Source organism: Balaenoptera acutorostrata, chromosome 9 (genome assembly GCF_949987535.1).
Source record: "Balaenoptera acutorostrata chromosome 9, mBalAcu1.1, whole genome shotgun sequence".
In the NCBI taxonomy this organism is placed as follows: domain Eukaryota; kingdom Metazoa; phylum Chordata; class Mammalia; order Artiodactyla; family Balaenopteridae; genus Balaenoptera; species Balaenoptera acutorostrata.
Window position 1 is genome coordinate 51,052,181 of NC_080072.1, and position 72,089 is coordinate 51,124,269.

At 37.8% G+C, this 72,089-nt stretch overlaps 2 protein-coding genes and 1 pseudogene across 2 annotated transcripts; all 3 read left to right on the forward strand.

Annotated features, from left to right (window-relative positions):
• The first annotated feature begins 5,154 nt into the window (after positions 1–5,154).
• On the forward strand, positions 5,155–5,958 carry LOC103013964 (olfactory receptor 52M1-like). The gene has a single exon (XM_028164133.1). It carries the CDS (start codon positions 5,155–5,157, stop codon positions 5,956–5,958), a length of 804 nt encoding a protein of 267 aa, XP_028019934.1.
• A 23,813-nt stretch (positions 5,959–29,771) lies between these two features.
• LOC103004478 (olfactory receptor 52K1-like) lies at positions 29,772–39,631 on the forward strand (annotated as a pseudogene).
• Positions 39,632–55,873: 16,242 nt separating this feature from the next.
• Positions 55,874–58,703, forward strand: LOC103014247 (olfactory receptor 52K1-like). Its single transcript, XM_028164160.2, is given in 4 exon segments — positions 55,874–55,883; positions 57,724–57,875; positions 57,877–58,653; positions 58,656–58,703. Coding segments are annotated over 4 exon segments (987 nt in total).
• The last annotated feature ends 13,386 nt before the right edge of the window (positions 58,704–72,089 follow it).

A 72,089-nucleotide genomic window follows, 5' to 3' on the forward strand; every position in this document is an offset into this window, starting at 1 on the left:
GAAGGTTGCAGCAGCCATTCAGAATGCAATCCAGTGCTACCATGTCATCTATGACGAGGAAAAAAGAGCCACTACCCAGACATCGTTGGATCTTTTCTTCAAGAGGGTAAACAGAATTGAATCCAGCAAGGAACCAGAACCTGTGTCATCAACATTGGGCATGAGTGAAATTGCAGCTTGCCCTCCATCTCCTATTGCTGACGATCCTTCAGCTCTACTGTCTCCCACCTCTTCTCCCTCCTCCAGTCAGTAACTCGTCTTGCCTGTTCACTTGATGCCAGCCCCGGGATGCCAGCTGTTGTGCTATACTACTGTACTTTTCAAGGTACTGTACTGTAAGATTAAAAATGTTTTCATTTTTTGTTTTTGTTTTTTATGTATTATTTGTGTGAAAAGTATTATAAACCTATTACAGTACAGTACTATATAGCTGATTGTGTTAGTTCAGTACCTAAGCTAACTTTGTTGGACTTACGAACAAACTGGACTTACAATCGTGCTCTCGGAATGGAACTTGTTTGTATGTACGGGACTTACTATATTTTTTAAATGACTATAGGGCAATTTAGCAAATGAACTCACTTGATGCTGGGTTAAACACAAATTGGACAAGCACTTTTGGAAAACAATTTGACAAGAGGATTTATGAGGTCTGCACAATGGTCAATAATTTTCCTTCTGGTATTTTATCCTAAGGATAAGCAGAAAAAAGGACATTGACAAATATGTCTGTGCCACTTAGTGGAAAAAAATGAAACTAGCCTTCTATTCCAGAAAAAAAATAGGTTAAAATAACCACAGACAAGGACACAACTATTGTAACTTATTATAAATATTTAAGCAAACACAAATTGAAAAAAAGTAGCAGAATGGAAAATTAAAATGTTAATAAATTTATATTTAAGCATTAAGCATTATTTTTGTATAGCCTAGACCCTATATTAAGTTTTTTAAATAATATAAGCAAAGATTAACCAAAAAAAAGTGTCCATATTTGTTATACCAGTATCTGATGTTTATTTTTCCCCCCACCCTTCTCCTGTGAACTCTCTTCCAATGTCACTCTTAGAGTCCTTGAATACTTCAGGCCTTGGGGGAGAATAGTCAGAGACCTGGGGCTAGTGAACAGGCCCAGGAGGAGAGTAGGAATAAGTCTTATAATCTAGTCCTGGGAGGTAGAATGGAATAAGGAGGGAAGATTACTCCCATGGGGGGTAACTCAAGACCCAGAGGGAAGAATGTAGGTGTCTCTGTGCAACCCTTGGGAAGCAACTGGCTGTTTTCAGTACCAGGATAAAGACGGGACACAGGAGAAAATATTTGAAGAGGTCAGAGCCATGGCCTCCCTTTGACTATGAACTAAATTCATCAAAGCATCCAGACAAGAGGTGACTACTGTAAGGAGCTCTGTGGACATTGCCCAAATAGGTAAGGACATTCCAGAGATGGAGACAAAGTTATTGGAATCAGACTCCAATTTTCAGAAGCTGCATTTGTCTTTGGTCCAACCAGGGCTTATCTTCTTTACAGTTCTAGTCAAAAGTAGAGGAAATAAGTTGAGTACAAATTGGGCTGGGTTATGAATCAAAGAAGAGGCGAAACCCCAATGTAAAAAGCTTTCTTGCCTAGTACTCCCCATCAGAACATGAGAGAAAAGATTGTACTATTCCATCCTGATTGGACCTCTTGTCTTCTGCTCCACAGTCAGGCAAACTTCTCTCCCAACTGCATCTTAACACCATCAACAGGTCTCTTTAATTATTTTTATCCATGTTTAAAAGGCTATTCATACAGTTGGGAAAGAAGGATATGGAGTTACCAAGGTCATATGAAAATAGCACTATGTCTGTGTTCTCTGGAAGGGGGCAAAGGAGAGAGAGGAGGAGTAGGTAAGGAGGGAATACAGTGCCTGTTCCAGAGGCCAGGCATTCTAATATTTCACCTTCTGTGTTTGCTCACACACACATTTATACACAGTTCATTTTAATACATGATGCAAGTCTAAGGCAGCTGTTACTCCCTTCATTTCACAGACTGGCAAACAGGCAGTGTAATCTGCCTTTGTTTTCTAAGCCACAGAGCCAGAAACAGTAGAGTTCATATTTGAACTAAGTTTGTCCTGCTTCTAATCCATGTTTATTTCACCACAACAAAACATCTCTCTTAGGAGTTTCAGACCCACCATCAGGATGCCTCTTCCAGGACTTGCAGGCATGTCTCCCATGTTCAGGTAAGGATGCCCTTATGTGGACTGATACAGAAAATGTTTCTCTAGAATGTTCTAGGTAAAGTGACACAGTTTAGGTGGCACACCTAGTTCAAACCACACCACTTAAGATGCCAATTATCAACTTGGTGGATTTTCATTCATATGCTCATATTCTTTGTCCCAGCCTAAAACTCAGTTACAATTTCATTGACTAAACTGGGTCTGGCACAAATCAAAGTTAGAAATCTGGTTTTAAGTCCATCACATGAACATTGATTCTTTTATGATGAGATACTTTGATCTTCCCTGACTTTGAGTAATTAGACCACCATCCTAAGCCATAAAGGGACCTATCACAGTATCTTCAGAGAACACTTCAGATATTCTCCCTTTTATGAGATAAAATTGTGTATTGACCAGTGTTCCCAATAAATCCCTGTCTCATCTCTACAATTCCTGGACTTTTGAGGAATCTTCAAAGATGTCCCACATGACAGTAAAACAAAGGAAACTATTCCAATTTGCAGGATGTAAATTTCTGCTCTACTCCCCACCCCATAGTGAACAGTAAGAATTTGGGGAAAAGAAGCTGATGCCGTATGCCAAGAGCCTCACACTTATTTCATTTGTTCTTTATCCTTACCCTTTGCAGTTGATAGTCTCCCCATTTTTAATAAGAAAAAGACTGAGACTTCAAGAGTTTAGGCAATTTACCCAAACATAGGGTAAGATGGTCTGGATGGGAAATCTGGTTTTGTTAGATGGTAAAGCTGATACCCTAAGCTGCTACTGTGGTGCTGTCTCCCATCCTTTCCTTTTCTTATCCAATAGATTCACAGAATCTTTACATTTGATCCCTGAGGAAGTAGTTTCACACATGGTATCACTTATTGGCATATTCAAGTACTCAATTCACAGAATTGCTAAAGTCAGAGTTAATATAAAAGAACATCTGTGAACGATTTTAAAGTTCACAGAACTTTAATCTTTTTTTTCAATACCTAGTCAATACCTGACCCAGAAGTAAGTAAACTCAAAAAACCTAACATTGTGTGTTGGAGCCTGAATTACAAATCCAAGAGGTTACATAGGGGCATTTCTTATGCTTATTTGCTATGAAAATGTAACTTCTATTTATAATTTAGACATGAATAATTTGAAATGTGTATGGACTTTAGTTGGGGGGAATTCAGTGACTATGTACCCATCCACTCTGGTATAGAGATATCAAAGAAGGCTTTGTAGAGGAGAGATGGTCTGGGATGGGACTTGATGCCTGGGTAAAAAAACCAAGAAGGTGGTGAGACCTCTCAGCAAAAATGTAGCCATGTGAAGAAAGTCACCATGTTACCATGGCATGAGTATGGGGAGTCTGACTTGTTGAATCTGAGATTCTAATGGGAAACATGAGGAGGGCAAGCCCAAGGCAAGACAAGACCCAAATTATACCCTGTGCCCTCAGCTTCTGAACCCTGAGGATGTGTAGCAGTAGGAGCCATTGCTAGATTCTTAGAGGCACCTGAAGGGCAAAAGGGCAAGAAGTGGACCAGGCTTTTACAAGTAATGGACTGTGGTTTAGCGCTGATCTCCCTATCTCTTCAAAGAATAGAGACCAAGAAGTATGTGGCCAGTAAGAAGGGTCCTGTTGACTATTTTCTGTCAGTACATTTTTTTTTAATCACTGTGATCAGATAATGGGCAAATGTCCAGGGAGATTTGCTCATAAAAAGATGCACCCCATCTTTTACCTATCTCAAATTATAGATGATGCCCAGATTCTCAGAAAGTTTAATAGACTCTGTCCTTAATGTTCCTTAGAGTCAGCCATCCTGTCTGTGCTTCATCTTTCTAACCATGAAATCTGAGCGACCTTAAATGAGATATTTTCCTTTGAAAAATTAAGTCCTATACCAGGTATCTTTTAAAGAAGTCAATTAGATTCGTCAGTCTGACCAAACCATTTTTAAGCCATTAAAGAAAAGGGAATTGTACCTCACTAATATATTTTCCTTAGTAAATTGTCCCCTTAGTAAGTTGTCCCGTTATGTTTTTGATTGGGTTTTGATAATTTTGTAAGACTTTTAAAGCTTTTCACTATTCTTCAAAAGCAGAATATACCCATACACAAAAGAAAGAAAATTAAAAGAATGTGTTTTTACATCCAAGGTATATTCCTATAAGAAACACATATTTTAATGAAATCATATCGTATCAATACTTTAATCTGCTTTCTGCCATTCCCTCACTTACTGTAATATGATGTAAACATTTTACCAGGTAATACATAGCTTTAAAAATATTATAATGAATCTAATTCATTGAATAATTCTTTACTTTTGAACGCATTGATTCTAAATTTTCACTATAACATCATGAATTGCAAATAGCTAATCATTGTTATTGATGTTATTCTTTATACAACAAAGAGAAGCATATGCAGGCACTAGGTTAAACATATTACATGGACTTACATTTAATCATTGCACATAGAACTTTGTGTTTTCCAGTGTAGAAGTCCCCCCAACTTGTTCATCCCCTTTGATCCAGTAATTTTGCTTTGGGAAATATTTCCTAAAGGAAATGGAAGAGAGCAATTTAGCAGTAGAAATGTTAACATACCTGTTTCTACATTTACCAGTGGGTGTTTTCATGCAGAGTCTCTTTTATAAAATACATGTCAATTTTCAAGTAGGCATTCAGAATTCTTCTTTATTATAGGTTCTGCCAGGATGGAAATAAGATTCCAGTAGTCTACAGTTTCCAGAGGCAATATCTGTCAGTAAAAATCTAAAACTAAGAGCTCCTGTCCCCTAGCTACTCTAAACCCTCAAACATGTTCATGTCTGCTTGCTAATAATGCCTGCTTGGTGCTTACTTCTTTCTGGCTTACTGGCATCCCAGGGCTGGAGTCCTTGCACATCTGGCTCTCCATCCCCCTTAGCTCCATGTACCTGTTGGCTGTGGTGGGGAATGTGACCATCCTGGCCTTGGTAAAGTTGGAGAGCAGCCTGCACCAGCCCATGTACTTCTTCCTGTGCATGTTGGCTGTCAATGACTTGGTCCTGTCAACCTCTACCATGCCCAAACTGCTAACCATCTTCTGGTTTGGTGCCTGTCACATTGACCTAGATACTTGCTTGACCCAAATGTTCTTTATCCACTGCTTCGTCACGGTAGAGTCAGGCATCTTCCTTGCCATGGCTTTTGATCACTATGTGGCCATCTGTGACCCACTATGCCACACCTCAATGCTCACCCATGCAGTGGTAGGACGTTTGGGCCCGGCTGCCCTCCTCCATGTAGTACTCTACATTGGACCCCTGCCCCTGATGATTCACCTGAGGCTGCCCCTTTACCGGACCCAAATCATTGCCCACTCCTACTGTAAGTACATGGCCGTGGTCACCTTGGCATGTAGTGACACAACAGTCAACAACTTATATGGAATGGGAATTGGCTTCCTGGTATTGATCCTGGATTTATTAGCCATCACTGCCTCCTATGTGATGATTTTTAGGGCTGTAATGGGGTTGGCCACCCCTGAGGTTAGGCTTCAAACCCTAGGAACATGCAGTTCTCATATTTGTGCTATCCTTGTCTTCTATATCCCCATTGCTGTTTCCTCTCTCACTCACTGCTTTGGCCATCATGTCCCTCCCCATATCCATATACTTTTGGCCAACTTTTACCTCCTCATTCCACCCATCCTCAACCCAATTGTTTATGCTGTTCACACTAAACAAATTTGAGAGAGACTTCTCCACATTCTTAGGTCAGGGGCTCAACCCAAGTGACTGTTCTGAATCTATGAGACAGATATTTAGTGACAGCAGGAAAAGGCTCTGACCAGGGAAACCAATGAAATAAGACCCATGCAACCAAGTCTTACCTGAGTTATGGAGAAAATGGTCTAAGAGGAATGCTAGAATATATTCTGTTTGACCATGGATTTCCTGAAAGGGGAATACCTGAAATATTTGAAAGAGGAAATCAGGGCTTGAGTTTTTGTACAATATTCCTTTTACTATTTGACTTCATAAAATTAAGCACAGTAGACACAAGCATACAGACCACAGAAGTAGGATCATTTATATCTTTGACTTTTTTGGTGAAGGATTTCTGGTTTCTCTTTGGAGAGAGTGTTTTGCACAATTTCTAGAAGGTAAAATTATAATTTAACACCTTCTTGAAAACGGTTTACAAATTCTGTTCGTAAAGGTCTGGAAAAATTAAAATGTGTTGGCAAGCTTTTCCAATCCTTTTCACTTGCCCCATAAAAGGTCTTTTGTTGAGAATGGAGGCAATATGAATGTGAGAAACCTTAATATAATGAGACTTGGAATGGGACTCTACTACTCACAGGAGTTAAAGTCCTCAAGCCAGTTCATTCTCCCATTTAAATAGATAAATGGAAATGCAGTATCCCATATCTCCTCATAATAAAATTAACTACGAGTGGGGAGGAGGAGACATTAGGAGATTCCATTTTGGAGACCCTGAAATGGCCTACATGAAGGACAGCAGCCAAACTGAAGTAAAATGACAGAAGCAAGAAGGTAAGAGTGGGATTATTGACATGAAAGAGGTTGGGTAGAGAACTGAGTAAAGGTGATGAGAATAAATATATTCCCAGTGGTAGATGCAAACCTTTATATAACTTTAGATCTCTTTGGAGAATTCTTAGGGACAAATTATCAAAATAAATGTATGACCTTTTATTATTTATTGACCATAGAAGTTCCATAATGAGATGACTACTTCAGGCTAGAAACCTGTAGAAATTTCGTGATAATGCATGGAAAAAACGGAATGAAGCAATCACACTCAATTACAGTATGTCCATTTTAGTTGTAAAATGTTTCAGACTTTAAATTGAAAATGCTCATTTAGCCTCCTCAATTTACAAACCATTACAAAAATTTAAAAGCTAAGGTGACTTACCTTAGGCTTAAAAGGAATCATCTTCACATTTGAACGAATAATCTAAAGAAGCCAATGATTAAACGAGAGCTAAAATTTAAACCTCATATATCATCAACAAAAAAATGAAGGACTTAGAATATCAGAAACTTTTTTCTAAAGTTTGGCTTAATGCCCCTAAGCCAGGTCTAAATTTCTATTTCCTCAGAATCCTATGCCTAAGCCTAAGGTTGGATGGCTAACATTTATTAATTTTTTCCCATTGTTTTGGGGTGAAGGGTACTTATTTACCCATCTCCTTATCAAGGGTCCTGGAGTTCAGTACCAAACCTAAGTCATTTATTGGGGAAACATTGTGTTCTATGAACATAATTTCAATGCCAAATGTAATGTATCTGCTAGATTTTATTAGGAGTTGATGAAAAGATACCATAAAATTACCAGAGTTAGAAGCTTATTTTACAGAGTTATCTCCTGACCATAACTTGTGCTTTGGAGAAAATGAATAAAAATGATGTTCATGTCTATCAGTGGCACCAGTGCTGTGAGGGAAATGACAAAGAACCTTTGTCATGGGATAACTCTTTGACATTAGCCGAAAGTCCATTTATACTATGTAAAGCAGAGTGTGTGTATGGAGAGCCATGGCTCTTAATCTGGACTTAATTGAATTCAAGAGGATTAGTACTAAGAACTTTCTAGCCGAATATCCTCCGAAATGCCACAGTAAGGGGTTCCTCTATAGATGACCTGTTAGTTCTTCTGTAGATCAAGAACAAATACCAATAATCTCCAGTTTCTTTATCTCAAGTCAGTCATTCAATACTGTATGAGGAAAAAGAAGAAAAATACTGCCTGTATGTGTGCTCCTGCTCCATCCAGGGACAACCAACCATGACAACACCCAGGCCTATCAGACTCAGGATATGAGCTAAATTATAGATCATATAGTAGAGCATTTAATCCCATTGTCAACTATAGTCATGGCTCAGCCCGTTCATGGTGAACAGGATAAAAGGGAAGGTACCCTGGTGAATGCAATATGAGGATGTGACAAATAGGTCCAATAACTGAATATCCATTTTATTCAAAGCCAACACCTTGTTTCTCCTTCACACAAATACCTTTTTTCTTTTCTGTTACCCATACTCAGGGTGGAAGTAAAAGACACTATCATCATTGCCTCTTTTTTTTTAAAATAAATTTATTTATTTTTGGCTGCATTGGATCTTCATGACTGTGCACGGGCTTTCTCTAGTTGTGACGAGTGGAGGCTACTCTTCATTGCGGTGCACGGCCTTCTCATTGCAGTGGCTTCTCTTGTTGCAGAGAACGAGCTCTAGGTGCGTGGGCTCAGTAGTTGTGGCTCGCAGGCTCTAGAGCACAGGCTCAGTAGTTGTGGCGCATGGGCTTAGTTGCTCTGAGGCATGTGGGATCTTCCTGGGCCAGGGCTCGAACCCGTGTCCCCTGCACTGGTAGGCAGATTCTTAACCACTACACCACCAGGGAAGTCCTCATCATCCCCTTTTGAGTCTGCAAGTCTTCATGGAAAAAAATGGAGACTAGGGAACAGTTAAGGGAGGAGGAATCATTATAGTTATTAAAGGGTCATGTGGCACAGGTAGTTAACTTGGGCTCTGGACTTAGAATAAAGGGCAGAGATGGATCTGAACCAGTAATTTTCAGACTTTGGAGGTGTTGCACAATCTAAGCTTCAGTCTCCTCCTCTTATTTTTCTTTTATGGTTTTTATTCTTCAATTTGTTAATATGGTGTATCACATTGATTGATTTGCATATATTGAAGAATCCTTGCATCCCTGGGATAAATCCCACTTGATCATGGTGTATGATCCTTTTAATGTGTTGTTGGATTCTGTTTGTTTGCTAGTATTTTGTTGAAGATTTTTGCATATATACTTTTGCATCTATATTCATCAGTGATATTGGTCTGTAATAATTTTCTTTTTTTGTAGTATCTTTGTCTGGTTTGGATATCACGGTGATGGTGGCCTCATAGAATGAGTTTGGAAGTGTTCCTTCCTCTGCACTTTTTTGGAAGAGTTTGAGAAGGATGGGTGTTAGCTCTTCTCTAAATGTTTGATAGAATTCACCTGTGAAGCCATCTGGTCCTGGACTTTTGTTTGTTGGAAGATTTTTAATCACAGTTTCAATTTCATTACTTGTGATTGGTCTGTTCATATTTTCTGTTTCTTCCTGGTTCAGTCTTGGAAGTTTAAACCTTTCTAAGAATTTGTCCATTTCTTCCAGGTTGTCCATTTTATTGGCATAGAGTTGCTTGTAGTAGTCTCTTAGGATGCTTTGTATTTCTGTGGTGTCTGTTGTAACTTCTTTTTCATTTCTAATTTTATTGATTTGAGTCCTCTCCCTCTTTTTCTTGATGAGTCTGGTTAATGGTTTATCAATTTTCTTTATCTTTTCAAAGAACCAGCTTTTAGTTTTATTGATCTTTGCTATTGTTTTCTTTGTTTCTATTTCATTCATTTCTGCTCTATCTTTATGATTTCTTTCCTTCTGCTCTATCTTTATGATTTCTTTCCTTCTGCTAACTTTGGGTTTTGTTTGTTCTTCTTTCTCTAGTTCCTTTAGGTGTAATGTTAGATTGTTGATTTGAGATTTTTCTTGTTTCTTTAGGTAGGCTTGTATAGCTGTAAACTTCCCTCTTAGAACTGCTTTTGCTGCATCCCATAGGTTTTGGATCGTCGTGTTTTCATTGTCATTTGTCTCTAGGTATTTTTTGATTTCCTCTTTGATTTCTTCAGTGATCTCTTGGTTATTTAGTAACATATTGTTTAGCCTCCATGTGTTTGTGTTTTTTACGTTTCTTTCCCTGTAATTCATTTCTAATCTCATAACGTTGTGGTCAGAAAAGATGCTTGATATGATTTCAATTTTCTTAAATTTACTGAGGCTTGATTTGTGACCCAAGATGTGATCTATCTTGGAGAATGCTCCATGAGCACTTGAGAAGAATGTGTATTCTGTTGTTTTTGGATGGAATGTCCTATAAATATCAATTAAATCTATCTGGTCTATTGTGTCATTTAAAGCTTCTGTTTCCTTATTTCTTTTCATTTTGGATGATCTGTCCATTGGTGTAAGTGAGGTGTTAAAGTCCCCCACTATTATTGTGTTACTGTCGATTTCCTCTTTTATAGCTGTTAGCAGTTGCCTTATGTATTGAGGTGTTCCTATGTTGGGTGCATATATATTTATAATTGTTATATTTTCTTCTTGGATTGATCCCTTGATCATTATGTAGTGTCCTTCCTTGTCTCTTGTAAAATTCTTTATTTTAAAGTCTATTTTATCTGACATGAGTATTGCTACTCCAGCTTTCTTTTGATTTCCATTTGCATGGAATATCTTTTTCCATCCCCTCACTTTCAGTCTGTATGTGTCCCTAGGTCTGAAGTAGGTCTCTTGTAGATAGCATATATATGGGTCTCGTTTTTGTATCCATTCAGCAAACCTGTGTCTTTTGGTTGGAGCATTTAATCCATTCACATTTAAGGTAATTATTGATATGTATGTTCCTATGACCATTTTCTTAATTGTTTTGGGTTTGTTTGTGTAGGTCATTTTCTTCTCTTGTATTTCCCACTTAGAGAAGTTCCTTAGCATTTGTTGTAGAGCTGGTTTGGTGGTGCTGAATTCTCTTAGCTTTTGCTTGTCTATAAAGCTTTTGATTTCTCCATCAAATCTGAATGAGATCCTTGCCAGTTAGAGTAATCCTGGTTGTAGGTTCTTCCCTTTCATCACTTTAAGTATATCATGCCACTCCCTTCTGGCTTGTAGAGTTTCTGCTGAGAAATCAGCTGTTAACCTTATGGGAGTTCCCTTGTATGTTATTTGTCATTTTTCCCTTGCTGCTTTCAATAATTTTTCTTTGTCTTTAATTTTTGCCAATTTGATTACTATGTGTCTCGGTGTGTTTCTCCTTAGGTTTATCCTGTATGGGACTCTCTGTGCTTCCTGGACTTGGGTGGCAATTTCCTTTCCCATGTTAGGGAGGTTTTCGACTATAATCTCTTCAAATATTTTCTCTGGTCCTTCCTCTTTCTCTTCTCCTTCTGGAACCCCTATAATGCCAACATTGTTGTGTTTAATGTTGTCCCAGAGGTCTCTTAGGCTGTCTTCATTTCTTTTCATTCTTTTTTCTTTAGTCTGTTCCGCAGCAGTGAATTCCACCATTCTGTCTTCCAGGTCACTTATCCGTTCTTCTGCCTCAGTTATTCTGCTATTGATTCCTTCTAGTGTAGTTTTCATTTCACTTATTGTATTGTTCATCTCTGTTTGTTTGTTCTTTAATTCTTCTAGGTCTTTGTTAATCATTTCTTGCATCTTCTCAATCTTTGCCTCCATTCTTATTCCGAGGTCCTGGATCATCTTCACTATCATTATTCTGAATTCTTTTTCTGGAAGGTTGCCTATCTCCACTTCATTTAGTTGTTTCTCTGGGGTTTTATCTTGTTCCTTCATCTGGTACATAGCTCTCTGCCTTTTCATCTTGTCTATCTTTCTGTGAATGTGGTTTTTGTTCCACAGGCTGCAGGACTGTAGTTCTTCTTGCTTCTGCTGTCTGCCCTCTGGTGGATGAGGCTATCTTAGAGGCTTGTGTAAGTTTCCTCCAGTCTCCTCCTCTTAAAAATGGAAGTAACAATAGTAGCTCCTCATGGGTTAATTATAAGGATATAATGAGATAATGAATCTAAAATGCCTGCATAATCCCTGGCACACGAAACACAACTTGTCTTTTAAAAACAGTATTTTATCATGCACTGAAAGGCCCATGGGAAGGGTAATAAGTCAGGAAGAGTAACTGGAACAAGTTCCTGGAAAAGCCAAAGAATGTCTGCAATTGTGCCTCACTCGTAAGTGTACTAGCCTCAGCTCTAGAAAACACTCTCTGTTCTTTGCTTCTCTACAGAAAATTAGTTATATAAACAGACTCAGCTTTCCTCTGTTCTCTTTGGCTGCCTGGTACCCACTCATGTACATCTGAGGCTTTTTAACTATTGACACCCACCTAATTAGTCTTGTGACAGTAAAAGGCTAAAGACCTCTAAATAGTTCCTTGTATAACAAGTAAAAAATTTATACTCACAAACTCAGTTGTGCAAAATGTCATTTCCTTCTTTCTTTCCCCTGCATCATCCATCCACAATGGGGCTTAGAGTAAAAATTAAGTTATACAAGATAGCATTTCCAACCAAATCCAATCAACTTTATAAAGTGGAATTGATAAAGAAATCCTTAATTTAGGCTGATACAGTTTTAAAAACTCCCCCAGGAGTTTTTACATCACCCTCTTCCTTGTGTTAGATTTAAAACTGCAGTAGCGGGTGGGTGGGTTCTTACAAGACTGCCACCGTGGCAGTCACATGGGAGACAACTATCTCCTGCTTCCTTTTCTTGGCTGGCCTCAATCCCATATACATCTTGTGCTATAATTATGGTATTCTTTCACACTGTGGCCTGTGGTACATGACCTCCTCCTACTAGAGTCTCTGGTACAGTTGATCCACTGAGATTGCAGTCACTCCCCCACAGGACCCTGGCAGAGACTGTCCACTCTATCTTTCTCATGCTCATCCCTTTGTCCCAGCTGCAGCACCCTCTGCAAACTGGCCAAAGTGACCATTCTTATTCTCTCTCTCTCTCAGCCAACTTATTTCATCTGTGCCCCAGGAGTGCTTACGATCCGCTTTCACACCACTTGGAGTCTTGGGAGCCTCAGCTTAAGAAGCAGAAGGTATGGTCCCAACGAGTGTTCTTCCTCCCACCAGGCACAGACGGTCTTTGTGCCTAACCTAATCTGAAACCAGGAACAGAAATCTGTTCTGCCAGGTCAGATACCCTTATACTTTTTTTGTCATCTTTTTGGCTCAAAGCTTTTGAATTTAAAAGCCAAAAATTCTGTGTTCTGCTAAAGGGGCAATATGGGAGGTCCTGGATGCACTGGTATCCTTCTATGACTGGATTCTAGAAATGAGAATTCTAGAATTGAGTTTGAGAACTGACTCTGCAGAAGATCTAAAAAGAAAAGCTTAAGATCTGAAGGATCTGTAGTTCTGGAAATATTGCCTGACCAGTGCAAATCTCCTTTTTAGGGCATAGTATGGTTGACTGTTTACTTCTGTCTTCAACAACAAGGAAAACTGACTCACTTGATTCAAATGGAACAAACACCAACAAAATATAAAATTGATTGATTATGTTATTCAGAATTGAGAGCTGGATGAGAATCTTGGCCAGGACTCCTCCTTTTCAAGGAATATTTTCTGGTTCAATCCTTATCTGTTAAAGTTGGGTGGGTATGAGAGTAATTGAGGTGAGACATAGTCAAAGGATACAAGCATCTCACTATGTTCTATAGGCAGATTAGTTGGACAGATATATGATATAGATAAGTAGACAAACCAGTAGATGCTCACTCAGGAACTAATGTTATTCTTAATTTGGTTTATCCAAGATTTCTCAGACGCATCCAGTGTTGTAAGGGTATTGTACTGTGTCATCTTGGCCAAGCTGGAACTATGTTTCCTAGAATTCCTTTTCCTGTGTGGTTTCCAGTTGGGCCTGGCCAGAAGACACATTTCTGTGATACTGGAAGGCAGAAATGAAATGGTTATTGCTATCATCAAGAAGTCTACAAATAACAAATGTTGGCAAGGATGTGGAGAAAAAGGAACCCTTTTACAGTGTTAGTGGGAATGTAAGTTGATGCAGCCACTATGGAAAACAATATGGAGTTTGCTCAAAGAACTAAAAATAGAACTACCATATGATCCAGCAATTGAATTGCTTGCTTGGTATATATCTGAAAAAATAAATAAAAACTTTAATTCAAAAAGATATATGCACCCCAATGTTTATAGCAGCACTATTTACAACAACAAAGACATAGACACAACCCAAGTGCCCATCAAACCAGTGACTGCATTAAGTAGATGTGAGATTATATATATATGTTGTGTACATATATATATATATGTTGTGTGTGTGTGTATATATATATATATATGAGTATTACTCAGCCATAAATAAAATACTGCTATTTGCAGCAATGTGGATGGACCTAGAGAATATTATGCTCAGTGAAATAAGTCAGGCTGAGAATGACAAATACTGTATAATATCACTTATATATGGAACCTAAAATTAATACAAATGAATATATATGCAAAACAAACAGACCCATAGAACACAAATTTGTGGTAACCAAAGGGGAAAGGGAAGGTGGAGGGACAAATTTGGGTATGAGATTAACAGATACAAACTACTATGTATAAAATAGATAAGCAACAAGGATATACTGTATAGCACAGGGAATTATAGCCATTGTCTTATAATAACCTATAATGGAGTATTATCTGCAAAAATACTGAATAACTATGCTGTACACCTGAAACTAACATAAATCAACTATAATTTTAAAAAATCTTGCATTTCTATACACTAATAACAAACTTTTTAAAAAATGGGGCAGGTCAATAACTGAGGTAGAAGAATGAATAAGTGAGCTGGAAGATAAAGTGGTGGAAATCACTGCCACAGAACAGAATAAGGAAAAAAGGAATAAAAAGGAATGAAGACAGTCTCAGAGACCTCTGGGACAACATTAAATGCACCAACATTCACATTATAGGGATCCCAGAAGGAGAAAAGAGAGAGAGCGCCTGAGAAAATATTTGAAGAGATAATAGCTGGAAACTTCCCTAACATGGGAAATATTAACTCAAGTCCAGGAAGCACAGAGAGTCCCATACAGGATAAACCCAAGGAGGAACATGCCAACACACATATTAATCAAACTGACAAAAATTAAAGACAAAGAAAATATTGAAAGCAAAAAGGGAAAAGCAACAAATAACATACAAAGGAATCCCCATAAGGTTATCATCTGATTTTTCAGCAGAAACTCTGCAGGCCAGAAGGGAGTGGCAAGATATATTTAAAATGATGAAAGGGAAAAACCTACAACCAAGAATACTCTACCCAGCATAGCTCTTGTTCAAACTCGATGGAGAAATCATAAGCTTTACAGACAAGCAGAGGATTCAGCACCACCATACCAGCTTTACAAAAATACTAAAGGAACTTCTCCAGGCAGAAAAGAAAAGGCCACAACTAGAAACAAGGAAACTAAGAGTGGAAAAGTTCACCAGTAAAGGCAAACATACAGGAAAGGTAGGAAACAATCCACACACAAATATGATATCAAAACCAGCAACTGTGAAGAGAGTACAAATGCATGATATTGGAAATGCATTTGAAATTAAAAGACCAACAAGTTAAAACAATCTTGTTTATATATAGACTGCTATATCAAAGCCTCATGGTAACCACAAACTTAAAATCTACAATAGAAACACAAAAGAGAAAGCAAACCAAACACAACACTAAAGTTAGGTATCAAATCACAGGAGAAGAGAACAAAAGAGGAAGAGAAGAAAAAGACCTACAAAAACAAAACCCAAAGACCTACCCAAAACAATTAAAATGGCAACATACATATTGATAATTACCTTAAATGTAAACAGATTAAATTCTCCAACCAAAAGACATAGGCTGGCTGAATGGATACAAAACAAGACCCATATATATACTGTCTACAGGAGACCCACTTCAGATCTAGGGACACATACAGACTGAAAGTGAGGGAATGGAAAAGATATTCCATGCAAATGGAAATCAAAAGAAAGCTGGAGTAGCAATACTCATATCAGACAAAATAAACTTTAAAATAAAGAATGTTACAAGAGACAAAGGACACTGCATAATGATCATGGGATAAATCCAAGAAGAAGACATAACAACTATAAATATATATGCACCTAACAGAAGCACCTCAATATATAAGGCAAATACTAACAGCCATAAAGGAGAAATTGACAGTAACACAATAATAGTGGGGACTTTAACACACCACTTTCATCGATGGACAGATCATCAAGACAGAAAAATCAATAAGGAAACACAGGCCTTAAATGACACATTAGACCAGATGGATTTAATTGATATTTATAGGGCATTCCATCTGAAAGCAGCAGAATACACAATCTTCTCAAGTGTACATGGAACATTCTCCAGTATAGATCACATGTTGGGCCACAAAGTGAACCTCGGTAAATTTACGAAAATTGAAATCACATCAAGCATCTTTTCTGACAACAACACTATGAGATTAGAAATCAACTACAAGAAAAAACTGCAAAAAAACACAAATATTTGGAAATTAAACATTGTTGCTAAACAACAAATGGATTACTGAAGAAATCAAAGAGGAAGTCAGAAAATACTTTCAGAGAAAGGAAAACAAAAACACAACAATCCAAAACCTACGGGATGCAGCAAAAGCAGTTCTAAGACAGAATTTCATAGCAATACAATTTTACCTCAGGAAACAAGAAAAATCTCAAACAACCTAACCTTACACCTAAAGCAACTAGAGAAAGAAGAACAAAGAAAACCCAAAGTGAGTAGAAGGAAAGAAATCATAAAGATCAGAGTAGAAATAGAGACGAAGAAAACAATAGAAAAGATCAATGACACTAAAACCAGGTTCTTTGAAAAGATAAACAGCATTGATAAACCTTTAGCCAGACTCATGAAGAAAAAAAGGGAGAGGGTTAAAATCAATAAGATTAAAAACTAAAAAGAAGTTACGACAGCACAGAAATCCAAAGGATCATAAGAGACTACTATATGCAACTGTATGCCAATAAAATGGACAACCTGGAAGAAATGGACAAATTCTTAGAAATGTACAACCTTCCAAGACTGAACCAGGAATTAAATATAAAATATGAACAGACGGGGCACAAGTACTGAAATTGATTTAAAAACTCCCAACAAACGAAAGTCCAAGACAAGATGGCTTCACAGGCGAATTCTATCAAACATTTAGAGAAGAGCTAACACCTATCCTTCTAAAGGTATTTCAAAAAATTGCAGAGGAAGGAACACTCCCAAACTCATTCTACAAAGCCATCATCACCCTGATACCAAAACCAGACAAAGATACCACAAAAAAAGAAAATTGCAGGCCAGTATCACTAATGAACATAGATGCTAAAATCCTCAACAAAATACGAGCAAACAGAATCCAACAATACATTAAAGGGATCATACACCATGATCAAGTGGGATTTATCCCAGGGATGTAAGCATTCTTCAAATCCACAAATCAATCAGTGTGATATACCACATTAACAAACTGAAGAATAAAAACCATATGATCACTCAGATGCAGAAAAAGCATTTGAAAAAATTGAATACCCATTTATAATAATAATAATAATAAACTCTCCAGAAATTGGGCATAGATGGAACCTACCTCAACATAATAAAGGCCATATATGACAAAGCTACAGCTAACATCATACTCAATGGTGAAAAACTGAAAGAATTTCCTCTAAGATCAGGAACAAGACAAGGATGTCCACTCTCACCACTTTTATTCAACATAGTTTTGGAAGTCCCAGCCATGGCAATCAAAGAAGGAAAAGAAATTAAAGGAATACAAATTGGAAAAGAAGAAGTGAAACTGTCACTATTTGCAGATGGCCTGATACTGTACATAGAAAAATCCTGAAGATGCTACCAGAAAACTAGTAGAGCTCATCGATGAATTTGGTAAAGTTGCAGTATAAAAAATTAATACACAGAAATCACTTGCATTTCTGTACACTAACAATGAAACACCAGAAAGATAAATTAAGGAAACAATCTGATTTAGCATTGCATCAAAAAGAATAAAATATCTAGGATTAAACCTATCTAAGGAGGAAAAAGACCTGTACTCTGAAAACTATAAGATGCTGATGAAAGAAATAGAAGATGACACAAACAGAGGGAAAGTTATACCATGTTCTTGTATTGGAAGAATCAATATTGTCAAAATGACCATACTACCCAAGGTAATCTACAGATTAAATGCAATCCCTAACAAATTACCAATGGCATTTTTTTTTCACAGAACTAGAACAAATAATTTAAAAATTTGTATGGAAACACAGAAGACCCTGAATAGCCAAAACTCTCTTGAGAAAAGAATGGAGCTGCAGGAATCAGGCTCCCTGACCAGACTATACTACAAAACTACAGTCATCAAAACACTATGGTACCTGCACAAAAACAGAAATATAGATCAGTGGAAAAGGATAGAAAGCCCAGAAATAAACCCATGAACCTATGGTCAATCTATGACAAAGGAAGCAAATATCATATGATATCAGTTATATGTGGAATCGAAAAAAATTATACAAATGAACTTATTTACAAAACAAAAACAGACTCACAGACTTAGAAAAAAACTTATGGTTACCAAAAGGAAAAGTTGGGGGGAAGGGATAAATTAGGAGTTTAAGAATAACATATACACACTACTATATATAAAATACATAATCAATGAGGACCCACTGTATAGCACAGGGAACTCTACTCAATATTCTATAATAATCTATATGGGAAAAATAATTTTTAAAAGAATGGATATATGTATAAGTACAACTGAATCACTTTTCTGTACACCTGAAACTAACACAATGTTTTTAATTAACTATACTGCAATATAAAATAAAAATTAAATTTTAAAAATTAAATTTAAAAAATAAAAACATATGTCAATCAATCAATCAGTGTGGTACGTCACATCAACAAAAGATAAAAACCACCTGATCATCTCAATAGATGTATAAAAAGCATTTGATAAAATTCAACATCCATTGATGATAAGAACACTTACCAAAGTGGGCATAGAGGGAACATCTCTCAGTATAATAAAAGCTATTTATGACAAACCCACAGCCAACATAATACTCAGTGAAATGCTGAAAGGCTTCCCACTAAAATCTGAAATAAGATATGCATGCTCACTCTCACCACTTCTTTTCAACATAGTATTGGTCCAAGCCACAGAAATCAGTAAAGAAAAAGGAATAAAAGGTATCCAGATTGGAAGGGAAGAGGTAACATTGTCATTACATACAGATGACATGGTACCATATATGGTCAGCAAGGTAGCAAGATACAAGATTAACATACAGAAATCTGTTGCATTTCTTTACGCTAACAATGAAATATCAGAAAAAGAAAGTGAAAAACAATATGTTTTAAAATTGCATCAAAAAAATAAAAATAAAATACATAGAAATAAACCTGACCAAGGAGGTGAAAGACTTATATGCTGAGAACCATAAAACACTGAAGAATTTAAAAGAAATGGAAAAATATCCCATGCTCTTGAATTAGAAGAATTAACATTGTTAAAATGGGCATACTACCCAAAGCAATCCACAGATTCAATGTGATCCCTATCAAATTACCCATGACACTTATCATTATTTATTCTAGTTTTGTGAAAAGATTTATATGGAACCACAAAGGACCCAGAATTGCCAAAGCAATCCCGAGGAAAAACAACAAAGCTGAGGCATAGCACTCCCAGGCTTCAGGCAATACTACAAAACAACAGTAATCAAAACAGTGTGGTATTAGCACAAAAACAGGCATATGGATCAATAAAACAGAATAGAGAGCCCAGAAATAAACCCACACACCTACAGTCAATTAATCTTCAACAAAAGAGGCAAGAATATACAGTGGAGAACAGACAGTCTCTTCAGCAAATAGTGCTGGGAAACCTGCACAGCCACATACAGATCAATGAACTTAGCATACTAATTCACACCATACACAAAAATAAACTCAAAATGGCTTAAAGACTTAAATATAAGACATGACATCATAAAACTCCTAGAAGAGAACATAGGCAAAACATTCTCTAACATTAATTGTACGATAAGTCCCCTACATACAAACCTTCAAGTGCCAAACTTTCAAAGAAATGAACATGCATTCACATGTCCAATCACGTAAGTTAGTTCACTTGTCTGGCGTACATTGTCATGTGCATGCATCCTGTACAAGTGGTTGTGTTTTTATGTACTTTACAGTACTGTATAGAGTACAGTAGTACAGTACCTTTATTTAAAGCCCAGGATGTCCGGAAGCAAGCGTAAAAGCAGTGATAATACAGCTGGTACTACTGTACTTTATGTATTATTTATGTGGAAAGTATTATAAACCTATTACTATACAGCCAGTACTATATAGCCAGTTGTGTTAGTTGGGTACCTAGGCTAACTTTGTTGGACTTACAAACAAATTGGACTTATGAATGTGCTCTCAGGATGGAACTCGTTCATATGTAGGGGACTTACTGTACCAGTGTTTTCTTAGGTCAGTCTCACAAGGCAATAGAAATACAAGCAAAAATAAACAAATGGGACCTAATCAAATTTATAAGCTTTTCCACAGCAAAGGAAACCGTAAACAAAACAAAAAGACAACGTACTGCCTGGGAGAAAATATTTGCAAATGATACAACTGATAAGGGATTAATTTCCACAATATACAAACAGCTCACACAACATAAAAACAATCCAATCAAAAAATGGGCAGAAGACATAAATAGACATTTCTCCAAAGACATACACATGGCCAATAGGCATATGAAAAGATGCTCAACTACACTAATTATTAGAGAAATGCAAATCAAAACTACAATGAGGTATCAACTCACACCAGTCAGAATGGCTATCATCAAAAAGTTTACAAATAATAAATGCTGGAGAGGGTGTGGAGAAAACGGAACCCTCCTATAATGTTGGCTGGAATGTAAACTGGTGCAGCCACTATGGAGAACAGTATGAAGGTTCCTTTAAAAACTAAATATAGAATTACCATATAATCCAGCAATCCCACTCCTGGGCATATATCTGGAGAAAACTATAATTCGAAAAGATACATGCACCCCACTGTTCACTGCAGCACTATTTACAATAGCCAAGACGTGGAAGCAACATAGGTGTCCACTGGCAGATGAATAAATAAAGAAGATGTGGTATATATATAAACAATACAGTATTACTCAGCCACAAAAGTGAATGAAATAATGCCATTTGCAGCAACATGGATAAACCTAGAGATTATCATGCTAACTGAAGTCAGTCAGACAAAGACAAATATCATGATATCACTCATACGTGGAATCTTAAAAAAAATGATACAAATGAACTTATTTACAAAACAGAAACAGACTCACAGACATAGAAAACAAACTTATGGGTACCAAAAGGCAAGAAAACAAACTTATGGGGACCAAAGGGGCAAGAGGCAGGGAAGGGATAAATTAGGAGTTTAGGAGTAGCAGATACAAACCACTATATATAAAATAAACAGTGACCTACTGTATAGCACAGGGAACTATATTCAATATCTTGTAATAAACTATAATGGGGAAAGAATCTGAAAAAAATATATAATAACTATACTTCAATTTAAAAAAGAGAGAAATTAACAAAACAATCCCATTGACAATTGCATTAAAAAGAATAAAACACTTATGAATAAATTTAACCAAGGAGGTGAAAGACCTGTACTTTGAAAACTATAGGACATTGATGAAGAAATTGGGATGTCTTTCCACTTATTTGTGTCAATTTTGTGTTCATGGATTGGAAGGCTTAATATCATTAAAATGTCCATATTACACAAAGTGACCTTTCAGATTCAATAAACCCCTATAAAAATCTCAGACTTATTTTACAGAATAAGAAAATGATTTCTATAATTTGCATGGAACTATAGAAGACCATGAATAGTTGAACTGATCTTGAGAAAGAAGAACAAAGGATAAGACACCACACTTCCTGACTTCAAAGCTATAATAATCAAAATGGCATGGTATTGGCATAAATACAGATACCAAGGCAAACTGAACAAAACAGAGAACACAGAAATAAATCCACCTATATATGGCCAATAAGGAAAGGATAGTGTCTTCAACAAATGGTGTAGGGAAAACTGTATATCCATACGTAAAAGAAGAAAATTGTGGTTTTATCTTATACTATGTATAAATATTAACTCAAAATGGATTAAAAACTAAAACATAAGACCTGAAACTGTAAAACTCCTAGAAGATAACATAGGGGAAACTTCATGACAGCAAAAGTACAGGAAACAAAAGCAAAACTACAAATGGAACTATATCAAACCAAAAAAGCTTCTGCACAGCAAAGGTAATAATCCACGGAGTGAAGAGGCAACCTATGGAATGTGAGAAAAATACATGCAAGACATGTATTTGATAGGGGGTTAATCACCAAAAGATAAGGAATTGATACAGCTCAATAATATAAAAACTAATAATCCCATTTTAAAATGGTCTCAGCTCTTGAATAGACATTTCCACAAAGAAGACATTCAAATGGCCAAAAGGTATTTGAAAAAAAATGCTTATTGTCACTAATTATCAGAGAAATGCAAATCAAAACCACAATGAGATATCACTTCACACCAGTCAGATTGACAAGTTCATCGACAGATGAATGGATAAAAAATATATGGTGTATATATTCAATGTAATACTATTCAGCCTTATAAGAAATTCTGCAATATGCAAAACATGGATGGACCTTGAGTATATTATATTACATGAAATAAACCAAACTCAGAAAGACAAATACTGCAGGGTTCCACTAATATGAAGTATCTAAAATAGTTAAATCCATAAAATCAAGGACTGGAATAGTGGTTACCAGGAATTGGGGAAGCGGGAAATAGGGAGTTATTAATCAACAGGCATAAAATTTCAGTTAGGGTAAACTGCTATACAAAATTGTACCTATAGTCAACAATAATTTATTGTACACTTAACATGAGCTCTATCCTCTTAACAAATTTTAAGTGTTCTTACCACAATAATGTAAAACAAAATAATGGAAAGAACATCTTTCAAATAAAAGCATTATGGGAAATTATGCCAGACAAAGTCCATGTCAGACTCTGGTATAAACCAGTTTCCTTCTCAGGCCTTTGAAAAGTAGCAGACATTGAGGTCAGTTGTAGGTAAGATGTTACCCTTTATTATTGATCGATGATTGGTAATTATTGATAATATGCAATTATATTAATAATGGCTTCTCAATTATATATTTAGATCCTCCCTTCTCCCTGTAATTAGGAAAAATTGGGAATATTATCTCCATTTTAGATATAAGAAATAGAGCACAATTGAGGAAGAGCCATTCTAAAGTTACAAGCTGGAAATGAATGCCTAGCTCAGACCAATACGTAACTTGTATGAAAACAAAACCTACCAGATACGTTGACTTAGTTAGGCTTGGTTCTGCCCTTCCCAATCACAGACAGGAGTTGGTTGTAGTTTATATATTCCAATGTGGCTCTCTGTTCTAGGAGACTCTGCGAGGAGGGTGTAGAGGTAAAGTTAAGCACATCAAAGACCAAGGTACAAGCAGGCTTTACCTGAGGTGCTGACAGTCTCTGGAGATTTAAGCATGACCCCTTGGAGACATAACTTAACACCATAAAGGGGAAGAGGACATGGGCTGCAGGAAACCCTAGGGGTGGGAGCCCTGGGTCAGTGGAGTCCCCTTGTGCCAACCCATAGAGAAGAGGCCAGAGCCTTCCATGAGCCCGTAAGGACCCTATTCAAGTGCAGCAGTTTCTGTTTCCGTATCCTTTTGGGAGAAAATCAGAGGTTTGTGAGGATAAAGCCAGCTGTTCCCTTCCTAACTCCCTCCTTCCCATACTTTTCTCACTGGAAGAGGAAGGCTGTACTGAATTTGCATGGAGGTAATGGACAGGGCCAAGAATGTTACTTCAGACTAAGGGCTGTGGGCAGAGCTAGAACTAGGGGAAACAGGAAAGAGGTGACACAGGTGTGGTAAGTGGGAAAGGATGGGGGCACGCTCAGTTACCTCCCACACCCAGTGCTGGTCTTAGGCATCAGCTTCCTGCCCAATCCCTATTCCTTTATTGCCTCTAATTTGGCTCTTCAACTGAGTGGACATAAGTCTTGACAGTCTAACCTAAATGCTTTGTCTACAAACTCCAGACACCCCCTCCGCTGCAGAGGATGGCTGCCTCCTTTCTATGCCAAACACTGTGGTTCACCTCCAAGAAGTTTTAGCTGATTACATTAGCTTGGATCCTGTCACTTCTCACCTCCTATCATTGCTCCTCCATACTCCACCAGAATCCCTGTCCCAATTAAGAAGCTTCTGCATAAGTTAGGAGAGAGAAAATGAGGCCTGCACTAGGAAGATGCAGAGAGAGAGGTAAGAGTTACATTTCTTACAGGTTTTTCTTCCACAAGTCACATACTTGAAGGACATTAGGTAAGAGACTATCTTCCTGTCTCTTAAAATTCATCATTCTGGTATCCTCTTAAGACATAGGTTAGACTACAAAATAGATGCAATTATTAACTGATTATTTTCTGCGTAGGGTGACACATTCAAGCACTTTGGGGGAAAACAATGAAATAGAAGACAAGCTCTGTAATCTGTTGTGGACATTCTGGCTCTTGAAACAGAGTAAAGGCTGGACAAAACATTAACTACAAGTAGATTCCTGGGTCCTGGATATTAGAAGAAGAAGCCTGTCTCCATTTTCTCTCCTATTCTGAGGTTCTGATTCTGGGAGGGGTGTATTTTTGATAAGCTTCAACAGAAATGATGTTTATGCACTGTTGGACACCCTGTGTTTAGGGGAAGAAATTGGATAGAACAGAACTTTTTCTTTGTGTGAAAAAGGATGGACAGGTCACAGGGTGGTCAGTTATGTTCAGAAGGTCAAGATCAAGTCGGTGGGATGTAGAGACTCGGAGATAACTTGAAACATGTTTGGATTTGTGAAAAATGCATATTTACAGAGGGTAAAGTTGCAACAGGTATGTGGGATCATTAACAGTCATTTATAGAGGATCTATTATGTGGCATTCACTCTTCTTTGCACTGAGGAAGAACAAAAAAATGTCCTGTTGTCACTGAGATTGTTTCCTATATAGCCAAGTTCTTGTTTCTGGAAAATATGGACAAATATTAGTAAGACCTGGGGAAAATACTTTCAAATGAGAAGTTTATTCTGATGCAGGCAACCAAGGGTGTTGGTGGTGGTGGGGTCTTGGAACTTCCACCCTGGATGTATTTTAAATTAGAAGATAACCAACCAGATTCAGTCTGGATCAGATGAGAAGATTCATCAGGAAAAAGTGAGAAGACATTTTCCAGTAATATGGCTGTTCATATTTCATCTGGTGAAATGTCTAACACCTACTGTGTATGGCAAGGGTTGGGAATATTGCAGTGAATAAAGCATAGTCCTTTCGCTTCAGATCACTTCACTTCACAATATGGTGAGTTTTTGTGGAAATATAGATATTGGAGAACAAAAACAGAGAACACCTCTGTATACTTGTTAAGGGTATTTTGTTCCACTACTGGGTAAGTGAGAGGTGGTGTCTTGATTGAAATGGAGTAGGCAATATTGAGATTTACTGTGGAGATTGACCCAACTGGACCTTCTGATAGAATGAATACGATGTAGGAAGTAAAGTGTAGAACCAAGGTTGACTTGATTCTAGGTTGAGAAACTGGTTGGAGGGGATATTATGTACTGAGATATGAAATACACATGGAGGGCAGAAGTCAAGTTTTCTGCCTCAAGCATGGTAGGCTGCGATATCTGCAAGACTGCTATGTGGGGATATTAAGTAGACAGTTGGATATACTACTTTGAAGCTTAGGGGGAAGGTAAAATATGCAAATTTATATGTGAGATTTTAGGATCTGACAGCTAAATCCATAGTAAACAAGTAGAACACCTAGAAAGAGGACAGTGTTCAAGGACGTTTCAGAAGCAGTGTTTGCCTTCTATATTTGTTTTCCCTTGCCACTGGATAATTCTCTTCAGTTTAAAAACACGCCATTTTCACACACACCTATGCATGCATGCGTGCACAACCAACAACTTTATTCTACTTTCCTCTGAAGCCAGTGCTCCTTTTACCGCTGGTCTTTGCAGCATACCTCCTCAAAACAGTGAGTCATGTTAACTCATGACTTCAATTCTTCTGATTTTTCTTGCCTAACTCAGTCAAATCAGGTTTTACCACTTTCTATTCTAGCAAATTTTCCTTACCAAGGTATCCAATTTATCTCATTTCTAAACATAAGGCTGATTCTCTGTTTGGGAATTATTTGACTTACCAGTAGCATTTAGCATGGTAATAATTCCCTTCTCCTTAATATACTACATCCAACAGCCTATCAAGATAACACATAATCTTAAATTTTCTGATGGGTTGCCCATTCTCAGTCTCTTTTGCTGACTCTTCCTCCATTCACCCCAAGTCCTCCTTTACTCCAGCTCTTAATATTGGGATTCAGTTCTTGGTTCTCTTCCCTTTATGAACACTCACTGTCTTGGTGATCTCAGTTTCACAACTATTAATATTATCTAAATGATAATGATCTAAAGTTTATATCAGCAGCCAAAATCTCCTTCAAACTTCAAACTCGTATATCCAAACGTATTGACATGTTCACTTGGATTACTGACTGACATCTCAAACTCAACAGGCCAAAAACTGAAATCTTGATCTTCCCTTCCACACCTTCATCTGAGTTCATAACAATTCCTTCCTTTTAGTTGTTTAAGCCAAAAATCTTGGTGTCACCTTTGACTCCCTTTTCTCACACCTAAATCTAATCTGTCAAAAAAAAATACAATGGCACTTTAACAAAATATATCCCAAGGGCTTCCCTGGTGGCGCAGTGGTTGAGAATCTGCCTGCCAATGCACGGGACACGAGTTCGAGCCCTGGTCTGGGAAGATCCCACATGCCACGGAGCAACTAGGCCCGTGTGCCACAACTACTGAGCCTGCGCGTCTGGAGCCTGTGCTCCGCAACAAGAGAGGCCGCGATAATGAGAGGCCCGCGCACCGTGATGAAGAGTGGCCCCCACTTGCCACAACTAGAGAAAGCCCTCGCACAGAAACGGAGACCCAACACAGCCATAAATAAATAAATAAATAAAAATAAAATAAAAATAAAATAAAAATAAAAAATATATATATATCCCAAATCTGAATAGTTCTCATCACATACGCTGTCACTTTGGTTCTGAGACTTTCCTGGATTACTGCAATAGATCCTGACTCTTGTCTCTGCATCTACCCTTATTCCTATGTGCTGATCTGATTATAGAAGCCAGAGCAAACTTTCAAAAAATATGTCAAACATGTCACTTCTGTTGAAAACAATCTCTTTGAATGTGAGAGAAATGGGGAACATTTGCAAATTTCTACAAAGGCCTTCAAGGACCTATGTGATCTGGCCCCACCTTTACAATCTCTATAAATTGCTCATTTATTCACTTCATTCTAGTTACATTGGCTCCTAGCTGATCTTTGAATACCAGGCATATTTATGTCTTAGGGCGTTTGCTCTGCCTAGTCCCTATTCTTTGAGTGACTTTCCCCTAGGAGTAACTCCTTATATTCTACACCTTTTTTGCCTGTCTTACCATATCTCATACACATATTTGTTTTAGCCATTGCTGTGGCAACCACTTGAGTGCAGGTATAACCTGACTGCACCTTACTCAGCTACATCCTGCCCCTGGGTTTCTCTGCTCCATTGAATGAAACACCTGAGAGAGACTGCTCAGCTATTCTGAAGCATATGTGAACCTGGAAGTATGAAGAAATTAACACTCTTTGGGTCAACCCTTGAACTGGGTTCCTGGTGGAAGCCAGTGGATAAATATTCCCTTCTTCCATATCCTGGGTGAACAATTCTGAGGGAACATCTACATGGTTCTTCATATGGAATTGGACACAGTTAATAGTTGATCACAGCATTACCCATCTTGGCACTGTATCTTTGGATCAGATTTCCCTGCTTTTATGTTTCACTCTTTATCTTGTTCTTTCTTCCCTGGTATAATTTCACCATATAAACCATCGGCATGGAATCTAAAGGCTGCCTTTTAAAGAGATCTAGCTAATTTCTTTCCTCATTCAATCTTTGCTCAAATTAATTTCCCAGTGAGGTCTACTTTGATCTCTTTATTAAACATTTCACACCACAACCCCCCAAATCCATATTCTCATCACCCTGTCTTTAAATATATATATATATATAACATTGAGTACCTTTAAATGTAATATATAATTTAATCACTATCTCCTTTTATTATCCTTCTCCATATTTTAGAAATTTCTTTTACTCAGAGATCAATCTGTATTGTTCACTGATATATCCTTAACCTATTCAGTAAAAGTATTTAAAATCTCTAGTAAATTTACTAAATATATTTACTGAATGTTGTATGAATGTAAAATTGAACACAGTGAGGAGGGACCTTCAAGATGGTGAAAGAGTAAGACGTGAAGATCACCTTCCTCCCCACAAATACATCAGAAATACATCTACGTGTGGAACAACTCCTACAGAACACCTACTGAACGCTGGCAGAAGACCTCAGACTTCCCAAAAGGCAAGAAACTCCCCACGTACCTGGGTAGGGCAAAAGAAAAAAAGGAAAAACAGAGACAAAAGAATAGGGATGGGACCTGCCCCTCTGGGAGGGAGCTGTGAATGAGGAAAAGTTCCCAACACTAGGAAGCCCCTTCACTGGGGGAGAAGGGGGGTGGGTGGGGGAAAGCTTTGGAGCCATGGAGGAGAGCGCAGCCACAGGGGTGCAGAGGGCAAAGCGGAGAGATTCCCACACAGAGGATCGGTGCCGACCTGCACTCACCAGCCCGAGAGGCTTGTCTGCTCACCCGCCGGGATGGATGGGGGCTGGGAGCTGAGGCTCGGGCTTCGGTCGGATCCCAGGGAGAGGACTGGGGTTGGCGGCGTGAACACAGCCTGAAGGGGGCTAGTGCACCACAGCTAGCCAGGAGGGAGTCTGGGAAAAAGTCTGCACCTACCTAAGAGTCAAGAGACCATTGTTTCGGGGTGCACAAGGAGAGGGGATTCAGAGCACTACCTAAAGGAGCTCCAGAGACGGGCGCAAGCCACGGCTATCAGTGCAGACACCAGACACAGGCATGAAACACTAAGGCTGCTGCTGCTGCCACCAAGAAGCCTGTGTGCAAGCACAGATCACTGTCCAGACCTCCCCTCCTGGGAGTCTGTGCAGCCCCCCACTGCCAGGGTCCCGAGATACAGGGATAACTTCCCTGGGAGAACACACGGCGTGCCTCAGGCTGTTGTAACATCACGCTGGCCTCTGCCACCACAGGATCGCCCCGCATTCCGTACCCCTCCCTCTCCCCTGGCTACAGTGAGGCAGAGTCCCCTTATCAGCTGCTCCTTTAACCCTGTCCTGTCTGGGCAGGGAACAGACGCCCTCAGGTGACCTACAAGCAGAGATGGGACCAAATCCAAAGCTGAACCTCAGGAGTTGTGCGAAAAAAGAAGAGAAAGGGAAATCTCTCCCAACAGCCTCAGGAGCAATGGATTAAATCTCCACAGTCACCTTGATGTACCCTGCACCTCTGGAATACCTGAATAGACAACGAATCATTCCAAAATTAAGGCGGGGGGCTTTGTGAGCAACTATAGACATGGGGTTTGCTTTCTGCATCTAATTTGTTTCTGGTTTTATGTTTATTTTAGTTTAGTATTTAGAGCTTATTATCTTTGGTAGATTTGTTTATTGATTTGGTTGCTTGCTTCCTTTTTTTTTAATATATAGGTATATATTTTTTTTGCTTTTTCTCTTGTGAGTGTGGATGCTTCTTTGTGTGATTTTGTCTGTATAGCTTTCCTTTACCATTTGTCCTAGGGTTCTGTATGTCCTTTTTTTGGGTGGGGGGGGGGATAGTTCTTAGGACTTGTTCTCATTGGTGGAGTTGTTTTTTGGATTGGTTGTTCTTTCTTTTTTCCATTACTTTTTAATTTTTTAATTTTTAATAATATTTTTTAATTATTTTTTTCTTTCTATATTTCTTTTGTTTTTTTCTTCCTTTTCTTCTGAGCCAAGTGGCTGACACAGTCTTGGTGCTCTGGCTGGGTGTCAGGCCTGAGCCTCTGAGGTGGGAGAGCCGAATTCAGGACATTGGTACACGAGAGACCCCCTGGCCCAACGTAACATCAAACGGCGAAAGCTCTCCCAGGGATCTCAATCTCAATGTTAAGACCCAGCTCCAGTCAATCACCAGCAAGCTTCAGTGCTGGACACCCTATGCCAAACAACTAGCAAAACAGGAACACAACCCCACCCATTAGCAGAGAGGCTGCCTAAAATCATAATAAGGTCACAGACACCCCAAAACATGCCACTGGATGTGGTCCTGCCCACCAGAAAGACAAGATCCAGCCTCATCCACCAGAACGCAGGCACCAGTCCCCTCCACCAGGAAGCCTACACAACCCACTGAACCAACCTTACCCATTGAGGACAGACACCAAAAACAACCGGAACTATGAACCTGCAGCCAGCGAAAAGGAGACCCCAAACACAGTAAGTTAAGCAAAATTAGAAGACAGAGAAATATGCAGCAGATGAAGGAGCAAGGTAAAAACCCACCAGACCAAACAAATGAAGAGGAAGTAGGCAGCCTACCTGAAAAAGAATTCAGAGTAATGATAGTAAAGATGATCCAAAATCTTGGAAACAGAGTGGAGAAAATACAAGAAACGTTTAACAAGGACCTAGAAGAACTAAAAAGCAAACAAACGCTGATGAACAACAGTAAATGAAATTTAAAATTCTCTAGAAAGAATCAATAGCAGAATAATTGAGGCAGAAAAACGGATAACTGACCTGGAAGATAAAATAGTGCAAATAACTACCACAGAGCAAAATAAAGAAAAAAGAATGAAAAGAATTGAGGACAGTCTCAGAGACCTCTGGGACAACATTAAATGCACCAACATTCGAATTATAGGGGTCCCAGAAGAAGAAGAGAAAAAAAGGGGACTGAGAAAATATTTGAAGAGATTATAGTTGAAAACTTCCCTAATATGGGAAAGGAAATAGTCAAACAAGTCCAGGAAACACAGAGAGTCCCATACAGGATAAATCCAAGGAGAAACACGCCAAGACACATATTAATCAAACTATCAAAAATTAAATACAAAGAACAAATATTAAAAGCAGCAAGGGAAAAGCAACAAATAACATACAAGAGAATCCCCATAAGGTCAACAGATAATCTGCCAGCAGAAACTCTGCAAGCCAGAAGGGTGTGGCAACACATATTTAAAGTGATGAAAGGGTAAAACATACAACCAAGATTACTCTACCCAGCAAGGATCTCATTCAGATTTGACAGAGAATTTAAAACCTTTACAGACAAGCAAAAGCTAAGAGAACTCAGCACCACCAAACCAGCTTTACAACAAATGCAAAAGGAAATTCTCTAGGCAGGAAACACAAGAGAAGGAAAAGACCTACAATCACAAACGCAAAACAATTAAGAAAATGGTAATAGGAACATACCTATCAATAACTACCTTAAATGTAAATGGATTAAGTGCTCCAACTAAAAGACATAGACTGCCTGAATGGATAAAAAAGAACCATACATATGCTGTCTACAAGAGACCCATTTCAGACCTAGGGACACATACAGACTGAAAGTGAGGGGATAGAAAAAGATATTCCATGCAAATGGAAATCAAAAGAAAGCTGGCATAGCAATTCTCATATCAGACAAAATAGACTTTAAAATAAACACTATTACAAGAGACAAAGAAGGACACTACATAATTTTCAAGGGATCAATCCAAGAAGAAGATATAACATTTGTAAATATTTATGCACCCAACATAGGAGCACCTCAATACATAAGGCAAATGCTAACAGCCACAAAAGGGGAAATCAACAGTAACACAACCATTATAAGGGACTTTAAAAGCCCACTTTCACCAATGGAGAGATCATCCAAAATTAAAATAAATAAGGAAACACAAGCTTTAAATGATACATTAAACAAGATGGATTTAATTGATATTTATAGGACAATCCATCCAAAAACAACAGAATACACTTTCTTCACAAGTGTTCATGGAACATTCTCCAGGACAGATTAATCTTGGGTCACAACTCAAGCCTTGGCAAATTTTTAAAAATTGAAATTGTATCAAGTATCTTTTCCAATCACAACGCTATGAGACTAGGTATCAATTATGGGAAATAATCTGTAAAAAATACAAACACATGGAGGCTAAACAATACACTACTAAATAACAAAGAGATCACTGAAGAAATCAAAGGGGAAATCAAAAAATACCTAGAGACAAAAGACAATGAAAACACGATGATCCAAAACCTATGGGATGCAGCAAAAGCAGTTCTAAGCGGGAAGTTTACAGGAATACAGTCCTACCTCAAGAAACAAGAAACATCTCAAATAAACAACCTAACCTTACACCTAAAGCAATTAGAGAAAGAAGAACAAAAAAATCTCCCAAAGTTAGCAGAAGGAAAGAAATCATAAAGATCAGATCAGAAATAAATGAAAAAGAAATGAAGGAAAAGACAGCAAAGATCAATAAAACTAAAAGCTGGTCCTTTGAGAGGTAAACAAAATTGATAAACCATTAGCCAGACTCATCAAGAAGAAAAGGGAGAAGACTCAAATCAATAGAATTAAAAATGAAAAAGAAGTAACAACTGACAGGGCAGAAGTACAAAGAATCATGAGAGATTACTACAAGCAACTATATGCCAATAAAATTGACATCCTGGAAGAAATGGATAAATTCTTAGAAAAGCACAACCTTCTGAGACTGAACCAGGAAGAAATAGAAAATATGAACAGACCAATCACAAGCACTGAAATTGAAACTGTGATTAAAAATCTTCCAACAAACAAAAGCCCAGGACCAGAGGGTTTCACAGGCGAATTCTATCAAACATTTAGAGAAGAGTTAACACCTATCCTTCTCAAACTCTTCCAAAATATAGAAGAGGGAGGAACACTCCCAAACTCATTCTATGAGGCCACCATCACCCTGATACCAAAACCAGACAAAGATGTCACAAAGAAAGAAAACTACAGGCCAATATCACTGATGAACGTAGATGCAAAAATCCTCAACAAATACTAGCAAACAGAATCCAACAGCACATTAAAAGGATCATACACCATGATCAAGTGGGGTTTATCCCAGGAATGCAAGGATTCTTCAGTATACACAAATAACTCAATGTGATACACCATATTAACAAACTGAAGGATAAAAACCATATGATCATCTCAATAGATGCAGAAAAATCTTTCTACACAATTCAACACCCATTTATGATAAAAACTCTCCAGAAAGTAGGCATAGAGGGAACTTATCTCAGCATAATAAATGCTATATATGACAAACCCACAGCCAGCATCATTCTCAATGGTGAAGAACTGAAACCATTTCCACTAAGATCAGGAACAAGACAAGGTTGCCCACTCTCACCATTACTATTCAACATAGTTTTGTAAGTTTTAGCCACAGCAATCAGAGAAGAAAAAGAAATAAAAGGAATCCAAATCAGAAAAGAAGAAGTAAAGCTGTCACTGTTTGCAGATGACATGATACTATATAGAGAGAATCCTAAAGACGCTACCACAAAACTACTAGAGCTAATCAATGAATTCGGTAAAGTAACAGGATACAAAATTATTGCACAGAAATCTCTTGCATTCCTATACACTAATGATGAAAAATCTGAAAAAGAAATTAAGGAAACACTCCCATTTACCATTGCAACAAAAAGAATAAAATACCTAGAAATAAACCTACCTAAGGAGAAAAAAGACCTCTATGCAGAAAACTAGAACACGCTGATGAAAGAAATTAAAGATGATACAAACAGATGGAGAGATATACCATGTTCTTGGATTGGAAGAATCAACATTGTGAAAATGACTATACTACCCAAAGCAATCTACAGATTCAATGCAATCCCTATCAAACTACCAATGGCATTTTTCACAGAACTAGAACAAAGAAATTCACAATTTGTATGGAAACACAAAAGACCCCGAATAGCAAAACCAATCTTGAGAAAGAAAAATGAAGCTGGAGGAATCAGGCTCCCTGACTTCAGACTATACTACAAAGCAACAGTAATCAAGACAGTATGGTACTGGCACAAAAACAGAAATACAGATCAATGGAACAGTATAGAAAGCCCAGAGATAAACCTATGCACATATGGTCACCTTATCTTTGATAAAGGAGGCAAGAATATACAATGGAGAGAAGACAGCCTCTTCAATAAGTGGTGCTGGGAAAACTGGACAGCTACATGTAAAAGAATGAAATTAGAACCCTCCCTAACACCATACACAAAAATAAACTCAAAATGCATTGAAGAACTAAATGTAAGGTCAAACACTATAAAACTCTTAGAGGAAAACATAGGCAGAACACTCCATGACATAAATCACAGCAAGATCCTTTTTGACTCACCTCTTAGAGAAATGGAAATAAAAACAAAAATATACAAATGGGACCTAATAAAATTTAAAAGCTTTTACACAGTAAAGGAAACTATAAACAAGACAAAAAGACAACCCTCAGAATGGGAGAAAATATTTGCATATGAAGCAACTGACAAAGGATTTATCTCCAAAATATACAAGCAGCTCATGCAGTTCAATATTAAAAAACAAACAACCCAATCCAAAAATGAGCAGAAGAGCTAAATAGACATTTCTCCAAAGAAGATATACAGGTTGCCAACAAACACATGAAAGGATGCTCAACATCACTAATAATTAGAGAAATGCAAATCAAAACTACAATGAGGTATCACCTCATTGTAACACCAGTTAGAATGGGCATCATCAGAAAATCTACAAACAACAAATGCTGGAGAGGGTGTGGAGAAAAGGGAACCCTCTTGCACTGTTGGTGGGAATGTAAATTGATACAGCCACTATGGAGAACAGTATGGAGCTTCCTTAAAAAACTAAAAATGGAATTACCATATGATCTAGCAATCCCACTTCTGGGCATATACCCAGAGAAAACCATAATTCAAAAAGACACATGCAACCCAATGTTCATTGCAACAATATTTACAATAGCCAGGTCATGCAAGCAACCTAAATGCCCATCGACAGATGAATGGATAAAGAAGATGTGGTACATATATACAATGGAATATTACTCAGCCATAAAAAGGAACGAAATTGGGTCATTTGTTGAGACGTGGATGGATCTAGAGACTGTCACAGAGAGTGAAGTAAGTCAGAAAGGGAAAAACAAATATTGTATATTAACGCATATATGTGGAACCTAGAAAAATGGTACAGATGAACCAGTTTGCAGGGCAGAAGTTGAGACACAGATGTAGAGAACAAACGTATGGACACCAAAGGGGAAAGTGGCGGGGGGGGGGGGGTGTGATGAATTGGGCAATTGGGATTGACGTATATACAGTAATATGTATAAAATGGATAACTAATAAGAACCTGCTGCATAAAAATAAAATAAGTCCCTTCTTGATAAAATGTTTAAAATGTCATTAAAAAAAAAATGGGAGAAAATATTTGCAAATGAAGCAACTGACAAAGGATTTATCTCCAAAATATAAAGCAGCTCATGCAGCTCAATATTAAAAAACAAACAACCCAATCCAAAAATGGGCAGAAGACCTAAAAAGACATTTCTCCAAAAAAGATATACAGATTGCCATTGAACACATGTAAGGATGCTCAACATCACTAATAATTAGAGAAATGCAAATCAAAACTACAATGAGGTATCACCTCACACCGGTCAGAATGGCCATCATCAAAAAATCTACAAACAATAAATGCTGGAGAGGGTGTAGAGAAAAGGGAACACTCTTGCACTGTTGGTGGGAATGTCAATTGATACAGCCACTATGGAGAACAGTATGGAGGTTCCTTAAAAAACTAAAATAGAACTACCATATGACCTAGCAATCCCACTACTGGGCATATACCCAGAGAAAACCATAATTTAAAAAGAGTCATGTACCACAATGTTCATTGCAGCACTATTTACAATAGCCAGGACATGGAAGCAACCTAAGTGTCCACTGACAGATGAATGGATAAAGAAGATGTGGCACATATATACAATGGAATATTACTCAGCCATAAAAAAACGAAATTGAGTTATTTGTAGTGAGGTGGATGGAGTTAGAGTCTGTCATACAGAGTGAAGTAAGTCAGAAAGAGAAAAACAAATACCGTATATTAATATATATATATATATATATATATATATATATATATATATATATATATATACACACACACACACACACACACACACACACACATATATATATATATATAATCTAAAAAAAAAAAAGTTCTGATGAACCTAGGGGCAGGACAGGAATAAAGACACAGATGTAGAGGATGGACTTAAAGAAGACATGGGGAGGGGGAAGGGTAAGCTGGGACGAAATGAGAGAGCGGCATGAACATATATACACTACCAAACGTAAAATAGATAGCTAGTGGGAAGCGGCTGCCTGGCACAGGTACATCAGCTCGGTGCTTTGTGTCCACCCAGAAGGGTGAGATCGGGAGTGTGTGAGGGAGACACAAGAGGGATGAGAAATGGGGATAAATGTATATGTATAGCTGATTCACTTTGTTATACAGCAGAAACTAACACACAATTGTAGAGCAATTATACTCCAATAAAGATGTTTAAAAAAAAAAATTGAACAGAGTTCAAGCTTAATACCTGAACAAATTGAACATTTAGAGGAAGGTCAGAAGTAGGAAACTAAAAAGAGAAGTCAGGGAGGTGAGGAATGGATATATTATGGGAGCTAAGAAAGTATTTTAAGAGGACAGTGGTCAATTCATATAAAATCTGCTATAAAGCAGAGATAAATGAAGGCAGGTAAGTGCCCATGGTACCATCATATGGAGGTCATTTCTGGCCCCAGTGAGAGCAATTTCAGTGCAATTTGCAATGTATCAATTCCAAATGAGATTTGAGAGAGTTGACTGAATACAGAAGTACTTCTTGATATTTTGATGTGAAGAGGAGCAGAAATTTGGAGGAGGATATAAGATCATGGAAGGAAGTATTATGTAGGTATTAATCAACAAAGACTTTTTTTTAAAACATCAGACTTCTATTAAGGGATAGTAACATAAATGAAAATTAAGGCTGTGTAAACAATAAAGAATTATACAAAGATTTTATACATAATTGAACTTACTCTCCCTACAACTCTCAGATAAATGTACGGCAGTGTAATTTCCTATTTACAGAGGTGGATTTGTATTATACAAGGTCATGCATCTAGAGTAAGTGGTGGTCATGACTTGAGCCAAGAACTCAGATTCTCAAATTTTCCCATACCACATGGAAATAAGTTAGTCTATTTCCAATCTGGATATGATGATGTATGTTGCCTCTGGGTGTTTAGGTGAAAACAGTAAGGCACAATTTTTAGGACACTGGATTTGGAAAGTGCTAAAACACAAAATTGGCTGCCTGATACTACTAGCTATGGTATTTTAGAGATATTATTTAATTTTCCAAACTCAATTTTTTCCTATTGAAAAAAGACTAATAACTTTTTTAGTGCTTATTTTGTTCATGGACCTTGGTGTTTGAATACATTATTTCATTTAATACTCAGAAGAGCTTCATTAAGTTGATCCTGTAAAAGTAGAGAAGAGTACCTGGAGAAAAATGGGGCAACTTCAGTGTTCAGTAATTTAACAGAAGAAAGGAGAAAAATGAGGGCGGGGGGCGGAGATTAAAGATTGTTAAGAATAAGCGTATTTTGCATGGAATTAAGAGGTCAGTCTTGCTAAATATGAGAGTTCTTCTTGATGAAAATGAAGGGGCTGGAAGATGGGTGGAGGTAAAGCTCCATGAATAGAGAGGTTACCATGAATTTAGATGAAGGAGAAACAAAAGATGAGGCTCCTGATTTTCTCAGTAAGGGGCAGGCAGGGCTGTATTTAGAGGTTTCTGGGTGTTGAGAACACCTGGAACATACATACCAGAACAGTTCCCTCCAATGAACTTTCTGCAAGGATGGAAATTTTCTGTATCTGAAACGTACAATTTGGTAGCCACTAGTCACATGTGGCTATTGAACGCTTAAAGTGTTTTGTGTGACTGGGGTACTGAATTTTTAATTTAATTTTAATTAACAGAAATAGCCACATGTGACCAGTGGCAACCATATCCAATTGCACAGTTCTAGAGAAAATAAACATTGTATGATTAATTGGGGCACTAGAAATTGCAGTTTATTTGATTTATATAGGCACCCAAGCCAGAGATTAAGACAGAATATTTACTTATGTGGTTGGGAATTTTGTTTGGCAGGTAGTATGGTAAAAATATGTCTTCTAAAGCAGTTAATTTAAATACATTTCACTTCTTTTATCAGTACAATCCTGTCATCATTAAGAACACAAAACACTACCTTCTCTGCATTCTTTTATGAAAGCTGTTGTGTGGTATCAGTTCTATTGATATTTAAAATACCACCTACTCAATAAAACACAAAGTTCTGTGTGGGCAGGAAACCTGAATTATGTTTCTTCACATCTTTCAAGACTAGCTGATTTTATTTAAAGACTAGGACCAGGATCAAGAATTAATCCTCCAAGGCGGGATGTCATAGCTTGATCTCTCTAATCCTATATGCCCTGAATACTCTCCCAAGGTGAAGGAGCCTAAGAAAATCAACAAGAAGAATTTCCAGGAGCCAATATTACATCAACCCATCCAAGCTCCTTCCTGTTGGTAGGAATTCCAGGTTTGGAGCACTCGCATATCTGGATCTCCATTCCCTTCTGCTTTGCCTATACTCTGGTCCTGCTGGGAAACTGCACACTTTTATTATCCTGGTTAATGTAGCCCTTCATGAAGCCATGTACCTCTTCCTGGCCATGTTGGCAACCATTGATCTGGTCCTTTCTTCTTCAGCACTGCCTAAAATGCTTGCCATATTCTGGTTCAGGGACTGAGAGATCAACTTCTATGCCTGCCTGGTCCAGATGTTCTTCCTCCACTCTTTCACTGTCATAGAGTCGGCAGTGCTGCTGGCCATGGCCTTTGACCACTATGTGGTCATCTGCAAGCCACTGCACTACACCTTACTAGACCACTTATCACCAAGATTGGCATGGCTGCTGTGACTCGGGCTGTGACACTAATGACTCTACTCCCCTTTCTGCTCAGACGCTTCCACCACTGCTGAGGTCCAGTGATTGCCCACTGCTACTGTGAGCACATGGCTGTGGTAAGGCTGGCCTGTGGGGACACTCACTTCAACAATATCGATGGCATTGCTGTGGCCATGTTCATAGTGGTATTGGACCTACTCTTTATTATCCTGTCTTATATCTTCATCCTTCAGGCAGTTCTACAGCTTGCCTCTCAGGAGGCCCGTTACAAGGTTTTGGGGACATACATGTCCCATATAGGTGCCATTTTAGCCTTTTACACACCTGTGGTCATCTCCTCAGTGATGCACTGTGTGGCTTGCCGGGCTGCCCCACCTGTGCACATATTCCTTGCCAATTTCTATCTGCTCTTCACACCCATGGTCAATCCCATCATCTATGGGGTCAAGACCAAGCAGTTTTGTGAACGAGTCTTAGGATTATTCCTGAGAAAAGATGTGTAAATGGACAGTGAGGGGCAGGTGGAGAAAGAGTAGGACATGTTGAATGCTGGAGTGGGGATGGTAATATAATAAGAAGTAGAGGGCTGCCAGAGTCTCCTTGTTTAGGCCCTTCCTGGTAAAATGAAAAAACTAAATAATGTCCCAAAATGCTCAAGGGTCTCCAGTCTGATTAGGACTCAAGGGTCTGAGTCCTTGGACTCAAACTGCTGACTTTACTCTTTCTTCACGGAGTCCTCATTAATGATATGGGCTTCATAAAGGCTTAACCAACTCTCTTCTTGGTGACATCACCTAAAAACAAAGATGCTTCCAAGTTCGATTACTTAAGAGAAGACCGAGAATCTTAGTTTCTACCCTGAGTCCGTGAGAATTTGGTTAATTATCTACTCAGTCCTCTCTCAGGTCTTAACATTCCATCTAATATGAGAATCCTTCCTTAGTCACTCTGACAGATGGTGTTCAGCCTCTGACTAAATGCTTAGAATTTTGGAGAGCTTGTGACCTTCCAGAGATAAAGGTTCTCAGTGCTAAGTGAGGTGCTGATGTAACAAATACCTAAAATATATAAGTGGATTTGGAACTGGGAAATGAGTAGAGGTTAGAAAATTTGAGGTACATGTTAGAAAAAGCCTATATTGCCTCAAAGATATTGTTGGTAGAAATATGGACATTAAAGGCAATTCTGGTTTTTATATGTCCAAATCTTGACAAATTTAAAAGGTAATAATAGCTGGACAATTTTCTTCCATGCAAAGTAAGCAAAAAATCTACAGTATGAAATTGATTCTTCTCCACAGCTGAATTAAGGAGCAGTAAATACAGAGGTATAAATGGATGCACCTAACACACTGTCTCACCTGGTAAGATTTTACCTTCTTTAAAGATAAACAAAAAATATGAAGATTTTTCTCCCTATGATTACTGCTAACAATGCTGTGAACTCAGAAGCCTTTTCTTGTAACATTCTGCATTATTTTTCTATTACTGCTATAACAAGTTAGCACAAACTTAGGGAGTGGCTTAAAACAGCACTAATTAATTTTCTTACAGTTCTTCAGTTAGGTTAGAAATCCAACATGAGTTTCACTGAGGTAAAAATCAAGGCATGGGTAGGGCTGCTTTCCTTCTGGAGGCTCTGGTGAAGAATTCATTTCCTTGTTTTTTGCCGTTTCTGGAGACCACCTGCTTTCCTTGGCTTGTGGTCCTCTTCTTCCATGTTCAACTTCAGCAATGTCTCATTTTTCTGACTCAACCAGGAAAGGTTCTCTGCTTTTCAGGATTTAGATTGGTCCACCAGGATAATCTAGGATACTCTCTCAAATTCTGTGCTCTACTACAAGCAACTATATGCCAATAAAATGGACAATCCAGAAGAAATGGACAAATTCTTAGAAAGGTACAACCTTCCAAGACTGAACCAGGATAAAATAAAAAATATGAACAGACCAATCACAAGTAATGAAATTGATACTTTGATTTAAAAACTTCCAAACAAAAGTCCAGAACCAGATGGCTTCACAGGAGAATTCTATCAAACATTTAGAGAAGAGCTAACACCAATCCTTGTCAAACTCTTCCAAAAAATTGCAAAGGGAGGAGTACACCCAAGCTCATTCTATGAGACCACCGTCACCCTGATACCAAAACCAAATATATCACAAAAAAGAAAATTACAGACCAATATCACTAATGAACATAGAGGCAAAAATCCTCAACAAAATACTAGCAAACAGAATCCAACAACAGATTAAAAAGATCATACTCTGTGATCAAGTGGGATTTATTCAAGGGATGCAAGGATTCTTCAATATATACAAATCAATCAATGTGATACACCATATTAACAAACTGAATAAAAACCATATGATAATCTCAATAGACACAGAAAATCTTTTAACAAAATTCAACACCCATTTATGATAAAAACTCTCCAGAAAGTGGGAATAGAAGGAAACTACCTCAACATAATAAAGGCCATATACAACAAACCCACAGCAAACTTCATTCTCAATGGTGAAAAAATGAAAGACCAGGAACAAGACAAGGGTGTCCACTCTCGCCACTATTATTCAACATAGTTTTGGAAGTCCTAGTCATGGCAATCAGAGAAGAAAAAGAAATAAAAGGAATCCAAATTGGAAAAGAAGCAAAACTGTCACTGTTTGCAGATGGCATGATACTATACATAGAAAATCCTAAATATGCCACCAGAAAGCTACTAGAGCTAATCAATGAATTTGGTAAAGTTGCAGGATACAAAATTAATTCACAGAAATCTCTTGCATTCCTATAAACTAACAACACAAAGTCAGAAAGAGAAATTAAGGAAATAATCACATTTACCATTGCAACAAAAAGAATAAAATACCTAGGAATAAACTTACCTAAGGAGGCAAAAGAAAACTATAAGATACTGATGAAAGAAATCAAAAATGACACAAACAGATGGAGAGAGATACCATGTTCTTGGATTGGAAGGATCAATATTGTGAAAATGACTATACTACCCAAAGCAATCTACAGATTCAATGCGATCCCTATCAAATTACCAATGACATTTTTCACAGAATTAGAAAAAAAAATTTTACAATTTGTATGGAAACACAAAAGACCCCAAATAGCCAAAGCAATCTTGAGAATGAAAAACAGAGCTGGAGGAATCAGGCTCCCTGACTTCAGACTATACTACAAAGCTACAGTAATCAAGACAGTATGGTACTGGCACAAAAACAGAAATATAGATCAATGGAACAGGATAGAAAGCCCAGAAATAAACCTATGCACTTGTGGTCAATTAATCTATGACAAGGGAGGCAAGACTATACAGTGGAGAAAAGACAGTCTCTTCAATAAGTGTTGCTGGGAAAGCTGGACAGCTACATGTAAAGGAATGAAATTAGAACATTCTCTAATACCATACACAAATAAACTCAAAATGGATTAAAGATCTAAATGTAAGACCAGATACTGTAAAACTCTTGGACAAAAACATGAGCAGGACATTGTTGGACATACATTTCAGCAATATCTTTTTTGATCCACCTCCCAGAGTAATGAAAATAAAACCAAACATAAACAAATAGACCTAATTAAACTTGAAAGCTTTTGCACAGTAAAGGAAACCATAAACAAAGCAAAAAGACAACACATAGAATGGGAGAAAATATGATGAAGCGACTGACAAGGGATTAATCTCCAAAATATATAAACAGCTCATGCAGCTCAATATCAAAAAAACAAACAGCCCAATCAAAAAATGGGCAGAAGACCTAAACAGACATTTCTCCAAAGAAGACATACAGATGGCCAAGAGGCACATGAAAACAAGCTCAACATCACTAATTATTAGAGAAATGCAAATCAAAACTACAATGAGGTATCACCTCACACTGGTCAGAATGGCCATCACCAAAAAAATCTACAAACAATAAATGCTGGAGAGGGTGTGGAGAAAATGGAACCCTGTTACACTGTTGGTGGGAATGTAAATTGATACAGCCACTACGGAGAACAGTATGGAGGTTCCTTACAAAACTAAAAATAGAACTACCATATGACCCAGCAATCCCACTCCTGGGAGTATACCCAGAGAAAACCATAATCCCAAAAGATACATGCACCTCAATATTCATTGCAGCACTATTTACAATAGCCAGGACATGGAAGCAACCTAAATGTCCATTAACAGAGGAATGGATAAAGAAGATGTGGTACATATATACAATGGGAGCTTTTTTATTATCATTGCTAAGGTCTCTAGTTATAACCTTGTTAGGTCTATAGTCCCTTTTTTCTTTTAATTTTTATTGGCGTATAATTGCTTTACAATGTTGTGTTAGTTTCTGCTGTACAATGAAATGAATCAGCTATATGTATACCTATATCCCCTCCCTCTTGGACCTCCCTCCCACCTCCCACATCCCACCCATCTAGGTCATCACAGAACACCGAGCTGAGCTTCCTGTGATTTATAGCATGTTCCTGCCACCTATCTATTTAATGCATGGAGGGTGGGATGAACTGGGAGATTAGGATTGACATATAGTCTCTTTTAAAAATTTATCTTCTGCAATTTGTGTGTTATTGTTATAACAACTTGAAAATAAATCATGACATTTAAAACAAATAAAGGCAATTCTGGTTAGGGCTCAGAAAAAGAACTGTAGAGAAAATTTCTATCTTCTTAGAAGATAGAACAGATATCATACATCATCATGAACAGAACTTTGGTAGAATATGAACAATAAAGGTGCTTCTGGTACTGTCTCAGACAGAAAGGTGGGATGTGTTATTGGAAACTGGAGGAAAGGTGATCCTAATTACAGTTTGGCCATGTTTTTTGCCACTTTATGTTTTTAAATTTTGTGCAATACAGAACTTGTAAGTGATGAACTTGGATATTTAGCTGATATTTCTAAACAAAGTCTTGAAGATATGTCCTGGTTTTACCTTGCTTCTTACAGTAAAATGAGAGAGGAAAGAGATAAATTGAAGAAGGATTTGTTAAGCAAAAAGGAACCAGAACTTGAATATCTGGAAAACTCTCAGCCTATTTATATGCAAAAAATTAGAATGTATTGAGGAGAAAACATCTAGGGCATGCTTGGGAAACCATTTTCTAAAAAAGATTAGGTTTGTGACTTGTTGATCCAAATAGCCATTTCAGCAGAAACCAGGGATAGAAGTAGATTTATGTGCAAAGACCTGTGGAGGACCCTTTTGTGGAGCCTAATAACATGCTACTAAAAAACCAATACATCAATGAAGAAATCAAGGAGGAAATCAGTAAATACCTTGAGACCAATGAAAATAAAAACACACTTTTCCCATGGGATGCAGCAAAAGCAGTTCTAAGATGGAATTTTCTAATAATACGGGCCTACCAAAGAAACATCTTAAACAACCTAACCTACTATCTAAAAGATTTATAGAAAGAAGAACAAAGGTGAATGCCAGAAGGAAGGAAATAAGATCAGAGAGGAAATAAGTAAAATAGAAACCAAAAATCAATAGAAAATATCAATGAAATCAAGAGCTGTTTTTTTGAAAAGATAAAATTGATAAGCCTTTACCCTGCCTCATTAAGAAAAAAGATAGAGTACCCAAATAAACAAAATAAGAAATGAAAGAGGAGAAATTACAACCAATATCACAGAAATACAATCATAAGAATACTATGAATAGTTATATTCCCCCAAAATGGACAACTTAGAAGAAATGGATGCATTGCTACAAACATACAATCTTTTAAGACTGAATTAGGAAAAAATATATATAATGTGAACAGACCAATTACTAGTATTGAAATTGGATCAGTAGTCAAAAACCTCCCAAAAAAAAAAAAGTCCAGGACCAGACATCTTTACAGGGGAATTCTGCCAAACATATAAAGAAGAGTTTTTAATACCTATCCTTCTCAAACTATTCAAAAAATTGAAGAGGAGGGATCACTCCCAAATCCATTATATCAGGCCACCATTACCCTGATACCAAACCACACAAAGACACTACCAAAAAAGAAGAAGAAGAAGGAGGAGGAGGAGAAAGGGGAGGGGAAGGGGGAGGAGGGAGAGAAGAGGGAGGGGGAGGGGAGGAGGGGAAGGAGGGGGAAGAGGGAGAGGAGGGGAGAAAGAAAATTACAGGGCACTATCTCTGATGAATATAGATGCAAATATCCTTACGAAAATATTAGCAAGCCAAATTCAACAAAATATAAAAAGGATCATACACCATGATCAAGTGGAATTTATTCCAGGGATGCGAGGATGGTTCAATATCCACAAAAAATCAATATGATACACATTAACAAAACACATATAAATCACATAATCATCTCAATAGATGTAGGAAAAGCATTTGACAAAATTCAACACCGATTCATGATAAAAACTCTCAACAAAGTGGGTATAGAGAGACCATATTTCAACATAATAAAGACCATTTATGCAAACGCACAGCTAACATCATACTCAATGGTGAAAAACTGATAAGTTTTCATCTAAAATCAGGAACATAAGGATGGCCACTCTCACCATTTCTATTTAACATAGTATTGGAAGTCCTAGCTTCAGCAATCAGACAAGAAGTAAAAGGCATCCAAATTGGAAGAGAAGTAAAACTGTCACTATTTGCAGATAACATGATAGTATATATAAAAAAACCCTGAAGTCTCTACCAAAAAACTATTAGAATAAATGAATTCAGTAAAGTTGCAGGATATGAGATAATATACAGAAATCTGTTGCTTTTCTATACACTAGTAATAAACTATCAGAAATAGAAATCAAGAAAACAATCTCATTTACAATTGCATCAAGAAATACAAAATATCTAGGAATAAACTTCACCAAGGAGGTGAAAGACCTATACTCTAAAAATTATAAGACATTGATGAAGGAAACTGAAGATGATACATGTAAAGGGAAAGATATCTTATTTTCATGGATAAGAAGAATTAATATTGTTAAAATGTGCATACTACTCAAAGCAATCTACAGATTTAGTAATCCCTCTCAAAATACCCATATTTTTCATAGAACTAGAATAATCCTAAATTTTTTATGAAACGAGACCCCAAATTGCCAAAGCAAACTTGAGAAAAATGAATAAAGTGCAAGTATTACCCTCCCTATCTTCAGACTATACTACTAAGCTACAATAATCAGAACACTATGGTACTGGTACAAAAACAGACACATAGATCAATGCAACAGAATAGAGAGCCACAAATAAACCCATGCACATATGGTCAATTAATTTATGACAAGGGTGGCAAAAATATACAATAAGGAAGAGACAGCCTCTTTAATAAACAATGCTGAGAAAACTAGAGAGCTACATGTAGATGAATGAAATTAGAACATTCTTCACACCATATACAAAAATAAACTCAAAAGGGATTAAAGACTTAAATGTAAGACTGTAAATCCCAAAACTCCTAGAAGGAAACATAGGCAGTACACTTTCTGACATAAGACTTAGCAATATATTCTTTTCAATCTGTACCCTTAGGTAAGTAAAACCAAAGTAAAAATAAACAAATAGGATCTAATTAAATGTAAAGGCTTTTGCACAGTGAAGGAAACCATCAACAAAACAAAAAGACAACCTACTGAATGGGAGAAGATATTTGCAAGTGATATGACAAATAAGGGGTTAATGTCCAAAATATATAAAGAGCTCATACAACTCAGTATCAAAAAAAGCAACAATCCAATTTAAAAATGGGCAGAAGACCTGAATAGACTTTTTTTTTCAAAGAAGGCATACAGATGGCCAAGAAGCACATGAAAATATGATCAACATCACTAATAATCAGGGAAATGCAAATCAAAACCACAATGAGATATCACCTCACAACTGTTAGAATGACTGTCATCAAAAAGACAAGTAAGTGTTGGTGAGGATGTGGAGAAAAGGGAACCCTAGTCACTATTGGTGGGAATGTAAATTGGGAAAGCCATTATGGAAACAGTATGGAGATTACTCAAAAAATTAAAAGTAGAACTACAATATGATCCAGCAATTCCAATTCTGGGTATATATTTGAAGAAAATATAAACACTAATTCAAAAAATCATGTACTCTAATGTTCATAGCAGCATTATTTACAACAGCCAAGATATGGAAACAAGCTAAGTATCCAACTACAGGTTAATGGATAAAGAAGATGTGATGGTATTTAATAGTATACATATTATACATATAATATACATATTATATATATAAATCAGCCCTAATAAGAATGCCATAAATAAGAATGAAATTTTGCCATTTGCAACAACACAGATGGACCTGGAGGTTATTATACTTAGTGAAGGAAATCAGATAGACATAAATACTATAGGTTTTCATTCATATTTGGGATGTAAAAAAAATCTATAAAAATATTCATTCACTATGTTGTACACCTGAAACTAATATAATGTTGTAAATCAACTATACTTCATAAAAACCCAGAAAATTGCTGATGAGGATGTGGGGAAATTGGAACCCCTTATACACTGTTGATGGGAATATAAAATGGTATAACAGTATGGCAGTTTCTCAAAAAATTAAAAATAGAATCACCATATGATCCAGCAATTCCAAATCTGTATATATACCCAAAAGAACTGAAAGTAGGATTTCAAAGGGATGTTTGTACACCCATTCCTTTAGTAATGTTATTCATAATATGTATAAGGTGGAAGCAACCCAAGTGTCTAAGTATGGATAAAAGGATAAACAAAATGTGATGTATACAAATAATAGAATATTATTTAACCTTAAAAGGAATGGATATTCTGACACGTGCTGCCACATGGATGGACCTCGAGGACATTATGCTAAAAGAAATAAGCTGGTCACAAAAGACATATACTATGTGACTCCACTTATATGAGGTACCTAAATCGTCAAATTCATAGAGATAGAAAATAGAATGGTGGTATCCCGGGACAGAGGGGAAGGAGGAATAAGCTTTTACTGTTTAGTGTGTACAGAGTTTCAACTTTTCAAGATGAAAAGAGTTCTGGAGATGGATGGTGGTGATTGCACAACAATATGAATGTATGTAATACTACTTAACTATACACTTCAAAATGGTTAAGATGTTAAATTTTTGGTGATGTGTGTTTTGCCACAATTAAAAAAAACATAAAGGAGTTCTAATAAATGTCCTTATAAGAAAAGGAAATTTGGACATGGACACACACAGAGGGAAGACCCTGAGAAGGTACAGGGAGAAAAATACCAAGTACAAGCTAAGGAGAAAAGCCTCAGAAGAAACCAACCCTGCCAGCACCTTAACTTGGACTTCTAGCCTCCAAGACTGTGAAAAAATAAATTTCTCTTATTTAAGCCACCCAGTATATGGTGCTTTATTACAAGAGCTCAGCAAACTAGTACACCATCATACAACATCTTTCACAGATGTATTTTTGCACTTTTATCCAATGATCCCTTTGTTTCTTCAGAGACTACTGTTTATGAATTATGTATGTCTATCTCTACATATTTCTATCTTTATTTTTTATCTTTGACAGAGAATCTCCAAGCCTGTGTCAAATGGGATATGAAAGGTTGGAAGTTGTCAAAGAGGGAAGGGTATAGAAAGAACCCAGAGACCTACTTATGCTGTTTCTATCTTTACTCTCATAATTCCCTCTGACACACACACACACACACACACACACACACACACACACACGTAAATCCCCAAGAAAATAAGATTCTACCTTTAGTTCCTATGTGGTCAAAACTTCTTTCTTGTTTTTTGTTTGTTTGTTTGTTTGTTTTTTAGCATAGTGGGGACAGTTGGAAAGCTTAAAAATGACAGTAAATACTAACACATAGAGAGTAACATGCCTTAAAAGAAACAATTTTCAAAACAGAGGTCTACTTAACCCCTCGAGGATTTATGCAAGGAATATCACCAGCCTGTAGGTCATATCCATTCCCAATGAAGAAGGAATGGCTTTGTTTCCAGTACAAGTTCAATATCACAAGGCTCCCATAGTCAGGTGATACCTCTAACACCAGAGCAACCGTGATTAGTCACAAACAGTAAAAGGAAATTACCTTCTGTATTTGCTCATCTGAGTTTGGCATACAAACAAAGCATGAACAAGAAATATGAGCAGCCTAGAGGTACATAAAATTTTACTGTCACACAGGAATATGAGATTATGAAAAAGAAGGCTGATGCATTAGTTTGGGCCTAGTGACAATATTTCTAATCACCTAATAACTAGACTTCCCAACATCCCAAATGAGGGTGCAGAGCTGCATATCACCTATGAAGTAGCAGGAACAGTGCTTGAGGGTAGGACTTAGTTCTGCTCAGCGATCACACAACTCCTTCCTTCCTGTTACTTGAGTCAAAAGTCTTGATGTTATCTTTAAATCTCTTTTCTCTTAAATCCTATATCTAATCTTTTAAGAAATCTAATTGGCACATTTTAGAAATAATACAAAATCTGATGGCTTCTCACCTCATGCATTGTTACCACTTTGGTTATGAAACATCATCTTCTCTGGATTACTGTAGGACCTCTCCCTGCTTCTACCCTCACCTCCTTCCTCTGTTCTTATCATAGAAATCAGAAGCAAGCTTTTAAAAACATATGTCAAGTCATGCCAATTCTCTGCTCAAAACTCTGGCTTTTACCCTGAGAAAAATTAAGAACCTTTGCTAAGTCCTTACCTGGTCTAAGTTTCTGCGTGATCACAAAACTCAGCTAGCCAAAGACAAACAAACAAACAAACAAAAGGAACAAACAACCTAAAAAAAAAAGTGCCAGAGTGGGTGTGAAAGACACATTAAAATTAATTAAATTCATGGGACCAAAAATTAAAAAAGAGAAAGCAGAATAAAATTGAATAATAGCTTTAAATGGGTAAAAGAAGAGAATGGCTTATCTAGAATTCTATTCCCAGTGAAAATATCTTTTGAGATTGAAGATGATTGAAAGAGTTTTATAAACAATTATTGATGGAGAGCATCGCTACTAGGCCTGCACTAAAAGCAAAACTAAAAGTTCTTCAGGCAGAAGAAAAGTGAATCAGATAGAAACATAGAATTGCAGAGAGAATGAAGAATACCAGAAAAGTTAAATACGTGGATAAATGTAAATTAATATTGATGCACAAAAGTCAGGAAAACACACACGGAATTGAGCAGAGATGTTCCAATATTCTATCTGTTATCTCCAACACAGTTATCTAGCCTATGGTCACTCCCCACTCCATGTCTTTTTCATCCTTTCCCCGTGACATCAGGCTTTAGCCCCCCAGGATGGAGTCAGGGGGCAAAATAAGGTATTTTGTCCCCTCAAGCCCTGCCTGCTTTATCTGGCTCTTGTCTGGACATTCCGACTGTAAGCTATAGTCGCTCAATTAAGTCTGTATCACCTCAGCCTCCCTGGCCATGGCCTAGATCCCCATTTCCTATGAGTGTGCTATTTCTAACATAACAGCGTGTCCTCTGTTCCATGATTAGCTTCCTCTCAACGCAAAGCTGTTTTTTCTCCATCTTGCTTGCTTTGGTCCTGATGCCAACTTTTGGACTATCTATGCTTGGTTAAGTTAGGCTCCAACTTTAAAGGTATTATGGAGGAATTCCACCTTATCTTAACATCTCAGGGTATCAGGCCTATCTTTGGAGCTGGAGGTTGTGGGCTATGGGGGATTGAGGCCACTGAATCAACTACCCCTGGAGGCTAACATTAAGGGAAGATAAAGTTAGGTCCAGGTATCTCTGTAGGAAGGGAGTGGGTGTGATTGAGGTACATATCTCTGAAATTACTTTTTTTAAAGTATCATGGGGAATTAGGGCAGGTAAAGTTCATGGGGGACCCTGATAAAAACTGGCGTCTGACTCAGGACTTTGCAAAATAGCAGATATTAAAGTCAGTTGTAGGTAGAAAGATCAACCTTTATTATTTATAGATGGTTGGTAATTATTTATTGATAATTATAATAATAGTAGCTTCTCAAATATATACTTATATCCTCCCTTCATCCTGTGAATTAGGAAATATTGAGAATATTATCTCCATTTTAGATATAAGAAACAGAGTAAAACCAGAGAAAGTGCCATTCCAAAGTTATAAGCTGGAAATCAGTGCCAATATGTAACATGTATGCAAAACAAATACCTAAGAGATGATCTTGGCCTTGGCCTGGTTCAGCTAGAACTCCTGCCCTTACAGGTCCTATCGGATAGGAATTGGTTGCAGTTTACATGTCCTAATGGGGCTCTCTTTCTTAGAAGACACTGTATGCGTAGGGTAGGAATAAGGAGAGGCACACGAAAGACCAAGGTACAAGCGGGCTGTACCTGAAGTGCTCACAGCCTCTGGAGAGCAAGAAATGACCTTTGGGAGGCATGAATTGGCACCAGTAAATATGGACAGGACATGGGCTGCAGAAAACCCCAGGGGTGGAGCCCTGGGTTAGGGGAGCCCTAGTGTCAACCCTCAGAGGAGAGATTAGAAAAATGTATCTGAGCAATCCAATTTCTTTACCAGGATTACATTTTTCTTTGTGTGAGAAAGGGTGGACAAGTCACAGAGCAGTCAGTTATGTTCTGAAAATGTAGAGTAAGCCAGGGAAATGTAGAGACTCAGAGGTAAAGTTAAATATGTTTGGTTTTGTGGAAAATGCATATTTACTGAAGGTAAAGTTGCAACAAGTATATGGGATCATTAACAGTCATTTATAGAGTGCTTGGTATGTACCTGGCACTGTTTGGGGCACTGAAGATAAACCAGTGAAAAACAAAAGACGTTCCTGCTGTCATAATTTTGTCTCCTACAAAGCTGAGTCCTTGTTCCAGAGAATATTAGTAAGACATGCAAAAATACTTTCCAATGAGAAGAGGATGTTATGCTGACACATGCAACCAAGGCTAGTGGGGGTTCCTTAGAACTTCTATCATGGATGAATGTTATATTAGATGAGAAGCAACTATTCTAGGATTGGATCAGATAGGGAGGTCTTCTAACAAAGTGAGGAGACATTTTCCATTAGTCTGGTTGTTCATGCTTCATTTGGTGAAATATTCAACACAGTGTGTATGCCAGAGGTTGGGGGTCATAGAAGTGAATTAAGGTACAGTCCCTTTGCTCCATCCTTCACTTCAGAATATGGCAGGTAACTGTGGAAGGATAGAAATTGGAGAACAAAAGCAGAAATGTTTAAAAATTTTTAGGAGTCTTTTTCTTTTCTCTGCTTATTTTATTTTAACATCTTTATAGGAGTATAATTGCTTTACAATGGTGTGTTAGTTTCTGCTGTATAACAGTGAATCAGCTATACATATACATATATCCCCATATCCCCTCCCTCTTGCGTCTCCCTCCCACCCTCCCTATCCCACCCCTCTAGGTGGTCACAAAGCACTGAGCTGATCTCCCTGTACTATGTGGCTGCTTCCCACTAGCTATCTACTTTAAGTAATTGACAGATGATGGTGGTTTGAATAGAGTGGAGGTAATTAAATCAGAGTAGGCAACATTGTGACTTACGGTGGAGGTGGACCCAATTGGACCTGCTGATGTGGTGCAGAAAGTAAAGGGTGGAACAAAGGTTGACTTGATTTTAGGTGGAGCAGCTGATTGAAGAGGATATTACATGTTGATGTATGAAATTCACATAGAGGGAAGAAATCACTATTTCTGCCTTAAGCATGATAGGTTGAGATACCTGCAAGACTGCTACATGGGGATATTAAATAGATAGTTGGATATACTAGTCTGTGGCTTAGAGGGAAGGTAAGACATGGAAATTTATTTGTGAAGTTTTAGCATCTGAGAACAAAATCCATGGTAAACAAGTACAACACCTAGAAAGAGAGCAATGTTCAAAGACTTTTCAGAAGCAATATTCTCCTTTCTCTCCTATGTTTTAAGTTTTCCCTTGCTACTGGATAATTCTTCTCAGCTTAAAAACATGCCATTTTCTCTTCCTTCTTAAAGACAAATGAACACCCAGCAAACTTCCACACACACACACATTCATGCATGCACACACACACACAACCTTGCCTTTACTCCACTTTCCTTTGCAGCCAGTGCCCCTTTTACTGATGGTCTTTGCCGCAAACCTCCTCAAAAGAGTGAGCCATGTGAACCAATTTCAACTCCTCCTATTTTTCTTATCTAACTCAGTCAAACCAGGCTTTTCCTCCCTCTATTCAAAATTTTTCTTACCAAGGTATCCAGTTTACCTCATTTCTAAACACAAGGCCAATTCTCTGTACTGGAATTATTTTACTCATCAGTAGCATTTAGTATGGTAATAGTTCCCTCCTCCTTAATACACTACATTCAACAGCCTATCAAGACAGCACATCATCTTTGAAAGTCTCTGATAGGTTGCCCATTCTCAGTCTCTTTTGCTGACTCCTCCTCCATTCGCCTCAATTTCTACTTTACTCCAGTTCTTAATATTGGGATTCAGTTCTTGGTTCTCTGCTCTTTATGAACACTCAGTGCCTTGGTGATCTCAGCTTCATAGCTATTAATATTATCTATTTCCAGTGATCATAAGTTTATATCAGCAGCCAAGATCTGTCTTGAACTCCAGACTTGTATATCTAAATATATCAACAGGTTCACTTGGATTTCTGATTGACTTCCTAAATAAAACATATCCAAAATTAAAATGTTGATCTTCCCCTTCATAGCCTCCCCCATCTCAACTGAGAGCAACTTCTTTTTTCAGTTGCTCAAGCCAAATATCTTGGTGTCATCTTTGACTCCCTTTTCTCTCATGACCTGTATTTAATCTGTCAAAAAATCCCATGGCTCTTTTCTCAAATATATCCCAAATCTGAATCGCTTCTTACCACATATGCTGCCACCTTGGTTCTTAGCCAACATTCTCCTTCCCTGATTACAGCCAGCCTCTAGAGTCTTTTTTTCTTCTGTTTTTGCCTTTACCCTTTCATGCTATTCTCATTACAGAAGCTGCAAAAAACTTTAAAAATATATTTTTCAAATCTGTCACTTTTCTTCTCAAAAAAAAAGTGTCAGTGAGAGAAATAAGCAGCATTTGCAAAGTTCTACAAAGACCTATAGGGCCCTGTGTGATCTGGCTCTATATATATGACCTCTAGAAATCTCCCACTCATTCACATCATCTAACTACATGGACCTCTAGCTGATCTTTGAGCCCTCAGTGTATTCTGTCTTAGGGCATTTGTTCTGACTGTTCCCTTTGCTTAGAGTTCTTCACACAAGGGGAATTCCCTATATTCTCCATCTTTTATGCCGTCTCACGTCCTCTCATCCACCTTTTTGCTCTAGCCATTGCTGTGGCAACCACTTGAGTGCAGGTATAACCTGACTGCACCTTACTCAGCTGCATCCTGCCCCTGTGTTTCTCTGCTCCATGGCATGGTGTACCTGAAGGAGACTGCTCAGCTGTTTGGAGCCTATGTGAACCTGGAAGTGTGAAGAAATTAACCCTTGACTTGGTGGTGGGGTGGAAACCAGTGGATAAATATATCCCTCTTTTGTATCTTGAGTAGATAATTCTGAGGTGCCTTCTACATGGTTCTTCATGGGGGATTGGACACAGTTGATTACAGCATTATCGAGCTCAGTACTGCACTTTTGGATATGCTTCTCTGCTTCCCATTTTACCATTTCATCCCACTCTTGCTTCCTATTATTTTCTCCACATAAACCACCTGCATGGAACCCCAAGTTCTTTTAAAGAAGCCAGAATCCAAGCTAATTTATTTTCTTACCTCAATCTTTGCGTAAGTTCCCTTCCTGATCTCTTTATTTAAAATTGCTACCTTGGGCTTCCCTAGTGGTGCAGTGGTTGAGAATCTGCCTGCCAATGCAGGCGACACGGGTTCGAGCCCTGGCCTGGGAAGATCCCACATACCGCGGAGCAACTGGGCCCGTGAGCCACAATTACTGAGCCTGCGCATCTGGAGCCTGTGCTCCGCAACAAGAGAGGCCGCGATGATGGGAGGCCCGCGCACCGTGATGAAGAGTGGCCCCCGCTTGCCACAACTAGAGAAAGCCCTCGCACAGAAACGAAGACCCAACACAGCCAAAAATAAATAAATAAATAAATATTAAAAAAAGAAAAAAAAGAAAAAAAAAAGAAAACCGGTCTCTTTTCTCATTCCCCATTTCTTTAAAAAAAAAAAAAAAAAAAAAGAGTGGCCCCCACTTGCCGCAACTAGAGAAAGCCCTCGCACAGAAACAAAGACCCAACACAGCCATAAATAAAAATAAATAAATAAATAAATAAATAAAAAGATAGTAGTTCAAAAAGATCTAGAGGATGGAAATCTAGAAAATAGAATTTATAAAATTGCTACCTTACCACTCCTCCAACTTCAGGATTTACTAGCCTAATCACCCTGGTTTTTTCACTATAATAATACCTTCAATCATACTATGTAATTCAATTATTATGTTCTTTTATAAGAACAAACGTTCTACTAAAGGTATTAGTCTGCTTTGTTCTTGGATTTATCCCTAACCTATTCAGTAAAAATATTTTTCCAGAAATTTACTGAATATATTTACTCAATGTTCTGTGAATATAAAATTGACCACAGCTCAATACTGAGCCCTTCAGGAATTCAATATTTAGAGGTAAGGCAGAAAAAGGAGAGTGAAATGAGAAGCTAAGAAGGTGGGAAATGGTAATATCATCGTACCAAAGAGAAAAGAGGGTTTTAAAAAGGAGAGAGTTGTAATTCAGATAAAAGTTGCTGAGAGGCTGAGTTGCATGAAAGAAGGTAAGTTACAATGACACCATCATCATGGAGGTCATTGGTGGTGAATGAGAGCAGTTTCAGGGAAGTAATGGGAATGAAATGTTTTATTACCAAATGCTATTTGAATCAGTTGAGACTGAATATAAGCATTTCTAGATGTTTTCTGTGAAAAGCAGCAGAGATTTGAGGTAATAGAAGGAGGAGAACATAAAAACAAGGGAGGGAGAATATTAATCAATATAATTTTTTTAAAGAAAAGTGTAGTTCTATGGAGGAGGAGAGATGTAAATGGCAAATAAGGCTCTGCAAACACTAAAGAATTATACAAAAAGATCTTATACATAATCCCACTTACACTCCCTACAGCCTTCACTAAGTGAGGTAGAGCATTGCAATTCCCCATTTACAGAGAAAGAAACAGGCTTGGAGATAAGTGATTTGTGCAAGGTCATGCAGCTAGTATAAGTGGCAGTCATGATTTGATACAAGACCTTCAGATTCTAAATTTTTTCTCTACCGCATGGAAAGAAATTAGGTTGTTTTCAATTTGGATATGCTGAACTTGTATTGCATATAAAGCATTTTAATGGAAGCAATAAAGCCTTGTTTTTTAGGACACTGGAATTGGAGAGAGCTAGAACTCAGCTGCCTAACACTACTATGATATTTTAGAGATTTTAAGTTTCCAAAAATTTTCTAATATTGACAAGAGAGCAAGTTCTTTCAGTACTTACTTTGTTCAGTGTTATGGTAAATGTTTTAAATTCATTATCTTGTTAATGCTCATAAAAAAACACATTACCTGGACCTAGAAGAGAGAAGAGTAGCTGTGTAAAAACTGGGCCACTCCAATGTTTAAGGATTCGAAAGAAAAGAGAAAAATAAGAGATGAGGGAAAGATTAAATAGTGTTAGGAATAAAAGGCTTTTTTAAAAATGGAAGCCAGATATCAGTCTTACTGAAGATGAGAAGTCTCCTGTGATGAAAATGAAGGAGCTGGAAGATGGGTGGAGGGAGAGCCACATGAATATGGAAGTTAATTTGAATTTAGATGATGGAGAACCAAAAGAGGTGGTTCATTTTTCAGCAAGCTGGAGGCAGGGCTGTATTTACAGAGATTTGTGGTTGTGGAAGGGACCTGGGAGATATATTCTAGAACAGTTCTCTCCAGTAGAACTTTCTGCAGTGATGCAAATATTCTGTATCTGAATGGTCCAATATGGTAGCCACTAGTTACATGTGTTATTGAGCACTTAGAAAGTGTTTTGTTTGACTGAAGTATTGAATTTTAATTTAATTTCAACAAATTTAAGTAGCCATGTGTGGCTAGTGGCAACCACATCAGATGTAGTAGTGTTAGAGAAAATATACAGATTGTGTGATTAATAGGGGCATTGGAAATTGCATGCCCCTATTAATTGACTTATCGAGGCACACAAGTCTGAGATTTCTGAACAGAACATTGGCTTTTGTGATTGTGAGTTTAGCTTGATTATCATACAGAAAGGTACCAATGTATATTCTAAGGAAATTGAATTGGTTTAAATGTATTTTTACTTCTTTTTATCAGGGTATTTCTGACATCACCATGAACACAGAAAACAATACCTTTTCTCTGTTCCTTTATAAAATTGTCTTGTGATATCCATTTTAATGATGTTTAATGTTCTACCTACTAAATGGGGTTCAAAGTTCCTTAAGGGTTGAAAATGTGGGTAATGTTTCTCCATGTCTATATCTATGTCTTCCCTAGTCTATCAGGACTACTAACTAATTTTTTTTAAGGTCCAGCAATGAGAATAAGGGCTAATCCTCCCAAGAAGTTATACATGGGAGAAGGGACCCTGTTAAAACTGACAAGGAGAATTTTCAGGAGCCTTGCTACCCTCTAATATTACCTCAACCCATCCAGCTGCCTTCCTGTTGGTAGGAATTCCAGGTTTAGAGCAACTGCATGTCTGGATCTCCATTCCCTTCTGCTTCACCTATACTCTGGACCTGCTTGGCAACCTGTACCCTCCTCTTCATCATTCGAGCTGATACAGCCCTCCACGAGCCCATGTGCCTCTTTTTGGCCATGTTGGCAGCCACTGATCTGGTCCTCTCTTCTACAACACTTCCCAAAATGCTGACTATTTTTTGGTTCAGAGATCAGGAGATCAACTTCTATGCCTGTCTAGTCCAGATGTTCTTTCTCCACTCCTTCTCTACCATGGAGTCAGCAGTGCTGCTGGCCATGGCCTTTAACCACTATGTGGCCATCTGCAAGCCACTGCACTATATCACCATCCTTACTGGGCCACTTATCACCAAGACTGGCTTGGCTGCTGTGACTCAGGCTGTGACACTAATGACTACACCCCCCTTTCTGCTTAGACGCTTCCATTACTGCCGAGGTCCAGTGATTGCCCACTGTTACTGTGAGCACGTGGGTGTGGTAAGGCTGGCCTGTGGGGACATTCGCTTCAACAATATCCATGGTATTGCTGTGGCCATGTTCATAGTGGTGTTGGACCTGCTCTTTGTTGTCCTGTCTTATATCTTCATCCTTCGGGCAGTTCTACAGCTTGCCTCTCGGGAGGCCCATTACAAGGCCTTTGGGACATGTGTGTCCCACATAGGTGCTATCTTGTCCACCTACACACCTGTGGTCATCTGCTCAGTGATACACCGTGTGGCTCGCTGGGCTGCCCCTCATGTCCACATATTCCTTGCTATCTTTTATCTTCTTTTCTCACCCATAGTCAATCCCATCTATGGTGTCAAGACCAAGCAGATTCGTGATCATGTGCTCAGTCTATTCCAGAGAAAAAATGTATAGATGCACACTTTTTTCCTTAACCACTAGTCCAGGATCTATCAGTCCAGTGGATACAGAATTGAGATGGAGAGGGAAAATCTCAGTAAGAAAATTTCAGAGTTTGGCAATTCTCCAGTATGACAAGGTCCCACTCCTCACAGATCTACCAGTCAGATCAAACCGGGTATGTCCCTATAGTCTGATAGCAGAGGTTTGACCTTCCTATTCTTATAGGTTCATCACATGATAAAGGAAAACATAAAGAACCTCTCAAAGCATTATTGTCATCTAGGTGAAAGACAGTAGAAATACTGCCTGAGATTGGCACAAGAAACTAAGGTCTTGGTGAACTCTTCATCCAGACCGAGGAATTGAACCACAAATTTTATGACCAAAATGCCAACACCACAACTAGTACTGAAATTGCCACAAAATCCTTTCTGATAAGTGGCCTCCAGCCTCTGCCACTCTTTTTTAGCCTACTACCACTCAATGTTATTAGCTCTACAGTTGGACAGCTCCACTTCTAATGAGACTTATTCCTTCCATTAAGTCAGTTCCTTTCTGACTTCTGACTCATACTAATGACCAATTCTTTTATTGAACACTTAGCAAAAGAGTCTCCTGACATCATTTATATAAACTTATATCATCATGTAACTAACTTTTCACATGTATATGCCTTCTGTCTCCAAAAAAACTTAGTAATATTTATTGAATGAATAGAAGAACTGAACACCATCCTTGAGCTACAGAATGTAGAAACAGTAATTAACACCCTTCCAACTTGAAGTTGAGACTGCTGAAGCTAAAGAAGAAAATAGTTACAATACATAATTGCGGTAGGCTGAATTACTGTTCAGATATTTATTCTCTTGTTCCTCTACCATGGGAGGGTGTTTTCCTCACTCGAGGAATGTTAAATATTGACTTTCTTTGACCAGTGGAATTTGAGTGGTCTTGAAATGTGCCACAATAATCAGAAATGTTAAATTGTGTTGTGTAGCTTGGCTCAGTAGCACTCAATTTTCTTCTCTGCTTACGAGAATGATCATGTCCCCAGAGTTCTTCCTTCAACCTAGACGAGTGATAGAAAACATACATGGAGCAGACGTGAATCTGACTCACAGCCTGGAATATAGCCACAGATGATCCACAGTGTTCATATAACATGAGCAAGGATGATTTTGTTGGGTTTTTTTTCTAGTAAACCACTGAGATTTGGAAGTTGTTTCGTCGAATAAGCCAGGGAAAGCTGATCGTTGGAGTTGTGAGCTCTTTCTTGCACTCCAGCTCATGACAGTTCAAGACCAAGTATTTAAAGACAAGAAAATGCACTATTTCTTCTCCTAGTATATCCTAAAAATGATACTGGATCTCACTTATCTTTCTGCTTTTGTCTTCTTATGCAAACTCTAACAATTGAACACTCCTTCAGTCAGTTCTTTGTAAAAGAATCTCTCATACACACTTTTCATGAAGGCCTGCTTATACAACCATGTTCTGTTTTTCATTTTGTGGCCCTTTTCTTTCTTCAGTAATAATTAAAAGAAGTTTCTTCAATTCTAAGAAAAGAACAAAGAAACCTGATAGTCTCTGAAAAAGCATCTCCAGGCCCTCCAGGCCCATGTTGTGTCATGGCTTGCCTCTTAGGCACACGTGAAGGTTGGTGTTTTCAATGGGTCTCTGGCCAGTTCCCAGTGTCTCACTCATCCAGACGTTGAGGTGGGGTAATTGGACAGCAAGGAAAGAAGTAGTATGAAACAAAGGCCTCTGACTCTGTCCCCTAAGACTTCCCAAACTCTAGTTTGGTTTTTCTCAGTAGAGATGAAGCATTCTATGTGACAAATTGTTCAAAAATGTTCACTCTCCCAGAGTATACTTCCCCACATATTGACCATGAGGATAGCCATCTGCATCACTTTGATCAATGGGGTATAAGCAGATGTGGTACAAGCAGAGGCTTGAAATTTGCTTATGCAGTCGGGCTTGTTGTCTTCTGACTCTGCTGCCCCATGAGAATGTGCCCTGGTTAGCACACTGGTCCAAGGAGGATGAGGGAAAAGTGGAGCAGAGCTGCCTGATCAACTTGCAGCTTGAAGCACAGCCTCACAGCCAAACCCAGCTTGGATCATCAGATCCTCAGCTGACCTTCAGATGCATAAGCAAATCCAGTTGAGATCAGCAGTCATCTCAGCCAATCTCCAGATGTATGAGAGATACATTTTTATGTATGTACAACATACATTTTATGTTGTATGCCACTGAGATTTTTGTGGGTATTTGTTCCACAGTACATTCTGGGAAATAATTGTTTCTGTCATTATTATTTAGTAAATTGAATATAATATAATTGATTAAGTATTCCCAGGATATAAGATCTGATTTGTCCCTATGTTTGGTGCAGGAATGACCTTGCCTTTTAGGTGACACTCATACCCTCCCACAGAGAGTGATTTTTGTCCCACATAGAAGTCTAATAGTATATGAACTCCATTACCATGTAATAAACAACAGTATGCACTGTTAGCTTTATTCACAAATAGTTATTTCCTATCTTATACCAACACTGTGTGCTTAGATGGAGCACAGCCCTCATGAGAACAGTACACACAATCTATTTTTAGACTTGAAGTTTTACCATTACATAAATACAAGAGGATACAGAAAATGCATTTGAACGAATTCAAACTTAATTACAACACCTCCTATCATTCATGCACCCTAGCTCTGGATTTCCTGGACCCTGAGTAGTTGTCAGTAAGTTGCCCAGACAATGCCTCTACATGAATCACTGAGTGACCCAGACATCTATGTTAGCTAGGACAGCCCCAGCCCATTGATAGCTTGGAAATGACCAGATAACAGACTCAGAATACCGACTAACAAAACAAGGACATCAAGCTTCAGTCTACATTTTAGCAAACACACTAGAAGTAACCAAAGTACTTGAATATCATTTCATGTGTTTTGCTTGGAATGCTTCTGCATCACTATTGTGCTTGTTACCTCCCTCTATTGTATTTTTCATCTCAGATATTGTAATTTTCATAGATAAATGTGCTTTTTTTTTTCATCTCAGATATTGTGGTTTTCATCTCTCAAAATTTGATTTGGTTATTTTTTACATCTTCTGAAGCCTGTATCTAACATGCTCAATATTTTCTCTAGCATCTTGAATATACAAAATATTTTTATAATTGTTTAATATCTTTATATGCTAACTTTATCACAGGTACCTATTTTATTGGTTTTGATTGATTGATTTTTATTACGTATATTTTCCTGGTAATTTCTTTATTGAATGCCAGTTGTGTTGAATTTGGGGGTACTGGATACTCCTGTATTCTTTCTTTTTTTTTTAACATCTTTATTGAGGTATAATTGCTTTACATTGTTGTGTTAGTTGCTGCTGTATAACAAAGTGAATCAGCTATACATATACATATATTCCCATATCCCCTCCCTCTTGCGTCTCCCTCCCACCCTCCCTATCCCATCCCTCTAGGTGGTCACAAAGCACTGAGCTGATCTCCCTGTGCTATGCGGCTGCTTCCCACTAGCTATCTATTTTACATTTGGTAGTGTATATATGTCCATGCCACTCTCTCACTTCATCTGAGCTTACCCTTCCCCCTCCCCGTGTCCTCAAGTCCATTTTCTACGTCTGCATCTTTATTCTTGTATTCTTATATATATTCTTGAGCTTTGTTCTGGGACATGGTTAAGTTGTTGAAAACAGTTTCATTCCGTTCAGGTTTTGCTTTTAGGTTTTATTATTCAGGACTAGAGAAGCTTTTAGTTCAGGCTTAATTTATTACCACTACTGAATAAAAACATTTTTGAAAAATCTATGATGACTCGTAAGTTACGAGGCTTTCCACTCTGGCTTTTGGGAACAGAAACTATTCCCAGCCTTGTATGAGTATTGGAGATTGTTTCCTCTGATTTTGAGTGGCCTTTCCCTAGTTTCAGGTAATCTTCCTCCCATGTAAGCACTGAACAGTACTCAGATGAAGACTGAAGATCTCCAATGCATTCTCTCTCTCTCTGCAGCTCTCTCCTCTCTGGTACTCTGCCCTATGAACTCTAGCTCCCATGGATGTATATGTTTGATGTATTTTGGGGGGTACCACTTGCATAAAATTGGAAGTCAGATTTTTTAAAGTGTATGTGATCACTTAATCAGATAGTATAGAAAGAATCAAAGGCCATGGTCAGATCCTGGCTTTCTATGAATAGAACAAAAATCAAGAATGACATCAAAGCAGGAGTAGTCATCAGAACCTAAGAAAATGTGGAATTGGTAAAGAGTTGAAGAAATCATGAAGTGATAGACTGTTCATATACTGTAGAAGCAGAAATCTGAATTTAAACTACTGAAGACGTCAAAGTGGTGCATATATTCTCATAGATTCCAAAGTCCCCAGTTGTCTAAAAAGGTTGGTCTGCAAAACAGGGGCACAAAATGGTCTACTCAGGTAAAGGAAGAATCTTAAAGTTTCCATTTGTTCCTATTTTCTTAAGCCTTTTAATATTTACATTATTGTATGTTTTATAATATAAAATACTAATATAATGCCATGTGATAAAGTACATATTATTGTTTGTTTACATAATACAGTAATCAATATGTGTATATATACATATATATATATACATATATACACATATATATACAGACACACACACACCTTCAATAGTTTAAATTCAGATTTCTACTTCTACAGTTTATGGATAGTCTATCACTTCATGATTTCTTCAATCCTTTACCAACTCCACATTTTCTCATGTTCCAATGACTACTTCTACTTTGATGTCATTCTTGATTTTTGTTGTATTCCGTGAAGGTAGAAATGCCAGAATCTGGCTATGGTCTTTGATACATACATATATACACATAAACATGCGAATGATCAAATTTACAGTACACTGACTTGAATTTTTTAAGTCTACTTCAGCTATTCTTACCTCCTTCTTGGGAAAGCATGTTCTGATTTCTGCTCTAATCCAAGGGTTAACTCTCCCCGCCTTTACCCAGGGATGGCATTTGGTGTATTTTTTAAGTGGTTGTGATACCAAGTAGAGTTGAATCCTAAGTATTTCTATAGTCATTGTTTAAAGAGGAGTTTCGTGCACAATTGTGTTTGAGAAGCTCAGTGAGTAAAACTAGGACTGGACTGAAGAGTGACCCTTGCTGCTACCCTCAGTACAGCATTGCCTCAGTAAACCACACGACTAGAGCCTAGGAGTCTGAGAGAAGGTCTCCCTTAGGTGTGATCTCAGGTTGGGAGATGTCTAGTTTCATTTTTGGTAGGTGAGTTCCTGTAATGCCGAGACCTCCCTCTGAGAATGGTTGGTTGGTCCTGGCTTTGTTTCCCTCCTTATTTCTGAAGTTTTTGTGACACTGAGGCTGTAATGTCACTTCTTTTTCAAGACAAATGCTATGATTTTAAAAAGAAAAAGATGATATAAATTTTCTGACTGTTAAGAGTTTGTTCTTAATTTAAACAGGTAATGGTAGGTATCAATTATTTTTTATAACATTGAATATATTTAAAATTTTAATGTAGCAGTTTTATTTTTAAATGGCCATATTTAATATAACCCAGGAATTACATATTTGGAATTATTTAATGGGATGATAAAGATTCTAGATGTAAACTTGATTTTGAAAGATTGCATTTGTCTTCATGCATTTAAGGAGTTCACTTGCAAAAAGTTGGAGAATCTATTCTCTAAAACACATATGCAGACCCTGGTGTTCGATCTGAAACTTCCAGAATGGGCAGGATTTGGATGGACCTATCTTCAATGCAGATCAAACAACTTTGCTTCCACTGTAGGACTTTAAAGTGGTTTTACCTATCTTAATCCCTCATGAGGTTAAGCACTAATCGAGGAACTAATATTATATGCATGGTGCAGTGTCAGCTTATAGATAACATAAGTACCAAAATATTTGATCCTTAATAATGATCGCCAAGTCCATTGTCAGCACTTGGCTTGGGCTATTGGTGGAACCAATAACCGCCTACGACTCTTAAGTTTTTTCTGAAGCCTCAAGACAGTAACATCTTAACTACATCACTTTGTAAAATCCCTGAGTCATACACAATTTGATCATCTCATCAGTCTGAACTTAGAGAAATTTTTTCATTCATCCATCTATATATCCAAACATTTATTGAGCCCTTAATATTACAGGTGGTATTCTTGTACTCATGAATTACAGGATGAGAGCTATAGAGCAATGTGATAGGAGACCAAGTGTGAGAGACCAGCACCAAAGAGACTTGAATGCTAGAGTTAGAACCTTTCATCCATGGTCTCTCTCAGCACCCATTCCTAAAAGCCTACTCTGCCCTAACTCTGTGCCCTATTCCAGCTTGGTAATTGCTTGGTTTTCTGATGGTTGCTTCAAAGTTTTGCCTAAGAGTTAGTCGTGAGTCTAATTGCAAACTATTTGATGACTGACATCTTGCTTCTTCCCAACTTCTGACTCTGGCTACAGTCTATACTATTCTATACTTCCAAGTTTCTGCCATTACCAGCAATATCACCCACAAGAAAGATAAAAGAATGAAAGACAAGAATGGAAGGAAAACTTCTAAATCCTGTATCATGATCAGAAACAGCAGTTTCCATAATCATCCAATGAGGGATAAAAATCCAGGAGCTAAGTCTGCTGAAAGATCCTTAATGGAATATTGCTCTTATATCTGGTCCTCATAGGCATGTAAAAGGGCCCACCCCTCTCTTCCCTTGGTGAGACCCACTATTTCTTTTAAATTTAGGACTTAAAAAGGAGCTTAGGGGTGATCTGCTAAAATCTCATTTTACAGATGCCACTGAAGTCCCAAAATTAGTAGGTAAATCTCTCATTCAAGGTCGTATATAGTTGAGTACTAATGAATTACTGTTTTTTAAAATATAGTCATAAAATGTCATAGCTTGATTTTTATAGATAAGTATTTATTTTTACACAAAAAGTTTTAATTCAGAAACCTAGACATTCAGGGAGGCTTGGGAAGATTCATCCTGGGGAAGCCTGCCAGTCAAGATCTCTCTCTTATGTAAGACTATATTGTTAACTCAGAAAGAGCCTTGAAAGATAAGGAGGCACTCAACAGAGGGTGTGTCAAGCTAAGAAAGAGCTATCTGAGTGAGGAATTTCCTGGTTTGGGCCTATAAGCCTTAAAACAAACTAACGCTTATAAATTTTGGTCATTTAATCTTTCTCAGAAGTTCTTCCTAGAGTTAATACAGAAACAGAAGTATTATTTTTCTCATTTCTCTCATTCATGATTCAAAATAGAATTATCCAGAACCGAACTTCCTTGAAATAGATGAGAGTAAGTGAGACTGATCTACTATGAGGTACCTGTCCTAAACTCTAGGAGCCAGCAGGACCTCTGGTTAAACAAAACAAGTCTTTTGAACAATCCTCTTTCTACATTATTGGTTCACCTCAACGAAGGATGTCACAACAGAGGGAGTAGTAGCACAGTGATAGCATGACAGTGAAAACAGAACTTTGTAGACACAATGGTACAACCAGGTTTCAAACCCAGGTCAATATATACACAATGCAATACTTCTCAGCTATAAAAAAAGAATGAAATAATGCCATTTGCAGCAACATGGTTGCAACTAGAGATTATCATACTGAGGTAAGTCAGAAAGAGAAAGACAAATACCATATGATATCACTTATATGTGGAATCTAAAATATGACACAAATGAACCTATCTATGAAACAGAAACAGAATCATGGACATAGAGAACAGACTGGTGGTTGCCAAGGGGGAGGGGTTTGGGAAGGGATGGAGTGGGAGGCTGGGGTTAGCAGATGTAAGCTGTTATATATGGAATGGATAAACAACAAGGTCCTACTGTATAGCACAGAGAACTAGATTCAGTATCCTATGATAAACCATAATGGGAAGGAATATTTTTTAAAACTGTATATGTTTGTATAACTGAATCACTTTGCTGTATAGCAGAAATTAACACACTGTTGTAAATCAACTATACTTTAATTTAAAAAACCAGGTTGGGGTGAAGGGTTGGGGGAAGGGATAGTTAGGGAGTTTGGGATTGACATGTACACACTGCTATATTTAAAATGGGTAACCAAGAAGGACCTACTATACTGAACAGGGAACTCTGCTCAATATTATGTAACAACCGAAATGGGAAAACAATTTGAAAAAGAATAGATACATGTGTATGTATAACTGAATCACTGTGCTGTACACCTGAAACTATCACAACATTGTTAATCAACTATATTCTCCAATATAAATAAAAAGTTTAAAAAAAACAAAAAAAACAAAAAACCCAGGTCAATGAGACTTTATGAAATTAAATAACCCCAAAGTTAGTTGCCTCACTTGCAAAATGAGAATAATAGTATCTATCTCACAGAATTTGAGAATTTCATGAGTTAATTTATATCATGTAGTCAGGTTAGTATCTGGCAAAAAAAAAAAAAAAAAGATGTTCAATAAATGACAGTGTCATGAGACTAAATCTTATATTTTCTCAATGGTATGCCAGTGCCTCCCTCTAGTTATAGCCTTGTAATCTCAAGTACAGGAAATACCTTAATGCCATAGACCCTCCTCCCCAGAGCCTGTGTTGCAATAACTCATGTCCCAAATCTGCTTGACTTTTAACTTTTAGCTGGTAACTTTTTATTCTAGTTTCAGAGTAAAACATGTCTCTTTAGTGAGCTGTTGTAGTACTATGGATAGATGAAATTCTTATTGCCAAAAGGACTGGGGGAAAAATGAATTTTTAAAGAGGTAAAAATAAGATTCTGTCTTTACTGAAAATGTACAGAGCAATACTGACTATAGATTTTCCTTCCTGCTTTGACTGGATGATGATAGATAGGGAAAGAGACCTGAAAAATCAGTTATGGTTTGATCAGGGAGGCAGAACCACTATGAATGATGTGGAATAAGGGATTTATTATAGTGATTACACCTTAAGCAACTGAGAGAGCTGGTGAATTGTATAGAAGACTCTTGTCTTTGTGTGTGAAAGTGACCTGCAGTGGCCCTGTATTTCAGCAGGGCCTACATTCAGGAAAAAAAACCCTAGATATGGACCAAAAGAGTGGAGAATAGCAACTTCCCAGGATGAACTGGAACCTACAAAGGAAGCCTAGAATCCACATCTTTCCCTTACTGCCTCCAACCTCTAGAATGCAGGTGACTGGCAGAAGGAGCTGTGCTTCACCGTGAAGCTGAACACACACCTGGCCCAGGACCTGGGGAAATGGAAGGAGGAGATGTGGCAGGAGATGAAGGAATTGTGGGCTCAGCTGCTACCTCATGCCAACAAGGTGAGTTCACAGATCAGGGGCAAAATGTGTGAGCTGAAGCAGCCCCTGGCACTCTATGCCAACCTTTAGAAAACAATGGCTGCTGTTTCATTTCTGCCCTCCAATCTGACAAAAATGTGTCTTTTGGCCAGCCATAACCAGAAACCACACTGGGAAAGGAATTCTGGGAAACATAGTTCCAGCTCAGCCAAGACGATATGGTACAATACCCTTACCACATTATATGCATCTGAGAAATCTTGGACAAACCAAACTGAGAATAACATTAGCTCCTGGGTGAATGTCTACTTATCTATATCATATCTGTCTAATCTGCCTATACCACATACTGAGGTGCTTGTATCTTTTGAATGATTATATCTCACCTCGATTAATTTCATACCCACCCAACTTTCTTTAACAAATCAGGATTAATCTAGAAACTATTCCTTGAAAAGGAGGAGTCCTTGCCAAGAGTCTCATCCAGCTCACAACTGTATCTTTAATTTTATATTTAGCTGATGTTTGTTTACTTCTTCAACAAGGAAAACTGACTCACTTGATCCAAATGGAACAATCAACCATATTATTCCCTCAAGGAAATTTGTGCTCATAGGCAATATTGCCAGATACACAGATCTCTCAGATCTTATATTTTGAGTTTGAGAAATGACTCTGCAGAATATCTAAAAACAATTTTAGAATTCTCAACAATTCTAGAATCCAGTCATAGAAGGATATCAGAGCAGCCAGGGCCCCCTATGGTGCCCCTTTAGCAGGACACAAAATTCTTGGCTTTTAAATTCAAAAGTTTTGATCCAGAAAGATGACAAAAGATGTATAAGGGCATCTGATATGGCAGAACAGGTTTATCTTCCTGGTTTCAGATTAGGTTAGGCACAAAGATCCTCTGTGCCTGGCAGAAGGATGAACATTAGTTGGGACCATGCCTCCCACTCCTTAAACTGAGGCTCCCAAGCCTCCAAGTGGCGTGGAAGTGGATCCTAAGCATTCCTGGGGCATAAGTAAAATAAATAAGTTGGCTGAGAGAGAGTAAGAGTGATCAGTCAGGTCAGTTTGCAGAGGGTTCAGCAGCTGAGACAAAGGGATGAGTATCAGAAAGATAGAGTGGACAGTCTCTGCCAGGGTCCTATGGGGCTGTGACTGCAATCTCAGTGGATCAACAGTATTAGAGATTCTAGTAGAAGGAGGTCATGTACCAGAGGCCACAGTGTGAAGAAATACCATAATTACAGCATAAGATGTATCTGGGGTTGAGGCCAGCCGAGAAACAAGGAAGCAGGAGACAGTCCTCTCCCATATGAGTACCAAGGTGGCAATCATGTGAGAACACACCCATCCCCTACTGCAGTTTTAAATCTAGCACAAGGAAGATGGTGATATAAAAACTCCTGTGGTGGGGGGAGGGGGGGAGTTAATCCTGTATCAGACTAAATTATAAATTGGAATTGACTAAGAAATCCAAAGTTGATTGGATTTGGTTGGAAGTGCTATCTTCTACAACTCAATTTGATTTTATTATTATTCTAACCCCCATTGTGCATAAATAATGCAGAAAGGGAAAGAATGAAGTAAGTTACATTTTGCACAACCGAGTCTATGATTATAATTTTTTTACTTGTTATACAAGGAAATATTTAGAGGTATTTAGACTTTTACCATCACAAGACTATAATTAGGTGGGTGTCACTCGTTAAAAAGCCTCAGATGTACATGGGTGGGTACTGGGCAGCCAAGGAGAACAGAGGAAAGCTGGCTCTGTTGATATGACTTTCTACAGAGAAGCAGAAGACAGAGAGTGTTTTCTAGAGCTGAGGCCGGTACATTTACGAATGAGGCACAATTGCAGACATTCTTTGGCTTTTCCAAGGAACTTGCCACAGTTATTCTTTATGGCTGATCCTCCCATAGGCCTTTCAGTGCATGATAAAATATGGTTATTAAAATGCAAATTGTTTTTTTATGTGCCAGTGATTATGCAGGAATTTTAGATTCATCATCTCATTATATCCTTATAACTAACCCATGAGGAGTTACTATCATTACTTCCATTTTCAAAAAGAGGATACTGAAGCTTAGATTGTGCAACACATGCACAGCCTGAAAGTTACTGGTTCAGATCCATCTCCTCCCTTTACTGTAATCTCCAAACTATCGAGACAATTAAAAGATCAGTGGTAGTAGGGCTTAGGCATAGGGAAAGATGAGTAGGTAGCACAAAGTGATGTTAGGGCAGTGAAAATATCCTGTATGATACCAACAGTGGATGCATGTCATTATATATTTGTCCAAACCCATACAACACCAAGAGAACCCTGATGTAAACCATGGACTTTGGGTGTAGGTTGCATCTAAGTGGTTCACTTGTAACAAATGTACAGCTCTCTTGGGAGATATTGGTGATGAAGGCAACTATGCATGTGTGGGGATGGGGAATATATAGGAAGTTTGTAACCTCTGCTCATTTTTGCTATGAACCCAAAACTGCTCTAAAATATAAAGTATACATTACACTCAAGGGCCTTCTACTTCAATAAAACTTCTATGGGTCCACAAAGCAATCTACAGATTTAATCTGATCCTTATCAAATTACCCATGACATTTTTCACAAAACTACAACTAGTAATCTTAAAATATATATGGAACCATAAAAGACCCAGAATTGCCAAAGCAATGCTGAGGAAAAAGAACAAAGCAGGAGGCATAACCCTCCCAGACTTCAGACAATATTACAAGCTAGAGTAATCAAAAGAGTGTGGCAATGGCACAAAAACAGATATATGGATCAATGGAACAGAATAGAGAGCCCAGAAATAAACCCACACACCTACGGTCAATTAATCTTCAAAAAAGGAGGCAAGAATATACAATGGGGAAAAGACAGTCTCTTCAATAAGTGGTGCTGGGAAAGCTGCACAGCCACATGAAAATCAATCAAGTTAGAACACTCCATCATGTCACCCAAATATAAACTCAAAATGGCTTAAAGACTTAAATATAAGACATGACACCATAAAACTCCTAGAAGAGAACATAGGCAAAACATTCTCTGACATAAATCATAGCAATATTTTCTTAAGTTAGTCTCCCAAGGCAATAAAAATAAAAGCAAAAATAAACAAATGGGACCTAATCAAACTTATAAGCTTTTGCAAGCAAAGGAAACCATAAACAAAATGAAAAGATAACCTACAGACTGGGAGAAAATATTTGCAAATGATGCAATCGACGAGGGCTCAATTTCCAAAATATACAAACAGATCATACAACTCAATAACAAAAAAATACCAACCCAGTCAAAAAATAGACATCCTCCAAAGAAGACACAGCCATGGCCAATAAGCACATGAAAATATGTTCATCATCACTAATTATTAGAGAAATGCAAATCAAAACTACAATGAGGTACCACCTCACACCAGTCAGAACGGCCATCATTAAAAAGTCTACAAATAGCAAACACTGGAGAGGGTGTGGAGAGTAGGAGTGTCCCTCCTACACCATTAGTGGGACTATAAATTGGTGCAGCCACTTTGGAAAACTGTATGGAGGTTCCTCAAAAAACTGAAAATAGAGTTGCCATATGATCTAGCACTCCCACTCCTGGACACCTATCTGGACAGTACTCTATTCAAAAAGAAACATGTGCACCCCAATGTTCATAGCAGCACTATTCACAATAGCCAAGACATGGAAACAATCTAAACGTTCATTGATATATAATACACACACACACACACACACACATATATACATATATATGTGTGTGTATATATATATGTATATAATGGAATACTACTCAGCCATAAAAAAGAATGAAATAATGTCATTTGCAGCAATATGGATGAACCTAGAGATTATCATACTAAGTGAGGTAAGTCACAAAGAGAAAGACAAATACCATATGATATCACTTATATGTGGTATCTAAAATATGGCACAAATGAACTTATCTACAAAACAGAAACAGACTCACAGACATAGAGAACAGACTTGAGGTTGCCAAGAGGGAGGGTAAGTTGAGGAGGGATTGAGTGGGAGTTTGGGATTAGGTGATGCACAATATTATAC

Bases quoted from the DNA above. Each gene is read 5' to 3' on its own strand.
- LOC103013964 (XM_028164133.1), top strand. From the start codon at position 5,155: ATGTACCTGTTGGCTGTGGTGGGGAATGTGACCATCCTGGCCTTGGTA.